This window comes from Arachis hypogaea, chromosome 3, assembly GCF_003086295.3.
Source record: "Arachis hypogaea cultivar Tifrunner chromosome 3, arahy.Tifrunner.gnm2.J5K5, whole genome shotgun sequence".
Taxonomy (NCBI): domain Eukaryota; kingdom Viridiplantae; phylum Streptophyta; class Magnoliopsida; order Fabales; family Fabaceae; genus Arachis; species Arachis hypogaea.
In genome coordinates, this window is record NC_092038.1 from 102,583,413 (window position 1) to 102,655,501 (window position 72,089).

The following is a 72,089-nucleotide window of genomic DNA, read 5'->3' on the forward strand; positions in this document are numbered from 1 at the left end:
ATCCCTGCAATAAAGATATCATGAGCTGAGAATCAGCAGCCAATAAATAGGGCCGCATCAGTGTAATAACACTAACAATTTTTAAAAAGTTCACATTTGCTCAATGTTAGAGTAAGCTTTTTACCCTATCACTTAAACATGTATTGCAACATCATTGAAATTGCATAACAGTATATGATTATGATAATCTTGAAAAGTTGACACTAATAGTGCATCACGATTTGCTACTTTTTTCATTTCCTAAGAAAAGGTTTTACAGACATTTCAAACAGAAAGGCATAACATGCTTCACTAATAAAGTAGAACATTTATCACATAATATAAAACATTTATCACATAATAAACATTTATACACACACACACAAAAAAAAAACTAAAAAATAAAAAAATCTATCATTAATATTTCAATCAACATATAAATAAATAGTCCAACATAAAAACAAAAGTACCATAACCCGTTAGTTTAACATTGGAGATTTTAAAGACCATTGTTTTGACACAACTTACCATAAGCATATCCTATATGGTTCTTGTCTCCAAAACCAACTGTCATAACCAGGCTAATTATCAAAAGTACCCAATTTATCTCAGGAATATATGTCTGACCATGAATCCACCTTCTGGAATGCACTGCTTTAACACGAGGGAAACATTCAAATGCATGACATTGTTGGACAATTGAGAATGTTGAAGAGATGACACCCTGACTTGCAACTATTGCTGCCAAAGCAGCCACCACAAATACTGGCCAGAATAGGATATCTACATAATGAGAAAAACATTCTGACATAAATTAAAAAGACTCAACGGCTATGAATTCTAGTAGAAACATACTACAGGTTATTGCTTCCAGCTAAATATTCAGTACAACCTGAAAAATTCATACCAACAACCACTCAATGTTTATGCACCTTATGAATGCAGATAACAGTGATTCATGCTGTTCAGAAATTTCCGAGATGACCTATCATACTTTTTAATTACTAGCATTCACATTAGCTAACCTGGAATAGAAGCATAAAAGCTTATGGGCACCGCAGATAAATTCTTTGAAAGAAAAGCAGCCTGTCCCATATACTGAAGAATAAGACATGGATAAACGACACAACAAAATGAAACCTGCATGGCAACAAGGATATAATCACAACTGTTGCAACAATCATCTCTAAAAACAAAATCAATCTAACAATTGCAGCATTCTGTTTAAAAATGAGGATTCACCTATAAAGCCCTCTTTTTTTGTGGGATATAAATTAAGGCCTACTTTTTATGCCTAGGATCATGGATGCAGGCAAATATGGGTCAATTCAAAGATTGTTTTCACAATCCACTTTAGCCTGAAATGTCAGTTAGCTATAGTCACTTTATAAATGTCAGTTACTTATAGTCTGTCTTATTTCCTCTGGCTGTAATGCTTGTGCAGCATATAATTAAAAAAAGACTCCATATGAGACTAATATATCAGTATGCAATACAAAATAGTGAGTATGGTTGAATCAACTGCTCCCTAAAATTAATCGACTTCATGTTAACTTGCCATCTGAGTACAGTTCTTCATTGCCTAATATCATCTACTATAGCATATATTAGTCACATGAAATATCAGTCTGAAGTTTATTACATGTAGGCACGTATAATGACAAAAGGAAAGTTTCATCACCATAACTGAAACCTAAAGTTAAATAACAGTAATCGTTCTTGGGCATCTGTTTATAGGGAATCCAGTATGAAGTTGAAATACTCATTAATATGCATTCAGTGCACTTACCCTTATAGGTGCTTGTCTGTAGTACCCAAGGTCTGCAAACATAGCTTCAGTCCCTGAAGTTATAACAAGAAAACCATAATGAATCTGGCAATGACAATGGTTCAGTAGAACTTGAATTTCAGATTTAACACTGACCCGTAACACACAGAAACACTCCTCCTAGATTGGCCCATCCATCTTTTCCTGTAACCGAAAAGAACTTGTATATATAATATGGAGAAAGAGCCTTATATACTCTTGGATTCCACTTGATTACATTGTAAATGCCAACCGCGAAAATAGACAGTAACCATAAGATCATTATGGGAGGAAACATGAAGGCAACCTTGTCGGCACCACGGTGTTGCAGAACAAAGAGTCCAACCAGCAGAACACAAGAAATAAAAGGTATCATACCTGTGTAATGATATAAATGTCATCACAAACATTTCATAATATTGTTTGGAGAAGAGAACAGCCTGATATCTGTGGGGAAACTTAAGTGTATAAAGTTTCAGAATCAATTTCCCAATTCCTTATTGTTTTCTTTATACTGAAAAATATCAAAAAGCAAACTTTATTCTACATTTTTTGGAAATAGCTGTTCATCAGGAAGACAGGAAAGCATCTGAATAGGCTCAAGTCACAATGATCTAAAGACCATAACTTTCTGTTAGAGTCAGCCAACCCAAATCATTATTTTATATCCTTTAAGTTATTCAAGTTAGAGCATTTTAGATATTGTTGGGTGGAAGAATAGCATTTTTCCACTTACTGTTGTCTGTAATCTTTGCTTCGATCCTCAGACCTTCAACTGATGAGAGAACTGCAAGATATATTTCTCATAAAGTCAAGAAAGATACTTATAGTGGTAATAAGGGATTAACAAAAAAAAAAAAAAGTAACATTGATCAGATAAATTTTACCAGACACACTAGCATATTTATGAGCACAAATTGTGCTCCCGTACCTGAAATGGCAGGCATGAGTGCACCAACACAAATTGCCATACAAGCACCCAATAAAACAAAAAGAAGCAGCGCCGGTTTTGACCTCTTGTGTTTCTCAACAAATTTTTTCAGAGGTGACGGTGGTATACTTCTATTTGAACAACCAGGCTTGTGATATGCAGAAAGCTCCTCATCAGATGCTTGATGGTTAGGAAGCAAACAAAATTTGGCATTTCTGCAAAGCTGGGAATACAAAGCAATAGTTCCCCCTGCACAAGTTCAATGTTTTAGTACCACGACACTCATTGCACAGAAATTTCCAAGGTACTAAATTACCACCCACCAACAAACACACACACAGAGACACACACAAAGGAAAAAAGAGGATTAGAAGAATCATCATAAAGGAAATGGACCTTACCTTCACCATTATCATCTGCATTCAACATGATAATAGCATACTTCAACAAAGAAATGAGAGAGAGAGTCCAAAAAATCAAAGAAAATGCACCAAATATCACTTCCTCATTTTGAATATGTTGCAGCTTTCCAGCAAATATACTTTGATAGACATACAGAGGGGAGGTGCTCAGATCTCCAAACAAATAGCCTAAACTCTGGTATGACAGAAACAGAAGTGCTTTACGTTGAAATCTGCCGTCCACCTGTTTATAAAGACAAATCAGACACTATGGACTTGTGTTTTTGTTTTCTTTTTAACTTCAATAAAGCAAACTTCAGCTCAAAATGTAAATATAAATAAATAAACAAAAAACCATGAACGAAAATACAAGAGGCATTGAACTTTTCTATAAAATGCTGTATTGCGAATTGCCATCACAGCACATTCTATGGAAAAAACCCGTGGTTTATGGTGATAAACAGTTTCAGCTTAATTTTTGAAGCTCCTACCAACAACACAGCAGCAAGAAGCTAATCTTTCACGAACCTAGAAGTAAGATATATTATATTGTTTCCAGATCAGCGATCCAACGGATCTTATTCTTTATTTCGCTTAATTCTCTTGTTAAGATAAACTTCAAAAGCGCAGCTATCCAATGATCACTGATACAATTAAATTGGACATTCAATTCATTCGGTTTTGGATCGAAGAAAAGGAAATTGAATCTGAAAAATGAAAGCAAACGGAAAAGCCATAGTTGGTTCGAATGTATCACAATAAGTATTTCAAGTTAGGGTTTGAATTGTGGCGAAAACAGAGAGAAAGTGAGGAAACCATAACGTACCGTGGTCGATGAACTCCGTTGGGAACCATAAGGTACCACGGTAGATGAACCCCGATTGTCTCTGTCGGCATCGTCTGAGTTCATAGCGAAGCTGCCACAGGAACAGAGCAGCGTTCTTTCTGGTTATGGCGTTGAATCAGATTAAACGTAGAAATTCCTCTTCTCTTGGGGATAAAAGAAAGGGAAAGTCAATTCCTGAAGTGATTAGACCGCGAAACTGCCTCTAACTTCTCTAACTAATGTTTTTCCGCCATTTGCAGACTGGCGTGTAAAAAAGCTGTGAGAACTTTCACCTGTGAAAAAATCAGCGTTGTCATTAATTTTTAGGTTATGTGTGGTTGGGCCGTTGGGAAAATAAAAATGATCAAATTCTAATAAATGAAAAATTATCAAATTTTAACTATACTAACAAATTTCACTCAAATTTTATTCCTCAATCAAAATATGCTTTCAATATAAAAAAATTGGATGAATGTTTGATAATAATGCTACTGTTCTTTGAATCTAATGGAAAAGCATTTATCTGATCTTTGAGTTCTTAATTAATTGATTGCATGCATGTTGTAATTTTGTGTATTCTTCCTTATATTTTTGTCTTTTTGAAATTTTATTTTTGGTTGATTGTTTTGTTTATTTTTCTAATGATAATGTTATTTACTAATTTTTTATTTTGGTTGAGTTAAGTTTTACTTTGATTTTTGAGATTTACAAGTTGTATTGATTTAGTTCATGAAATTTTAATTGTTTTAATTTAGTTCTCTAAATTTTAAAAAATAAACTACATTAGTCCCTCGTTTATTTTTTGTCATCGAAACAGTAATGTCGTGTGAGGTGGTTTACTCCTTACCAATGGTTAGTTGAGGTGGCGAATAAAAACATTATACCAATTTAATTCTTTTCGCTTTTCTAACCTAAACCAAAGAACAATGTCATCTTCTTTATATATGTGTATTTGTTTTGCCGTCTCAAAGTTTTTTTTTCTTCTCACCACTGCTTCCTTCTCTATCCTTTGCTATCACCGCCACCTTTTTAAACGCGGAAATTTTCGCCCCTCAGGATTAAAAAATACATTTAAATCCCTCATCTTAAAAAACACGTGACAATTATACCCCCCTGTCGAATTGGGGCTCAAAACGGCGATGGAGAATACTGACCTGGAGGGGTGAAAACTGAGCTGTTCGTTTTACCTGATGATGTAGATGGGGAACAAATTATTAATGGACAAATTGGTCCTTGTGCCTCAAAACGATGTCGTTAGCATCTCCCACCTTATTTCACCATTCGTAATCCCCATAACACCCAGAAACTACTCCAGTTATTACAGAAAATCCTACCAGAAGACAAACAACTTCTTTCTCCCTTAAAAAAAACGTCTTCTTCCAGTTGAATGTGGTGATGTGCTTAGTGGACATCGTGGTTAGCGAAGGGAATGGCAAGCTTCGTTCGGCAAGAAGATGCTATCTTCTACAGAGGTAAGGGTAATAGTCTGGGCTATGCATCATACAAGGCAGTTTATTGGTATGATCCAACAAGCAGTGACATTGAGACTGGACTGCACATTCTGAGAGGGGATGTAGGAATCAATGAGATGCGAGAGAACAAGCTGAGGAATTCAACCACAGATGAGTTTTACATTTACTTCAGTCACCCCGTGGATGAGCCACAGATAGTGGAAGAAGATGCTGCTGCAAAAATGGGGGCGGAAGAATTTGATGATCACATTGATGTTGATAGCATCAGGAGGGAGCTTCAGTCATCACCATCCACAGAAGATGATAGGTATTACAGTGGGGAGGACGAACTGTATAAACCTTCTCCAGTTGTTTCTGAAACTATTTCTGATGATGATTATTCTAGCTATGATGAGAAAAATGATGGTATGAAAAGAAAAAGAAATCTGAAAGAAAAGGAGAAGGTTCTGCCAAAGAGTAAGGTCAATGTCAAGGAAGGGACAATGGCAGAGTCAAGTGAAAGTAAAAAAAAAAGTTGGATAAAGGAGTGTAAGTGGGAGTGATGCCAAAGGAACCAGGCCAACTACAAAGCCTAAAGGAACTGGGCCTATTGTAAAGCCCAAAAGGACCAGCCTCGCTGCTAAGTCCAAAGAAATTGGGCCTAATGTAAAGCCCCAAAGAATTAGGCTTGTTGTACAGGCTAAAGAAGCTGTGCCTACTGTGCAGCCCAATGATAGGCCTCCAATCGGCCTCTATGTGAATGAGGAAGATTCAGATGATGATGATCCCATTTTTGAGTATGAAGAGGATCTTTACACACCAATGTCTTCAGAGGATGAGGGAGACAAGCATGAATTTCCAGTTTTTAATGATGAGTATAGACTTGGGGAAGGTAGATTTGAGATTGGAACCAAGTTTGCTACCATTGATGGGTTCAGAGAAGTGATAAGAGATATGTTCATTTCTGAAGGGAGGGAACTTGTCTGGATAAAAAATGATAAGGAAAGGGTGAGGGTTGGTTGTAGGGGGGAAGACTGTCCATGGCTGACACATCTATCATACAACAAGACACTGTTATGTTTCTAGGTAAAGACTTACAAGCCAAAGCATACATGTGCTAGAGATTTGGGTAGTAATGCTACTGATCAACACTGGATCAGTAAGAAAGTGGAGAAGAGAATGGCAAGTCAATCTTATATGACAACTAATGAGATAATCGACTTCCCTAGAGAAGAGTTTAACTTGGTGGTGCATTAAAGATGGTTTACAGGGTAGTGAAAGAGGCCAAAGAGAAGATAATGAGAAACAAAAAAGAACAGTATGGCAAGATCAGGGACTATGGCATGGAGATAATTAAGAGTAATCCCGGGTCGACAGCAAGAGTTAATGTGAAATCTATCCCTCAATTCTTCCTTGTCTTTGACAAAATATATATCTGCTTCGATGGCTATAAGTAAGGCTTTAAGACTAGATGTAGGCCTGGTGCACGAAATTGTGATCATCAATGGCGCCATCAACATGGTACGCTCAATTGCAATCTCAACTCTTTACCACAACTTCGCACAACTAACCAGCAAGTGCACTGGGTCGTCCAAGTAATAAACCTTACGCGAGTAAGGGTCGATCCCACGGAGATTGTTGGTATGAAGCAAGCTATGGTCATCTTGTAAATCTCAGTCAGGCAGACTCAAATGGTTATGGAGGATAACATAAAACATAAAATAAGGATAGAGATACTTATGCAATTCATTGGTGAGAATTTCAGATAAGCGTATGGAGATGCTTTGTCCCTTCCGTCTCTCTACTTTCCTACTGTCTTCATCCAATCCTTCTTACTCCTTTCCATGGCAAGTTGTATGTTGGGCATCACCGTTGTCAATGGCTACAGTCCCGTCCTTTCAGTGAAAATGTTCAACGCGCTCTGTCACAGCACGACTATTCAGCTGTCGGTTCTCGATCATGTCGGAATAGAATCCAGTGATTCTTTTGCGTCTGTCACTAACGCCCCACAATCGCGAGTTTGAAGCTCGTCACAGTCATTCAATCCTTGAATCCTACTCAGAATACCACAGACAAGGTTTAGACCTTCCGGATTCTCTTGAATGCCGCCATCAATTCTAGCTTATACCATGAAGATTCTGATTAAGGAACCCAAGAGATATCCACTCAATCTAAGGTAGAACGGAGGTGGTTGTCAGGCACACGTTCATAGGTGAGAATGATGATGAGTGTCACGGATCATCACATTCATCAAGTTGAGGAACAAGTGATATCTTAGAACAAGAATAAGCTGAATTGAATAGAAGAACAATAGTAATTGCATTAATACTCGAGGTACAGCAGAGCTCCACACCTTAATCTATGGTGTGTAGAAACTCCACCGTTGAAAATACATAAGAACAAGGTCTAGGCATGGCCGAGAGGCCAGCCCTCATGATCTAAGATAGCATAAGACTACTCAAAGATAGCTACCAAGATGTCTAATACAATAGCAAAAAGTCATATTTGTAGAGAACTAGTAGCTTAGGATTTACAAAGATGAGTAAATGACATAAAAATCTACTTCCGGGCCCACTTGGTGTGTGCTTGGGCTGAGCATTGAAGCATTTTCGTGTAGAGACTCTTCTTGGAGTTAAACGCCAGATTTTGTGCCAGTTTGGGCGTTTAACTCCCATTCTTGTGCCAGTTCCGGCGTTTTACGCCAAAATTCTTGAGCTGACTTAGAATGCCTGTTTGGGCCATCAAATCTCGGGCAAAGTATGGACTATTATATATTGCTGGAAAGCCCAGGATGTCTACTTTTCAACGCAGTTGAGAGCGCGCCAATTGGGCTTCTGTAGCTCCAGAAAATCCACTTCAAGTGCAGGGAGATCAGAATCCAACAGCATCTGCAGTCCTTTTCAGCCTCTGAATCAGATTTTTCCTCAGGTCCCTCAATTTCCGCCAGAAAATACCTGAAATCACAGAAAAACACACAAACTCATAGTAAAGTCTAGAAAAGTGAATTTTAAATAAAAACTAATAAAAATATAATAAAAACTAACTAAAACATACTAAAAACATACTAAAAATAATGCCAAAAAGCATATAAATTATCCGCTCATCAAGGCCTTTCATCCATCTAAATGAAACTTTTCTTAAGACATACCATGGAGGCCAACTACTTTCAACAGTGGCACAGGATGCGAAAAACTAATTCTATGTAGTGGCGTACGGTGTTGTAAGATCTGAGACCAAGGAATCATGAAAATGGTTCCTCACACTACTTTAGGGAGATTTGGGTGATGCCAGTCAATTTGGTTGGAACTTTATATTCGACCAGCAAAAGGTCAGACTTCTACTCTATTTATTTTTGGGTAAATTAGAGTAGCATATTAGAGTAGCATATTAAATTACTCTGGACTGTCTTTACTACATTTATGTCTTTGCAATATTATGTGTTTGCAGGGTCAGCTACCAGCCTTAAAAGAGGTAATGCTGAGAGCACATCATCGCAACTGTGTCATGCATATGTAGAAGAATTTCATAAATCGATTCAAAGATATGCACATTAGAGACATAGTGTGGGAGTCTGCTAAGTGCACAACAGAACCAAAGTTCAAGGAGACCATGGAGAACCTGAAGGGGGTGAATAAGGCGGCATGGGAGTATCTGATGAAATTTGAACCAGCCACTTGGGTTAAAGCTTTTTTCAGCCATGGACCGAAGATGGATAACCTAACTAATAACATGTGCGAAGTATTTAACGCAAAAGTAGTTAAGTACAGAGTTAAGCTAGTGTTAACTCTGTGAAGAAATTAGGTGCAATCTAATGAGGAGAATGACCAAGCACATTAGGTTGTTAGAGCACCATAGTGGAAAGCTTGCACCAGTACAGGGAAAAAGGTTAGAGAGGCAGATAAAATCCAGCAACAGGTTGATTGCTGAGTGGGTGGGAGATAACGAAAGAAAAAGATTTGAAGTTAGCAGAAAGAAGACCAAAGTAGATGTGGATCTAATTAAACATACATGTTCATGCAACATATGGAAATTGACTGGTACATGATTTAATTTGAAAGATTTTCTTTTCATTTGTTCTGATATAATGCTAGGTAATATTTGAATTGTCTTGCATTTATGCTGTTGCTGCAATCAGAAAGAGGCATGACCAGCCAGATGATTATGTGCATCCCTGGCTGTGTATGGAATCCATTCATAACAAATATGCACATTGCATAAGACCAGTTCCTAGTGAGAAATTCTCTGCCACTGACCAGCTCAGGTTTGCTCCACCACCCATCAAGCAACCTATTGGGAGGTTTAAGTGTGGGGAGGTTGATAAACCCCATTTGTAGGGTTTATCTTGTATTGATTTTTGGGGATTTTATCACCTTTTTTATCCACATTTATTCAATGAAATAGCATGGTTTTGTATATTCTCCTTTAATTATGCTTAAGAGTGAAAACATGCTTTTTAGGTCTTAAAATAGCTAAATGTAATTTACCTTGATTTCATTAGATGCCTTGATATGTTTGTTAAGTGATTTCAGATTTAGGACGCAAAGATTGGATCAAGGGAATGAAGAAAAAGCATGTAAAGTTGGAGAACTCATGAAGAAATGATGGAACCAAAAAGCTGTCAAGCCTGACCTCTTCACACTTAAATGACCATAACGTGAGCTACAGAGGTCCAAATGATGTGGTTCCAGTTGGGTTGGAAAGCTAACATCCGGGGCTTCGAAACGATATAAGATTTGCCATAGTGCATAGGGGCGCGCATGCGCACAGTACGTGGACACGCTGATGGCTGCACATGACCCACTTAATGCAACTCGTGGTCAGTGATTTTAGAAGCCTTGTGGGTCCAATCCAACTCATTTCTGATGCTATTTAATCCAAGGATTGAAGAGAAATCAACAGACTTTTGATCATTAGTCATAGTTTAGTTTTAGAAGTAGTTAGAACTAGTTTTTAGAGAGAGAAGCTCTCACTTCTCTCTAGAATTAGGATTAGGAATTAGGGTTAGATTAGGATCTTATAGTTCTAGGTTTAATTCAAGTCTCCTTCTACTTCTACCTCCAATTGGTGATTGCTACACTTTGGTTCTTCTTTCTATCCCTATTCTCTTGTTGTAATTTCTCTTATTTTGTTTCTAGGTTTTGTAATTGAGATACTCTTGTTCTCTTTATTTTCTTTTAATAATGCAATTTGAGGTACTTCATGATAATTGTGATTTCCTTGATTGTTGTTGTTAATTCTTTGCATTCAATTGTTGTTATAATTTATTCTTGTTCTTTGCACCTTCCAAGTGTTTGATGAAATGCTTGGAAGGATGTTAGAGTAGGATTTTATGTTCTTGGCTTGAGAAGGTAACTTAGGATTTCTTGAATTACTAGTGTCCAAGTGAGTGATAGTTGATAGCCATTGACTCTAGCCTTCATTAATCCAATTAGTGAAAAGTTAGGATTTATGGACTTGGATTGATATAGCTCACTTGACTTTCCTTTGTTATTTGATTAAAGGATGACTAAGTGAGATTAATCCTTGCAACTACCATACTTGTGGCTAGTGATAATGATGAAGATTCTTGACAACCAAAACTTGCCAAGACCATTTTGTTAATAGAATTTCATTACCATTTACTATTCATTTTTCTCATTCAAAACACCAATATAAATAAATCCATAACCAATAACAAGAACACTATCCTGCAAGTCCTTTGAGAGACGACCCGAGGTTCAAATACTTCGGTTTATAGATTTTAAGGGTTTGTACTTGTGACAAACAAATTTTTGTATGAAAGGATTATTGTTGGTTTAGAGACTATACTTTACAACGAGATTTCATTAGTGAAATTCTAAACCGTCAAAAATCCATTCATCAAAATGGCGCTGTTGCCGGGGATTTGCAATGGTGTTATGTTATTGGTTATTGTACATATGTGAATAGTGTAAATAGTTTGTCTTTTGCTTGTTTACTAGATTTTATTAGTTTTATTTCGTTTTTCCACCATGAATTCTCACTTTGGCTATGAGTTTGTCCCTAATTGTGTTGTAGGAAATGTGAACTTCAATGATGACCCTCATTATGGATGGAACCAACAAAGATGGGAGGAGCCTCAAGGAATTGATCACTCCTATTGGCAACAACTTCCGGATACTTATAGGTATAATTCACATCCTAATGTATGTCAACTCAATCGCTATGGTGACTCTTTTTGTGACAATCAACCACCACCATATGCCTATGACTCTTATCCTCAATGTGAACCTCAACGTGAACCTCAACCATACTCACAAGCCTTTCCATACCAAGCACCTTCCTATGATCCATATCTACCATATGACCAATCACCCATACCATATTCTTATGACCATTATGAGCAAGAACCTTTAGAACCACCACAACCCTATCAAGATTACTACCATGAACCACCACAACACTCACTATCTCCATACCCTTACCAAGAAGAACCACCTTTCTACTATGAACTCTCTCTCCAAAATGATGAACCCTCTTATCCACCCCAAGCCCCAATAGATGATTCTCTTACCTTGCTACTTCAAGGACAAGCGGATATGCAAAGGAACACCTTAGAGTTTGTGACTAACTTGACCAAGGTAGTGCATACTTTAGCCTACAAATGTTTGAACACTCAAGGTGCTTCCGTGGTCACATTTGAAGAATCCATTGAAGATCATAGCATGAAGGAGAGATTGGAAAATCCAATGAAAAATAAGGGAGGCTATTTTGTATTAGAGCAATTGGAGGAGCCTATGGTTATTGAAGAAAAGAAAGAAGTGGTTGAAGATTTAGGAGACGTTGAGAGTCCATGGGAATGTAGCATCATGGAGAACTCTTCCAAGAAGGTTGATATTGATGTTGAAGAGGGTGCGCAACCTCTAAGGCATATCGTCGTTGGAGACTTGGAAGAGGTTTATCAAGTGATGGATTCAATCATGGATGAATTTCTATCTACAATCGAATCCTCTCCCATTGGACATGAAGTTGAAATTATAGAAGAGTGTGCACAACCTCCCATACCCTTGGTGAGCAATGAGAAAGAGAGCTACCAAGAGGAAAACGTTGGCATGGTGTATATCAAAATTGAAGAATATGAAGAGGTTGACCAAGAAATGGATTTATTCATCAATGAATTTCTATCCAAAATTGAATCACCTCCCATTAGGCAAGAAATCAAAGTTCTTGAAGACAACACCAAGCCATGTGATAAAAGGGGAAAGGTTGAAATCGAAGAAGCCTTGTACGTTTAAGTTGGGACCCCGGAGGCCATTGGAAGTGCAAACAATGGTGGGGATTCGAAGAAGAGTTCAAGCATAAGCCACCCTAGTAAGGACTCCATCAAAATGTCCAACTTAAGGACTTAAACTAAAAGTGCTAGGTGGAAGACACCCCACCATGGTAAACTCTTTCCACTCTCTTCTAATTTTGTTTAATAAGTGATTTGAGTTACCATTGTAGGTAGTTTTTTCATCTCATAATTAGCTTGTTTGTGTACATTAGTTGCTAGCATATTAACATGCATGTTGTGCTTAGTAGAAATAGAATAAATCTCAAAACCAACTTGCATTTTAGAAAGTATGTGGTTTTTGACTAAACAAGGTGTTGTAAACATCATGGAGAGTCTTTGGGCAATTTAGAGCTTTTAGTCATTTAAAAAAAAAAGAGAGAGGGGGAGTGGACGCGCACGCACAGTGTACGCGCACGCATCCCTGTGCGGATGCACCACCACCCACATTCCAGAGAGTTGGGCTTCTCTTGGGCAACCACTATGCCATGAGCCCAACCTGACCCACGCTGACGCGCACTACGTGCGTGTGCGCATATTATTAGAACATGAAATTTCACGCGGACGCGCACCTGCCGCGCCCACGTCGATCTGCTGCTGCAAATTTTTTGAGCCAAGCCCCAGAGAGTTGAGCCGGATCTGGGCCGACTTTAAGCCCCCAACCCAACTCGATTTGCACGGACGCGCACTTACCGCGTGCGCACCCATATGCCCAGGGAGGAACAGACGTGAGCGTACGCATCGCGCTAGCGCGCCTTATCACAAATTACCAACGTATGCGGACGCGCACTTGCCGCGCCCGCGTCCCTTACATGCTGCCGCCACTCTAGGCTTTTGCCCCGAGAGTTGGGCGTGCGTCAAGACCACTCTAAGCCTCAGGCCCAACCGCATGTACGCGTGCACACGCTGTACGCGCACGCGCCGTTGCATAATCTGCCAATCCACGCTTGAGCGCGCTGCACGCTCACGCGTGGGTCCCAAGTTTTCTCAATGTACGCGGACGCGCAAGGTGCGCGCTCGCGTCGATTCAAAAAAGGGGATAACCCTAATACGCGAAGAGTGTTGCGCAGTCGCGCACTCTCTCCTCTCTCACTCTCATTTTCCCCTTCCTTCAACTTCATCAACCACCATCATCGCCACCGGGCGTAGCCCCGTCACCGCCGGCGACTGCGCCGCCGTCGCAACCCAACCCCTCTGCCTTCCTCTCCCTCTCAACTGCTCTACCTCGCCACCCACTCACTTCCCCCTCTGCTCTCCTCCACCACCGGCAAGCCTCTGCTGGTCCGCCGGCCACCACCATCACATAGCCAGTCTCTCTCTCTCACCCACTCACTCTGCCCTCTGCTCTCTCGCACGACCCACACGCCGCCGCAGTCGCCGCCATCTTCACCGCCACCGTCCGCGGCGGTGCAACTTCGGATTCTGCTGCCCCTACCCTATCCTAATTCCCTTTCCATTCTTAGTTCTTCCCCGCTCCCAGGTTTCTGCTCAATTTCTATTTTTCTTTTTAACTGTTCATTTTTGTTAGCTTCTGTAATTTTCTTTTAGTTAATTTGAATCCAATTGTTGCATGTTAGGATTAGTTAGAAATAATTGCGGTTAGGTAGCTAGGACTGGATAGAGGATTCTAGGCCTGATAAGTGCTCCGTATGTGCATATTTTCTGTTTGTTGATTTGTCTGATAAGTGCCAATTTTGAGCTGCTCTGTGTGCAATCTGTGTTGCCTGTATGCTATCTTTTTGCTGCTGTGATTAGTTGATATTGTAATCATGATAATTTGTGCTATGTTGCCATCCGGGAACATCCGATTTTAAGCCGGAACGCTGCCCAATTTTCAAGAAATCTATTTTCATTTGAGTCTCTATTGTAATTTGGGCTAATTTCCGTTTCCTTTCAACTTTCCGGATTTGCATCAATCATTGTGAACATGAAGCGCAACTTCTCTTTTCTTTGAGCCTAAATATCATCATGCCACTAATCCACTTTTCTAACTTACTAATTTCTTTAACCATTTGACATTTACTCACATTTAACCCTCTTTAACCATTCTTTCAAAGGTATGATGATTTTATTGATTAATGAGTAAGAGTTGTTGACTTTAGTGACCATAACATTGATGATTTCCTTTCAATTCATTGCACCCCGTTGCAATTTCATTTTCATCATCAATAATTACACCTCATTGTATGCATTTTGTGAATCCTTTTGTTAGGCAAGCTTTCTTTCATCATAACACTAAGTATCAATCTCATCTCTTACTTGCTAACTTGTCTAACCTACTGACTTCAGTTTTCTTTACTTAGCTCATTAACCATTCTTTTGAGTTTTGATGATGAATATGCCTATTCTTTAAGAATTGTATACATTGTTGGATGTATTGATTTTTTTTGGTTTATGCTTCCACTTATGCTTCTTTGCACACCAAGTTTTCAATACACATTATGATTGCTTGTTATTCCTCTTACATCTTGAAGTCGCTTTTAATTGCTATATGCTACATGTTTAATTGCTATCATAATTGTCTTTTTCAGGATGTCAGATAAAGGGAAAGCTATAGCCACCTCTTCCAAGAAAAGAAAACACTCTACACCCTCTATCCCCTCCATCTACAAGAATTATGCTAAGAATCCTTTGAATGACGAAGAAAAGGAAAATCAGTTATTACCTTCTACTGACCCAACCAAGTTTCCCAATCTTTACTGTGAGCTTCGCTTCCAAAAATATCGAACAACGAAGCTGAATACTGAGAAGAAATTACTCCTACCTAATGATGTGAGACGAGCCATTACTAGTCGCATCCTAGAGTTGGGTATGGACTTTGTTGATAGAGATTTGGGAGATATAAACATTTCGTGGGTTAAGGAATTCTATTGCAACTTCTTCCGTCCTACTTTGGATTCAGTTCAGGTGAGGGGTAGAGAGGTTATGATCACGGAGACTGCTATAGAGGAAGCATTACAGTGTCGGCACATTACTGATGACATGTGTGCCCATCAGCAGGTAGAGATGGCTATCCATACCATGACCTTTGACTATGAGGCGCTGAGGCGCGTGATTGGTTTACCAGATGCCACTTGGGTCATGGACTCGGGCAACACAAAGCCCAAAGGGATGCTCTTTGCACACTTGAACAAGGAGGCCAAGACTTGGCAGATGATCTTCGCTCACTACGTCTTGCCCACCACTCACTTTTCTGAGATCCCTATGGAGATGCTACTCTTGATTGGTTGTGTTATGGAGGGAAAGGAAGTTTATTTTCCCCGATTGATCCGACAGAGCATGTGGCGAGCCCATATTCGTGGCCTCCTGCCTTTTCCTGTCCTGATTACCAGCATGGCATCACTGGCGGATGTTCCTAGCCATGATGATGATGTGATACCACCACCGTCAGAGGACGGTGCTAAGGAGGTCACTATTCCTTGGGGCACTTGGGTGACTGAGAGACCCCCGGCTAGACGCCGATCTAGAGCTAGAGCGGTGGTAGGGACAGCCGGACCTTTGGCAGCCCCATCTGCTTCTACAGCAGCAGCCCCATCTTCGACAGTCCCTTCTTCAGCACCTGAGCCGACTTATCTACTGGTCCAGCGTCTATTTCGGTTCTTAGAGCGTGAGAGGCGCCATGTCAGACGCCGACTGGATCGGATGGACCAGGCGCTCATTTCTCTGGGTGCTGAGTTACCTCCGCTTCCCGACTCTCCGGCCTCCGATGAGCAGGATCATCAGGAGGAGGATGCGGAGGCACCGACTCAGCAGGATGCCCCTCCAGATGCCCCAGACACCACAGAGACACATCAGACCCATGCGGAGCTGGTCCCACAGCCACAGCCAGAGCCAGAGCCTACCGTTGTACTTCCCACCGATCCTCCGGTTTAGCATCGAGGACGATGCTTGATCTTAAGTGTGGGGAGGGGACCGGTGAACTTTTCGGCTACTCTCCTAGTTATCTTATTTTGCATATCTTTTGTATATATTTTGATGCATTTTGAGTTTACTTTGGATACCTTTACCGCTTATTTTGGATTTTAGATATTTTGGTGCTTTTGGATATCTTTAGATGTCTTAGAAGATAGATTTCACACTTTTAGTTGGATTTTTCTTTATACATTTTTGCATATCTTTCTTTTTAGTTTGTGGTTGTGATTAGAAATCATACTTTGAATTGCAAACACTTAGTCACCCTTTTTGCATAAGAAATTGGTTTTAAGCGGAAAAGGAAAGGGTAAACTAAGGAAATTTTTGCATTTCTCAATCACAATAATGCTTAGTCAAATATTGAGATTTTTCAAGAAATTTAATTATAGGGCACCAACCCAATTGATTGAAGAAAATTTTTGGTGAAACTTGCTTGAATTCATACTTTGTGAAGCATGTATTGAGCCTAGAACACAAGCTTGTGAGACTTGGTCCTATTGATGTGGTTACATTTTATAACCACTTATTTTCCATTCTTGTGTGAAATTATTCTCTATTTATGATTGTGATCCTTGATTTGTTTGATTCTATATGTCCATTTATTTCTTGTATTCATGCATTTGTATGATTGAGGCCATTATTTCATTAGCCCACTTACCCAAATAGCCAACCTTTTACTCTCCATTGTTAGCCAATTTTGAGCCTAAGCTTAACCAACTTATTCTCAATTTAGCACATTACAAACCCAAGGCGGAAAACCAATGAAAAATCTTTGTTTGGATCTTTGACTAGCCTAGGCTAGTGAGAGTGCTCATTATTCAAAGTTGGTGAGGTTTGGGAACATTGGATGGAAAAAAGAAAAAAGGGTAGTACACTTTCATGTTTAGGAATTGGGTACATACTCATGTATTGATTAAATGTATAGACTTTATGCATTGATGTTCTTGTGTATAGTTTGAAAGAAAAAGAAAAATGAAAAGAAAAAGAAATAAAAGTGAAAAAGAAAAAAAAGAAACGAAAAGAAAAGAAAAAAATGTATATAGAAAAATAAAGAAAAATAAGAGAAAAAAAGAAAAAAAGAAAAGAAAAAAATAATAAAAAGGGGACAAAATGCCCAAAGGTGAAGTTCAACAAAAAGGAATCAATGCATAAGTGTTATGAATTAAATAAGAATGCATGAGTATGTAAGAAAAAAAAGTGAAGAATGGGTAGTTAGAATAGTTTGAACTTGTATAGGTCATTATATAGTTAGGTGGGGAAGTCTATGCTAATCAAAGATTCAAATCCTAGTCCACTTAACCATAAATGATCCTACCTTGACCCTAACCCCATTACAACCTAAATGAAAGACCTCATGATGAATGTATGCATGCATTGAATAAGTGTTGATTGTTAGAAGAAAATCAAATTTTGGAAAGCATGATTAGAAGAGAATTGAGTGAATTAACCCTTAAACACTTGAGTGAATAGAGCGGATACACATCCGGTGAGGGTTCAAAGGTTCAATTACATGGGTTCACTCATGTTATTTATATTCTTGCAAGTTTGAACCCTTTTTAATAATTCAATACAATTGTGGTTTGGACTTAATTCCTATTGCCTAGCTCTTGTGCTTACACATGCTCTCTTGGAAATTGATATGTTTGAACTAAGCATTTCCATTTGCTTTAGATAAATGCATTTAGATAGGATTCACATAGTTTAGTTGCATTCAATAAATGTCACACCCCTTAGTTCCTTTTTTATTTTAGCATGAGGACATGCTAAGGTCTAAGTGTGGGGAGGTTGATAAACCCCATTTTTAGGGTTTATCTTGTATTGAATTTAGAGTATTTTGATAACCTTTTCTCGCATTTAGCCTATGAATTAGCATGGTTTTGTTATCTCTCCCGTATTTGTGCTTAAGTGTAAAAACATGCTTTTTAAGCCTTATTTTGATGAATTCTAATTTCTCCTTGATTCCATAAGATGCCTTGATGTGTTTGCTAGTAATTCCAGGGTTGAAATAGGCTAGGCATGGATCAAAGGAGCAAGGAAGAAAGCATGCAAGTGGAGAGAAGCACAAAAGCCAAAGAATTGATCTCGACCAAGCATGCGCACGCGCACAAGGCGCCCGCGCGCACATTGCAGAATCGACCAGGGACGCGCACGCGTACCGTGCGCACACGCGTCGTAGTCTGCACGTGATTCTGTTATTGCAACACGTGCCTGGCGATTTTGGAAGGTTTCAGCAACCAACTTTGGCACCAAATTGCATATAAGAACCAAGGATTAAAGGGGATTAATACACATTCACATCCATAGACTCATTTTTACAAGTTTTCTTAGATATTTTTAGTTAGTTACATTTGCAGAGAGAGAAACTCCAACCTCTCTCTAGGATTCATCTTCATTTTCTCAATTCTCAACCATTCCTTGGTGAGATCTATTGCAACTCTCATTTTACTTTGTTCATGTTGTAGATCATCTTCTCTAATCTCGATTAGTGTTTGTAATTGTTCAATTTTCATAGATCTTAGATTTAACTTTGTTATTTTGGATTCTATTAATTCATTAAAGATCTCATTTTCATTGTTGTTCATTGTTGATTCTTGTTAATCTCTTGTGTTGAATCACTTTGATTCTAAACCTCTTCTCAATTTTACTATGTCTTTCATTCTTGCTCTCTAAATGTTTGAGAAAATGCCAACTTTAGATATGGAGTAGCATCCCCTCACTTGGCCTAGTGGTTGAGTCATTGGAGACACTTGAATAATGGATGTCAATTGTTGATTAAGAATTGAGAATTGCTAATTGACTTAGAGTGCACTAAAGCTAGACTTCCCTAGGGTAAGACTAGGACTTGTGACTCAAGTTAGTTACTTTTACTTGACTTTCCTCTATAATTAGGGGTTAACTAAGTGAAGCAACACTCCTTTGTTATCACAATTAAAGGAAGCTATAGTGATGGAACTTCCAATGTTCAACCTTGGCCAAGGCTTTTAATATTGATTGATTGTTGTTTTCTTTTATTAGCACTTTTATACCACACTCTTCAAGCCACAAAAGACCACTTAACCAATAACATACACCCTTGTAGCATTCCTAGGGAAGAACGACTCGGGACTAATACTCTCGGTTATAGATTGTAGAATTGTTTGATGATGGATTTTGCGTCGGTTTAGACTATACTACGATTGATTACTCGATAATTTCTATACCGGCAAAAATTCATTCATCACTCGCAAAGAGGTGGAAATACACAAAAAAGAGCACAAGGAAGTAGACCTTGCATGGTTTAAGTGTGGGGAGGTCTCCCTTCCCGAGTCACCATCCAACACAACATTCAAGTGGGTAAAATTCTTATCCCTAAGCTTTACTTTCTCGCTTGAATATGGTTTGATTGAAACGGATGGATAACTTAGAGCTCTTTGTGGAATTAAAAGCAAGAATGAGTTGTGTAGTGGTTGCAAGTTAGGAATTAGGCTCATTAAGGTCAAAGCTTCAAGGTATAGGAACGATGATTGGAAGAATGCCACTTTACAAGGGTCTCGACGGAAGGCTTGGTATGTTAAAGAGAATGCTATATGTCAACCACTCGGAAAGAAAGAGTATGAAGACCAAATCGAAGACGGGTGCGAAAACAAGATATGGGATCCCGGTTCGCTATGTGAAGACCAACTATGGGGACTCATATCTTGGGTTGAACTTTGCCCAAGTTTGGTGAAGACGGTTGGAAATTCTGTCAACCAATTGAGAGGCAAAGATCCTTGGAGATTCAAGGATGAGTATAAACATAAGCCACCATGACAATAAGCCCTTCAAAATGTCCAACTTAAGGACTTAAACTAAAAGTGCTTGGTAGGAGACACCCCACCATGGTAAACTCTGTCCATTCTCTTTTAGTTTTGTTTAATAAGTGATTTGAGTTGCCATTGTAGGTAGATTTTCATTTCATATTGATTTGTTTGTAAAGATTGGTTGTTAGTATGTTGTATTCACTAGTAGTAGATGAATAAATCCTAAAATCAAATTGCATTTTTGTGAATTGTATGATATTTGATTGAATAAAGAAGAGTTGTAGGCATTATAGGGAGCTCTTGGGCATTTTTTCTGCTTTTTGGGCAAAAAAAAAACGGGTATCGGCGCACTAGCACGCTGTGGCGCGCGCGCGGATTGCACTTCCGCAACTTCTAGTACAAAAACCAGAGAGTTGTGCGCGCTTTGTGCTAGCATTGTGCTGGGAGCACAATCTCATTCGCGCGTAAGCACGCTGTGCGCGCGCGCGGATTGTCCCTGCTGCATCCGCACGTGAGCGCGCGGTGCGCGCGTGCGGATTTGCACCCTGCTTTTCTCCTTCCTCCTTTCTCCTTCTTTCTTCTTTTCTTCTTCTTTCTTTCTATTTTTGTTTTCTTCTTCCTCTCTTGGAAATTTTTTTTTCTTCTCCTTTAATATAAAAAAATTTTTTAATAATAAAAATAATAATAATAATAATATAATAATAATAAATAAATAAATAAATAAATAGATAAATAAAATATTAAAAAACAATTTTTTTCTTTTTTTTCTCTTCCTACATTTTTCTTTTATTGCATTTGCTTACTTTTATTCTTTGCATTTTAATTTTGTTTCTATAATTTGTTCTCATTTTATTTTCTAAGTTTCTCATTTTAATAATGGTGTTGAATTCTCTCACTCAATTGTTGAGAATTTCTTGCATTGTTTTGGTGCTTCATGACTTGTTACATTAATTGTAATATTTGTCAACACACAAGATTAGTGCTTTAGTCCTTCCTAATTCATTATCCTTTGTTTTTTGTACTTCTTCATTATTGAGTTAGGATGGGACCAAATGCTCTCATGCTTACCACCAATCTTATTTGTGTCTATTCTTGTTTGATCTTGATGCTCAATATATTCTTCATGCTTTAACTTTACTCTTGCATCGAGCTTAATGATATGCCTTAGCTTACATTGTTTTTTCACTCACACGCTTAGCTAACATGTTGTAGAGAATCATACTCTTATTTGGCATTAGCCCCCGCCTATGTTCTATTTACTTTGATATCTTTGTTGTAGGCTTAATTTTCTTTCTTTTTCTCTCCTTTTAGGCTGGCCACCAGGAAAGGAGGAAATGGAAAAGCTTTTAAATGGGGCAACAAACAAGTCATCCGCACAACCTTTTGAAGGAGCTTATCAATTGTAGCAACCCATCCACCTTGTTCTTCTTTGCATGCACCGAGGACGGTGCAATCTACAAGTGTGGGGAAGTCGTTCGACCGATCTTCATGGGTAACAATTTCCTTTTCAACACCAAATTTTTTATTTTCTTTGTTAGATTAGCTATTGCATTGCATGATAGGTTGCATGTTAGTTAGAATTTGTACATATTCTTACCACTTCTTTCGTATTAGGACTACTTGGTTAGGATGATGATTTCTTTTCCAAGAAACTGTTTTAGGGCACCCTACCAATTTGAAAAAAAAAATTGTTGAACTTGCTTGAAAGAATGTATTTTGGAATATGGTTTTTGAGCTAAGAACACACAAGCTAGTGAGATTTGAGTCTAATGGTGTGGTTACATCTTATAACCACTTATTTTCCTTCTTGTGTGCAATTATTCTCTTTCTATAATTGTGATCTTTGATTTGTTTGATTCTCTATTTCCATTATTTTGTGTATTCATACATTTATATGATTGAGGCCATCATTTCATTAGCTCACTTATCCAAACCACCTTATCCTTTATCAACCATTGTTAGCCAACTTTGACCCTACGCTTAACCCACTTGTTCTTAATTTACCACATTACAAGCCTTAAAGCGAAAAACAAATAAATGTTCTTAGTTTGGATCTTTGATTAGCTTAGGCTAGTGTATGTGAGTATAATTCAAGTGTGAGAAAACTTGGGACATTGGTTATTTTTGTTGTAAAAATTGGGAATTGGGTACATACTCATGTGTTAATCAAATGTAAAACCATATGCATTGATATTCTTGAAAGAAAAAAAATGATGAGAAAAACAAAAAGAAAAAAAAAAGAATAAAGTAAGGAAAAAGAAATAAATATGCAAAAGAAAAGAAAAATAGAAAAAAAGAAAGAAAGAAAAAAAATAAAAGCAATAGAAAAGGGACAAAATGCCCCGAAGTGAAGTTCAAATAAAATCAATGCATATGTGTGATAATCAAAAGAAAATACACGAGTATGTGAAAAAGTGAGGAATGGGGAGTTAGACTAGTACTTAATTGTATAGGTCATTATATAAGTTAGGTGGGAAAGTTTAAGCTAATCAAAGATTCAAATTCAAGTCCACTGGCCATATATGACCCTACCTTGACCCTAGCCCCATTACAACCTAAAGGAAAGACCTCATGATAATTGTATGCATGCATCGAATAATTGTTGATTGTTAGAGGAAAAACAAATCTTGGAAAGCATGATTAGGAGAGAATTGAGAGAATCGACCCTACACACTTGAGCGACTAGAGTGCAAACACTTCCGGTGAGGGTTCGATGCTCAATTCCTTGATTCCCGGCTTTCATGAGCGTTCTTCTCGCAAGTCTACTTGAACTTCATTTTGATATTCGAATTGGTAGGATTCATGAATCGTTATATAATCTTGGCCCTACTTGTGCATGTATGACTTGGAGGATTGATTTATTTTTAACCAAGTAGGTAAAACCATTTTGCATTTAGTTGCATCCATTTAGATAGTTGCATATAGTTTAGGTTGTATATAGTTTATTTACATGGAATAAATGTTGATACCCTTTGTTTTTCTCTTGGCTTAAGCATGCAGACATGCTTGGTTTAAGTGTGGGGAGGTTGATAAACCTCATTTGTAGGGTTTATCTTGTATTGATTTTTGGGAATTTTATCACCTTTTACCCACATTTATTCAATGAAATAACGTGGTTTTGTATATTCTCCTTTAATTGTGCTTAAGAGTGAAAAACATGCTTTTTAGGTCTTAAAATAGCTAAATATAATTTACCTTGATTCCATTAGATGCCTTGATATGTTTGTTAAGTGATTTCAGATTTAGGAGGCAAAGATTGGATCAAGGGAATGAAGAAGAAGCATGTAAAGTTGGAGAACTCATGAAGAAATGATGAACCAAAAAGCTGTCAAGCCTGACCTCTTCGCACTTAATTGACCATAACTTGAGCTACAGAGATCCAAATGATGCGGTTCCAGTTGGGTTGGAAAGCTAACATCTGGGGCTTCGAAATGATATAAGATTTATTATAGTTGCATCGCGCATAGGGGCGCACACGCGCACAGTACACGGACACGCCGATGGTGGCACATGACCCACTTAATGCAACTCGTGGCCAGCGATTTTAGAAGCCTTGTGGGCCCAATCCAACTCATTTCTAATGCTATTTAATCCAAGGATTGAAGAAGAATCAACAAACTTTTGATCATTAGTCATAGTTTAGTTTTAGAAGTAGTTAGAACTAGTTTTTAGAGAGAGAAGCTCTCACTTCTCTCTAGAATTAGGATTAGGAGTTAGGGTTAGATTAGGATCTTATAGTTCTAGGTTTAATTCAAGTCTCCTTCTACTTCTACCTCCAATTGGTGATTGCTACACTTTGGTTCTTCTTTCTATCCCTATTCTCTTGTTGTAATTTCTCTTATTTTGTTTCTAGGTTTTATAATTGAGATACTCTTGTTCTCTTTATTTTCTTTTAATAATGCAATTTGAGGTAATTCATGATAATTGTGATTTCCTTGATTGTTGTTGTTAATTCTTTGCATTCAATTGTTGTTATAATTCATTCTTGTTGTTTACACCTTCTAAGTGTTTGATGAAATGCTTGGAAGGATGTTAGAGTAGGATTTTATGTTCTTGGCTTGAGAAGGTAACTTAGGATTTCTTGAGTTACTAGTGTCCAAGTGAGTGATAGTTGATAGCCATTGACTCTAGCCTTCATTAATTCATTTAGTAAAAAGTTAGAATTTATGGACTTTGATTGATATAGCTCACTTGACTTTCCTTTGTTATTTGATTAAAGGATGACTAAGTGGGATTAATCCTTGCAACTACCATACTTGTGGCTAGTGATAATGATGAAGATTCTTGACAACCAAACCTTGCCAAGACCATTTTGTTAATAGAATTTCATTACCATTTACTATTCATTTTTCTCATTCAAAACCCCAATATAAATAAATCCATAACCAATAACAAGAACACTACCCTGCAAGTCCTTTGAGAGATGACCCGAGGTTCAAATACTTCGGTTTATAGATTTAGGGGTTTGTACTTGTGACAAACAAATTTTTGTATGAAAGGATTATTGTTGGTTTAGAGACTATACTTTACAACGAGATTTCATTAGTGAAATTCTAAACCGTCAAAAATTCATTCATCAGAGGCCAAAGGTACACATCCGCAACAAGGACCCTGCTGAGGCTCATATTTAGGGGTACAAGCTGAAGAAAAACTTTCAAGTTACGTGTAGCAAGTGCAACGAGAAAGGCCATAAATATAAGACCTATAAAGGAGCACTAAGCAACCTAAACTAGAAACCAAAAAGGAAAAAAACTAAGAAGACTGTTGAAAACACACAAGCCTTGGTGTTGCTTTCCCTTTCATAATTAGCCCTTCAACCAGAGGTAAGTATCCACAATTTATGCATTAGGATAATTTTGTACATTTTAAAATTAGTCAGTAGTTATGATGTAATTATACATCTTTATTAAGGACTAATTTGTCCATTTGGTTACCTTGCTAGATCTATGTTGCATAGGATCAAAACCAGACACATGGTAAAAAATTTGCTAAAACTAGTGCTATACAAGAACAGTCTGCTGTAAGACCACTGGTGGACGAAATTGTGATCCTCAAAATTGGTCTCTTTGTATTTGTATGAAATCAAAAATACCCCAAAGAGATCATGGTATGATGAACTGGGATCTTAATAATCCCTGGTAATGGCACCAACAGCTTAGTGTTGTTGTTGGACCAAAAGAGTTACAGGCACTGTTAGAGAAGCTCACAACTCTGTTCAACTTAACCAGCAAGTGTACTGGGTCATCCAAGTAATACCTTACGTGAGTAAGGGTCGATCCCACAGAGATTGTTGGTATGAAGCAAGCTATGGTCACCTTGTAAATCTCAATTAGGCAGATTAAATGATTATGGATTTCGAAAATTAATAATAAAAAGAAAATAAAATAGGATAGAAATACTTATGTAAATTAATAGTGGGGATTTCAGATAGGCGTGTGGAGATGCTAAAATCCTCTCGAATCTTTATTTTCTTATTACATTCATCCAATCCTTCCTACTCCTTTCCATGGCAAGCTGTATGTAGGGCATCACCGTCATCAATGGCTACTTTTTATCCTCTCGGGAAAATGGTCCTATACGCTGTCACTGCACGGCTAATTGTCGGAGGCATCACCCTTGACAATGGCTACATCCCATCCGCTCAGTGAAAATGGTCCAAATGCTCTGTCATAGCACGGCTAATCATCTATCGGTTCTCAATCAGGTTGGAATAGAATCCATTGATTCTTTTGCGTCTGTCACTAACGCCCAGCCTTCAAGAGTTTGAAGCTCGTCACAGTCATTCAATACTGGAATCTTACTCGGAATACCACAGACAAGGTTAGACTTTCCAGATTCTCGGAATCTTACTCGGAATACCACAGACAAGGTTAGACTTTTCAGATTCCCATGAATGCCGCCATCTATCTAGCTTATACCACGAAGATTCTGTTGGAGAATCTAAGAGATATACGTCCGGCCTAAGGTAGAACGGAAGTGGTTGTCAGTCATGCGCGTTCATAGGTGAGAATGATGATGAGTGTCACGGATCATCACATTCATCAAGTTGAAGTGCAACGTATATCTTGGAATAAGAATAAAAGAGAATTGAATAGAAGATAATAGTAATTGTATTGAAATTTGAGGTATAGCAGAGCTCCACACCCTTAATCTATGGTGTGTAGAAACTCCACCGTTGAAAATACATAAGTGAAAGGTTCAGGCATGGCCGAATGGCCAGCCCCCATGAAAGTGATCAAAAGACCGAATGGTCAAAAGATGACTAATACACTAGTAAAAAGTCTTATTTATACTAAACTAGCTACTAGGGTTTACATGAGTAAGTAATTGATGCATAAATCCACTTCCGGGGCCCACTTGGTGTATGTTTGGGCTGAGCTTGATCTATCCACGAGATGAGGCTTCTCTTGGAGTTGAACACCAAGTTATAATGTGTTTTGGGCGTTCAACTCCGGGTTGTGACGTGTTTCTGACGTTTAACTCCAGACAGCAGCATGTACTTGGCGTTGAGCGCCACTTTACGTCATCAATTCCCGAATAAAGTATGGACTATTATATATTGCTGGAAAGCTCTAGATATCTACTTTCCAACGCCGTTGAGAGCGCTCCATTTGGAGTTATGTAGCTCCAGAAAATCCATTTTGAGTGCAGGGATGTCAGATTCCAACAGCATCAGCAGTCCTTTGTCAGCCTCCTATCAGAGTTTTGCTTAAGTCCCTCAATTTCAGCCAGAAATTACCTGAAATCACAGAAAAACACACAAACTCATAGTAAAGTCCAGAAATGTGAATTTAACATAAAAACTAATGAAAACATCCCTGAAAGTAGCTTAAACTTACTAAAAACTACCTAAAAACAATGCCAAAAAGCGTATAAATTATCCGCTCATCAACCACCCTAAACAATACACTCATAATGCCAATCACTTTATTCTTATCCTTGAATTTAAATCTCTAAATATATCGGTTCCTTTTGCAGAATCATGTCATTAGCCAGAATGTTGCTGGACTACCAACCAACATAATAATGCAGGCAGCAGCATCAAGGACTGCACCAGTTGCTGCCCCACTCAATACTCAAGTAGCTGCAGCAACAATACCATCTGCTCCAGTCCAAACTCCATTCAGGCCTCCATCCCAGCTGTTAAGAATGGGGCAACCCAAACCCCGAGCTGCTTATAACACCATACCACACTTAATCTTATGCTTAAGTCATAAGACTGAGATAGTAAGGTATTACGACCTCTAAAAGTAAGAATATATATATAATAATAGTGAAAGAAATATTTAACTAGGAGCCTTGAAAAATGGGTAAAATAAAATCACAAAATAAAAAGCGTAACACTCAGAAAAGGAATTACTTGCGTTCTAAGAAACCTAAAGGTTACAGATATGAATACGCGAAGAGTAAAAGAAAGCCAAGAATACAGCGAAACTAGCTCCTGACTCAGCCTACAAAGCCAATGCTGGTCGGAGAATATTTACATATATACATAAGTATCCCAATCATCCAAAATACAGAAATAGGACCCTAGCTTTCCTGTAACCTCTATATGGAACAAAATAATCAAGTTTCTTGGAGAGAAAGTTAAGTACGTATATACATAAACTAATAACCAAAAGAACCCATGGACCACTCCGCTTCAGGAATCCAGACGCCTAGCAAGGAGCCTTTCCACCTGCATCTGAAACAAAAACAAAGTATGGAGTGAGAACCGGGGGTTCTCAGCATGATAAAGGGGCCACGCATATAATATATAAGGTCCTGGGAAAGCCAGAGACAATCCTAGAATGGCAACAAACAGTTATAAAACTTAAAATTCTAAGCAGAAGCCATAAAAGGGGTAGGTGACCTAAAGAATTCTAACCTTACATATTTTAAACCTAACGTTAACTCCAAACTGGTCCACCCTTCCTCCGCTCCTCCATCACTAATTAGTTTACACAGACAAATAAACAAACAAGGCAAGCAAAAGTAACTTACAAGTAATATAGATAACAAGTACAACAAATAGCATGTTATAATCACGTAGGCATTCCCAAATAGTTCACAAACAAGCAATTCAAACAATGTGCACATGATGCATGCCTGTCCTATGCCTGTTGATATCAACTGTCGGTTACTGGTGCACGAAATTGTGATCATCAACAATGGCCCCAATAGACTTGGTGCTCTCAAACGTGAATCACACTTTGTCACAACTCTGCACAACTAACCAGCAAGTGCACTGGGTCGTCCAAGTAATACCTTACGTGAGTAAGGGTCGATCCCACGGAGATTGTTGGCTTGAAGCAATCTATGGTTACCTTGTAAATCTCAGTCAGGCGGATTCAAATGGGTGATAGAGTTTTCATAATTAAAAGATAAATAAACATAAAATAAAGATAGAGATACTTATGTAATTTATTGGTGAGAATTTCAGATAAGTGTATGGAGATGCTTTGCTCCTTTTGAATCTCTGCTTTCCTACTGCCTTCATCCAATCCTTCATACTCCTTTCCATGGCAAGCTGTATGTAGTGTTTCACCGGCGTCAATGGCTACCTCCCATCCTCTCAGTGGAAAAGGTCCTCTACGGTTTCCCGCATGGCTAATCATCTGTCGGTTCTTGATCATGTTGGAATAGGATTTACTATCTTTTTGCGTCTGTCACTACGCCTAACACTCGCGAGTTTGAAGCTCGTCACAGTCATCCCTTCCTAGATCCTACTCGGAATACCAAAGACAAGGTTTAGACTTTTTAGATCCCAGGAATGACCGCCAATAATTCTAGCTTATACCACGAAGACTCTGACCTCACGAAATGGAAGGCTCGGTTGTCAGTCGTGGCAACCATGTGTCGTGGACTAGGAATCCAAGAGATACACGCTCAATCTTAAGTAGAATGGAAGTGGTTGTCAGTCATGCGTTCATAGGTGAGAATGATGATGAGTGTCATGGATCATCACGTTCATCAGGTTGAAGTGCGAGTGAATATCTTAGAACAAGAATAAGCATGAATTGAATAGAAGAACAATAGTAATTGCATTAATACTCGAGGAATAGCAGAGCTCCACACCTTAATCTGTGGTGTGTAGAAACTCCACCGTTGAAAATACATAAGAACAAGGTCTAGGTATGGCCGAATGGCCAGCCCCCAAAACGTGATCAAGAGATCAAAAGATGATCAAAAGATGAAAATACAATAGTAAAAGGTCATATTTATAATGAAATTAGCTACTAGGGTTTACAGAATTAAGTGAATGATGCAGAAATCCACTTTCGGGCCCACTTGGTGTGTGTTTGGACTGAGCATTGAGCTTTACACGTGTAGAGACTTTCCTTGGAGTTAAACACCAGCTTTGGTGCCAGTTTGGGCGTTTAACTCCAACTTTTATGCCAGCTCTGGCGTTTTGACTTCAGAATAGGGCAGAGAAGGGGTGTTTGAATGCCAGTTTGCGTCATCAAAACTCGGAAAAAATATGGACTATTATATATTGCTAGAAAGCCCTGGATGTCTACTTTCCAACACAGTTGAGAGAGCGCCATTTGAAGTTCTGTAGCTCCAGAAAAGCCACTTCGAGTGCAGGGAGGTCAGAATCCAACAGCATCAGCAGTCCTTTGTCAGCCTCTGAATCAGATTTTTGCTCAGGTCCCTTAATTTCAGCCAGAAAATACCTGAAATCCCAGAAAAACACACAAACTCATAGTAAAGTCCAGAAATGTTAATTTTGCATGAAAACTAATAAAAACATCCCAAAAAGTAGCTAGATCCTACTAAAAACTACCTAAAAACAATACCAAAAAGCGTATAAATTATCCGCTCATCAGTTATGTAGCCATCCAGACATTTTCTCAAGCTCAAAATACACCCTAGGGAAAATCTCCAAGCTGACATGGGGAAGAGAATCCCCCCAAGCTCAATAATATCCATGGAACGAATCCCAAGCTGACGTGGGGAGAAGAGACAACACTCCAAGCTGACATGGGGAAAGCAATACCCCAAGCTTAATAATAACCAAGGGAAATATCCCGGCTGACATGGGGATAATGCCCCAAGCTCAAGTTATTCAACCATTTCTTATAATTTATCATTTTCATTCTCAATACTAATTTCATGTCTCTTCTCATCATTCTCAATTTCACTTAACTCATTGATCATACATTTTATTATCCTTGATTAATTAATATCATCAATTCTCAAATTCTTACATTACTCTCTTCCTTGCCTCATACATTTTATAATACTTGTAGAAAATCAATCATTCAAGCCTTAGCATCAGAACTCGTTCATACACGCACTCCCTCTTATACAGTTCATCATTTTTAATCTTTATTTCATTCCCAAGTTACCTTTATTTCCTAGCTTCAACTAATTACTAAGCTTACTAATAAGATCCAGGCTTAACAGGGCAAAAATAGAGGTTTAGAGGTTCGAGACCGTGTTTAAATCATAAAAATACAAGTGCTGAAAAACAGGGTGTGTGTGTGCGTACAGCTTAGAAAGAAAACAAAACGTGTGCGTGCGCACGAATGCGTGCGCGCACACACCAATCAGGAGCTACTTGATGTGTGTGCACCTCACCTGTGCGAGCGCCACCAGCAGAAAGCATATCCTGGTGTGTGCGTGCGCACAAGGGCGTGCTTACGCACACTTCCTGAGAAACACCAGGTGTGCGTGCGCACAAAGGCGTGCATACGCACAGGTAAAATTTCTGCTTCTGTTGGGTGCGCGCGCACAACAGTGTGCGTGGGCACAGACCAGAAAACCTGATTCTGCTGCAACTTTGAAAATTTCACTTTTTTGCATTGGATTTCCGGCGTCCATAACTTCCTCTACAGAATACGGTTTTCCGCAAACCTTATATCATTCTCAAACTTATAAAACATTCTTTAATTTAAAACAAACCTCATTTTCATTCCAAAATTCAAGGAGTAAGTTATGGACTACCAAAGTTCATCAAAAACCACTCTTTACCAAATTACACCAAACCTCATTTTTACCAAAACCACATTTTCCTTTCAAAGCTCATTTCCACTCAACTCAACATACCATAACCATCAATCTAACTAGCCTTTAACCATAGCACAACAATTCTTACAACTTAGCTCATTAATACCACATTTCACCCAACCTTACAAATTTAGCCAGAAACCAACATATTACTCTATATACAGATGTTATCATCATCATGAAATTTCTCCACCATCATTATAACATTATTCATTATGTCAATACCAACAAATCTAAATAAGCACCACTCAATCTCAACCATATCATTACATTGTCATAATCATAAATCCTTTATCCTTCATACATTTAACCCACATTGTCAATTACTCAAGACAAGCCCAACATAAATTTATCCATCAACATCACAAAAACTAATCATTTAACACATTTAACCATTTCAACTTATCTTATAGTGCTCTAGCCTAAGTTTTCACAAAACCTTATATATTAAATGCGCAAAACCTAAACCATACTTTGGCCGATCACTATGTTTGGTCCAAGGCAGCCACACAAGTCATACTCACAGCCCCTCAAGCTTGAAATATCAATCAAAATCTTAGCACCAATCTTCCACCAAGCCTCCAAATGTCCACAATTCAATTCCAATGCATATATATACACTTAATTCACACCTAATACACATGTACACTTCAAATTCAGATTTCACATAATAAAATCAAGATTTGGCTAGGGTTTAGGTGATCCTTACCGCACCCACACGCATAGCAACTCAAATCCAATGAGCTCCGGAAGCTAAATCGAACATAAAACACCGAATTTGGCAAGATTTCATCACAAGAGCTCAATTTCACAAATAGAAAGGGGGTAAAGAATCTGAGATGGAATTGAGACTTACCAGTGAAATTGATCTGACGAAAATGTAGAGCTCGACGGGCTGGCCACGTGACCGCGAACGGTGCGGCGATTGGAGCTCGAACAGGGAAGTTATGGTGGATGGAAGGATTGATGAGGGTTTCAGAGCTCTCCTCTCCCCCAAATCTGTTCAGCGTTGTTGTTGCTTAATGGGGAGGAAGAAGCCTCTGCCCATTTTTAAGTTATGGGTCTGGTTGGACTCTCGGGTCCGGTTTAGATCCTGTTCAACCAGTTTGGCCCATCCGATCTAATTTTTTGCCAAATTTTTTGAAATTGGTGTCAAAACTCTCATTTTGAAGAGCTCTATCCTATTTTGATATTAGATTTAAATTTTTAATTTTCCTAATTAAAATTCAATTTATTGACTAATTATTTACCGATTTTAGCGAGGTTTATACTACTACCTCTAAATTCAGACCCAAGCAAACAATTATCAGGCCCCCAACAAGTGCAAATCCAACATCAAATCCACCCCCAAATACACTACAAACTCAAAGCACCAGCACCAGTGGGACACCATCAAAGGAGACCTTGAATGCAGCTAGTAGTGAGACCACAATTATTTTCAAGTTCATCCCAACTCCTGGATCCAACCATCAGAAGAACTGAACACAACTGCATGAAATTCTGTTTTTTGTCCTAATTATTAGTATGAATTGAACAATGCTGTCTAGTTATCATAGTTTGACAAACTTGTTTACATGCCAACCAGACGTTTTATTATTTTGTGACAAACTTATGCTGTTATGTAATGTTTGGGATTAAACTAGATACATTATTGTTTCTATTTTTGTTATAATCTATGCAAAATTACTACCTTATATAATAGGTGACTTGCAGTATTTTTTAGGGGTTCAAACTTCATAGAAAATTAGATTTAGTCCAAAATAGACTTCCCATTATACAGCCAGCAATGGCAATTTTCATTACAACATCACCATGTACATCAAATCATCTTCAGCCCTTTAAGAAACATACAACAACAATAACGACAACTACACTAATCAAAGTAATATACCACAAACTCATGTTTTTTTTTCTTTTCAATACATACTATTTTTCTCTCCAACTCTTCCATTTTTTTTCCAATTCCTGACTTCGAAGTAGTTGATCTTCAACGTATATTCTCTCAGCATCATCCACAGCACCCAATGCTTGAGACTCCATGGCCCTAATTTTTTTAGGTGTTCATCAAGGCAGACAAAGTACTGACAGTACCGTTATTTAACCTGGAGCATATTTTTAGAGAATCACCCAATTAGACACATTACAGTCTGATCAAACTATTGACAAAACAATAACTTACCTTGAAGAATGGATACCCGAGAAACATTCTATTAGGATTATTTACTGTTCTTGACTTGTAAAGAATGGCATATACACCGCAGAAGCACTTTAGCGCAATCCCATCTCGATCACATCCTCCTGGAACAGTGCATAGGGGTGGAAATAGGCCAGGTCAGGCCAGGCTTTACTCTTAATAGGCCTGACCTGTCATATAGTTAATTAGCCTGAGCATGGCCTGCAGCCTGTTATTCAACCTAGCCTGACCTGAAGCCTGTTAAAAAGTCTAATAATTTTTTTATACAAAAATAAAAATATTATTTAAAAAAATTATTTTTTAATAAAAATAATTATATGTAATATATCATATATTTAATATTTATAAAAAATTTTAAACTTTTAATGTATTTAAAATATACAAAAATATTTATAATAAAATATAATAAATTTAAAATATCTCATAATTTTATTAATAATAAATAATTATTTATATATTTAATTATATTTTAACAGGTCCAAACAGGCCTGACAAGCCAATAAGGCTAATTAGTGAGCCTAGACCTGACCTATTAACGTATTAAGGCTTTTAAAAGAGATTGGGCCTATGCCTATGGGCAGGCTAGGCTAAACACAATCCAGACTGCAGGCCGCCTGACCTTTTTCCACCCCTAACAGCGCATGAAGATCATCCTCCAGGTCTTGTGCATGAAAAACCCCCCCTTCACTCATCATGGACGATCGCACCATCAACGACCATGGGTTGACCATGCATTTCGATCAAATAGGGCTCAGTCATGGTAACGGCGTCATTTTGAGACACAAGGACCAATTTGTCCATTAACAATTTATTTCCCATCCTCATCATCAGGCAAAACAGACAGCTCACTCTCCACCTCTCCAGGTCAGCATTTTCCGTTGCCGTTTTGAACTCCAACTCGACGGAGGGGTACAATTGTCACGCGTTTTATAAGGTGAGAGATTTAAATGTATTTTTCAATCTTAAGAAACGAAAATGTTCGCCTTTAAAAAAGTCATAAACTTATTTGTCTTTTGCTCTAATTTTTTAATTATGTGTGGTTAGGGAAATAAAAATGATCAAATTCTAATAAATGAAAAATTATCAAATTTTAACTATACTAACAAATTTCACTCAAATTTTATTCCTCAATCAAAATATGCTTTCAATATAAAAAAAATGGGATGAATGTTTGATAATAATGCTACTGTTCTTTGAATCTAATGGATAAGCATTTATCTGATCTTTGAGTTCTTAATTGATTGATTGCATGCATGTCGTAATTTTGCATATTCTTCCTTATATTTTTGTCTTTTGAAATTTTATTTTTGGCTATTGGTTTGTTTATGTTTCTAATTATAATGTTCTTTACTAATTTTTTTTTGTTGAGTTAAGTTTTACTTTGATTCTTGAGATTTGTAAGTTGCATTGATTTAGTTCTTGAGATTTCAATTGTTCTAATTTAGTTCCCCAAATTTAAAAAAGTACACTATATTAGTCCCTCGTTTATTTTTTGTCATCAAAACAGTAATGCCGTGTGAGATGGTTTACTCCTTGCCAATGGCTAGTTGAGTTGGCGAATAAAAAAATTACACCAATTTAATTCTTTTCCCTTTTATAACCTAAACTAAAGAACAATGTCGTCTTCTTCTTTATATACGTGCATCTTTTTTGCTGTTCCAAAGTTCTTTTTTCTTCTCACCACCGCTTCCTCCTCTATCCTTTGCTACCACCGCCACCTCCTCTTCCTCTCCGCAAACTTCCGCCACACTTTTCACTCTCACTTTCTCTTTTGCACCCACTTCTCTCAAACTCAAACCCTCCCAATGCCATCATCATCCATAACGACAACAACAATACCAACAATAACAACACTTTTAAACTGTAGCAACTTTTTCTCCTCCTTCTTCTTTTACCTTTCTTTCCTCACATCTCATCCATGACTCGAGTGGTCTCGCTTCCTCTCCCACCTTACCTCTTTTAGGTACCTCCACTGCCTGCCCTGTACCTTCATAACCTTCGCGCCACCCCTAGTTGTCACTCCAATTCAATACCGAAGTTGTCACTTGCTTCGTCTTCGTCGTTGATAGACCCTGCTGTTCAAGTTTTCTTCCGTTCCAATCTAATTATTTGCTTTTGATTGTTGACAAATGTTAAATTGAATTGAACGATTGTATGTTTAATAACTCATTCAGCAGCATAAAAAACAGATACACATGTATAAAGACAATCCAAAGCAGGATTTAGAAAGGGAAAAAAAGTTCTCTAATTTAGGTTATAAAAGGAAAAAAGGATCAAATTGTTGCAATTATATTAGTTGTTAGTAATGAATAAGCCACACCACTCATGGTGTTACTATTCCAGTGATGAAAAATGGATATAAGATTAACATGGTGTATTTTTTTAAATTTAGAGGACTAAATTAGAGCAACTAGAATTTTGAGAACTAAATTAATGTAACTTGCAAATCTCAAAGACCAAAGTGGAGGTTTAACTCAAAATTTGTTAGTTTCAATTCCAATTTAATAAAAAAATAAATATGTTCTTTGAATTTCGTTAAAAAATCTCTTTAAAGTTTAGACACTAACTAGAAAGTAGGAACACAAGTAAAAATATTTTATAATAAAGTAATTTTTTTTTACATTTTAAAACTATTAAAAAATTTTTAAATAAAAAGCTATAAGAAATTTTGTGGAACACTGCATTAATAATGATAATAAAAGTTTCGGTAAATGAGAATAATCATAATTAGAAGATAATATCTTGAGTCGACTTATTACTATATTAGTCATAGTTTTAAAAATTGAATTGGACCAATCGATTTAACTGAATTTAGGAACCAGTTTTTTAGCCAGTTCAATTGACATAAAAAAACCATTTGAAAAAAATTAATGAAAAAGTCGATAGAATCAATAGTAAACTATGTGAATCGGTTCATTATTTGAGAGTTTTTGGTTTAGTGTTAATTCTTTTAAAACAATGCCATTTTAATTTAAAAAAATAAAAGAATTTCTCTCTTTTCAAACCATCCAAAAACCTTAAGGTCAATTCTATGGTGTCTTTTGTTTGGTGTCTAACTTTTGTCTAAGTTACTTTTTATAGTAATTTTAAAATATTTAAAATTTTTTAACTTTTATACTTTTAAATTTAAAATTAATTATTTTACCTATTTTAATAATTAGACAATATTTTTTAGGCACCATAGCAAACACCTAACCTTGAAAATAATAATAAGAAAAAAATCAATTGCATGTTAACTAACGTTGCGAAAAATCAATTGCATGCTAACTAACTTTGCAAATCTTTTGATGCAGCCAAGAAATATCCAAAATTTGATTAAAATGTAATTTGTATTGTCGACTTGTGTAATTTGAAACACTTAATAATGGGAATTATGATTTGTAAATTACTGATGAGTAATATTTTATGTTTAATTAAAAAATTTAGTTTGCTATAAAACGTTGTGTGTATACATTTTAATTTTCTTTAGTTATAAATTTTGATATTTAAATTTATTTATGAATCTTTAATGATAAATTATAAACAAATTATATAAAATTATAAAATTTTAAATTTTATTAATTTCACTTCTTAAATTTAAATATTTAATATTATATATTAAATTTTTAATAATTTTATTTTATATTTAATTAAATCAATTTAACCACAATTTAATTCCAGTGAGACCATTCAACCACCGAATCAGTCATTCCACCGATTCATTAACCGATTCATTAACCGGTTCGACTCTCACATCCTACCTTAGCAGTTTAGCACATACATTGAACATCTAAAAGACAACGGTGTCTATTAATAACAGCAGAAATTGCCAAATGGGAGCAACAATAGTCCAGTAGGCTGCAAGCCTGACAAGCAGTTCTCTAGAGTAAACTATAAAATAACACAACATACGAACTAGCTTTATTATGAATAGAAATAATACAATGGCACACTGAAAGACCTTATAGGTAGCAACCAGCATTCCAAACCTGCTAGACGTTTTATCAGATGTAATATTTACAGACACATGAACAAGGAGAAGAGGAAGAGCAACACGCACTACCTAATCAAAAGTACACAGTCCTACCTTGATATAAGCCCCTCCATAAGATTGTTTATCAAACGACTTGCGTAATCTCTTCATTAGAGAGTAAACCCAATCGCCAACAATCCGACATCAAAGGGAGTAACCATGAAACATGTAGATAATAAATATGCCAATTATGGAACCATGAAACAGAAACGATGACTAGCCTTAAATCCAACTCCTGGGCATGATGTAGCCTTTAACAGCTTCGGATGGATCATTGGCAACGCCTTTCCCACTGCTTGAGCCACGAACAGAACTCCCTGATAGCATTGCCATCAGACTTCCACCATGCACCCTACCTTCAGGAATAGTGAGTGATGGCATGTGACCGCCTTCCTCGGCAGAGACATTAGAGCTTGCAGCTTCATATTGTTTAATATCAGAGTAAGTCCCCGGAGCAGCATTGCCAAGGCTGCTTGTGACTTTCATCATACCCATATCCATGTCTTTGGCAAGGAGTACCTGCTTTAGTTCATCCGGATTACTAGAATGAGGATCCTGAACAGTTGATCCCAGAGAGACACCACCATGAACCCTCTTATCATGCACTTGTCCACTATGAAGTGCACACAGACCAGTTTTCCCCCTGGCAAATGAATTACAAGGACCATCTGGTTGGATGCCAAATTCTGACCCAGGATGGCCCCAAGAGCATCTCTTGCCACCCCCATGTGCCTTGCAAAAGTCGGTGCTTCCTTGTGCACTCTTTCCGCACCCTTCAAACTTGCATCTCTTCCCACCGCCATGGCGGACACAATGATCAGTCCGTCCTCTTGCGCTCTTTGTACAGCCAGGAATAGCACACCTCTTTCCACCGCCATGTGCCACACAGAAGTTGGTCCCTCCATGCACGCTTTTACTGCAAACTCCACCACCTTGGTATGTACAGCGTTTTCCTCCACCATGGCCCTTACAAAAGGGGGTGCTTCCCTCAGCACCCTTGGTGCACCCGGGGGCCGTACACCGTTTACCCCCACCATGTGCTTTGCAGAACATTGTGCTCCCCTGGGCCCCTTTTGTGCATCCAAGAGCTTGGCATCGACGACCTCCCCCATGTGAGATGCAGAGACCTGACAGGCCTTCTGCACTCTTGGTACAATTTTCTCTCTGGCATCTCTTGCCACCCCCATGGCGAATACATAATCCAGATTTCCCCCTGGCAGCTCGGGTACAACCTTCGTGACTGCATCTTCGGCCACCACCATGGGCAATGCAGAAATCTGTACGCCCTTCTGCACTCTTTGTGCAACCAAGGTATTCACATCGCCTGCCACCTCCATGGGCCTTGCAGTACACAGTACGACCCTCAGCTCCTTTGTGGCACCCAGGTTTCTGGCACCTCCTACCACCTCCATGGGATATACATCGGCCAGAAGCACCTCTGGCTCCCTTTCCACATCCCTCAACTTGACATATCTTTGTATTGTTGGAGCGATGTACTGGTTGATGATGCTGTGATAGCCCGGAAGTACAAGTGACTGAACTTTTTGGTCTGCTCGATGAGAGGTCCTGAACAATGGGACTATGATCAAACTGCTTTGCATTTGGTTTTAAAAGGAAACCAGTGTCTCTATCTAAAGAGGTATTTGATGATGGGAAAACAAGCCCGGGCTTCCAGTTACATGATGATGATCCCTCTTCTGTATTTTGTGTCCCAGTGAACACCAAAGGCATCTCCATGTTCAACTGAGGAGGTGTTGGACTTAGATGAACACTTGTAATATCCGATTCACAGGGCCCAGTCAAAAGACTCAACTCCAAATCAAACTTGGGCTGCAGCTCCATTGTCTTCAAATTTGAACTAACAAGTTTGTTTGGGCTCTGTACTTTCTCACATCCAAGATGAAGAGAGAAGTCCAAGTCAAGATCCATAGATGATTCTTCGTCAATATCTTTGGCTGAAGATATAGCAGTGCAAGCAATGGTTGAGCTCCCCTTGCTGTCTGAGGAACTTGTTGAACGGCCAAGCCCAAGAGACAAGGAAGAGCCAGCTCTCTGACCCATGCTTCCATCAATCAGATCCCACTTCCGTTTAGTTCCCTTACAGGAGTGCATGCAGGAAGGAATTGAAGAACCTGGGGAATCGAGTCGTAAAATGGTATCTGTACCACAATAATCAGCTCCACTTCGTTCAACTTGCATAGAATTGCTCAAAATCTTGAATGCATTTGCAGAATGATTTGCAGCAAATCCCAAGTTCTGGAACCTTGCATCCATGAAATAATTGTAGAAACAATATCCAATTCTATCTATGAATTTGAAAAGAACAGCCTCCTGACTTCCGGGTAAAAGATATGTATATATACAAAGTTATGGGTTAGATGCGTCTACAAGAGAACAAAGCACCCCCACTTACAAATCCTGAAGTGTCCTGTCGATCCATATGATATATAGAAGATTACACTGTGGTTAAGCTCAGTTCTTGTAAGTTCAATTAACCCAGTAAAATCTGACTCCTCCTGTATACGGCATGGAAATAATCATCCTGTTCACAACAGACCCAAATTTCAGAACTGAAACTTTGCCATAATGGTAGATGCAATTCCGAGTAAAATGGGGCAACTTTTAACGCAGATAGAAATGCAGTATCATAAAGTAAAAGAATATAATTTTTTAATACTAAAAAGTTAAGACATGAAAAAACTTTGGCCCAAAAGCTTTTCAACAACCGTTCTGCAGTTTAAAATTAGAATGAAACATAAAGAACAAAGAATATAGACTAATCTAGAATATCAAAAGATGTCATAAGCAATTGAAAGGAACTGTTATTTAAAATATATATCAAAAGGAAAGAGATGGAATTTGATACCAGCACTGATGTTTCAGTTCAGTTTTGACCACATCACGCTGGCATGGTTTATAAACTTCAGCTATGTCATGAAATTTCGAACGAGCTGGGTTTTGAAACACAATTCGTTACAACTCCCCATATAAAAACTAGGGAAAACACAGAAGATAAACAACCATATATGACTATAATTATCTACGTTGAAGATTATGAGAATAAGAGAAGGCGAAGTTGAGTAAACCTCGTTGGTTACTCCAAATAAAAACAGCAGAAGCGGCGAAAGAGAAGGCAGCAGCCGAACACCAGATACCTAGTACCAAGTCGAACCATTAGGAAATTTTGTGCAAAAACCACAAAAACATAAGCATAACAGCTAGGACATAATATCAACATCACACCTAATCTAGAAGCTATAACAAAGCATTGGATTCTTAAGCAGCGCTCACACCAAATGGAGTGCTTATATTACTTTGAAATGTAATTAAATTTTCAGAATGACCACACCACATAATCCAAAAAACAATAAATAATAAATGAATAAGAAAGTAGTACAAAATTCAATTTATTTTCTACACTTGTTCAAACTTCTAAGGCACAGAATAAATCAACGGTAAACAGATTAAGTTCAACCAGAAGGAGAGCACGGAAAAGTACAAACACCTAACTTGAACAACACATAAAACTTCAATTAACGAAGAGGAAAACATGCATAAAATTGGTTTACGAGGAGGAAGACCCAACCCAACCTAACACGATAACGTGGATATGAGATCTACATGAAGTTATTCCACGTTCCGTACTCCAAACGAAAAAAATATGAAACAAGGAGGAAAAATTAATTTGACTGGAGAATTAGCCAAAATAACTTACCCAGCTATGCTGAATTTGATCCTATATCGCTAAAATAGAATTTACTCAAGGTAAAAACAGTTATAAATAAACGAAAATGATCGAAATCGTTCCCAATCTTAATGTTTCTTCTTGCCAATTATTGAAGAGAGGAGGGGTTTGGGAAGAAGGAAGAAGTAAGTTTTGGCGATTGTTTAATTTGATTCAGTCTTGATAGTTGGGGATCTTGAATAAAAATCAGAAATCCTGTTTTATCAAGAATTGAGAAGAATAAAATAGCAATTGGAGAGAGAGAGAGAGAGGAGGGCATCGAATAGGATAGAATAGATGTAGTAGCTTACCTTAGCTTCCCCTACTGGAATTAAATTCGATTTGGATGTGGAGAACAGAGAAGCAGGTAACAGCTGCCTGCTATGGCCTCAGACTTAGCGTATTGGAATTTGAAAGGCGGCAATTACACTTTACACAGAGAGACAGAGAGAGGGGGATATATATTAATATAGAAAAGGGAAGTGAGCAGAGCAGAGCAGAGAAGAGAAGAGGCCGACAGAGAACGGTGGGGAGTGACAGAGCGGATAGGGAGGGAAGGAGGGAATGAAGGAAGGGAAGGAAGGAGGCGTGTGCTGTGTTGTGTGAGTTGTGACGCTACAACCAAAATTAATACTCCCTCTCCCCCTACTCTCTCCTCTGTCCTTTACTGCCACTCTAGGGTTACACATATATCTCTTTGGAAAATAATAAAATGGGATGTTAATTCATTTTTATTATTTTAATTAACAATAATTAGTTTCTTATCCTTACATTTTATCAACTTTTAAGAGAAACTTAATCTCGTTTATTTCTTCTCTTAATATTTTTTTTTCTTTTTCTACAATAGTATAATAATTAATTTCCATTGATTTATAAATACCCCAGTCAAAGAAAGTTTCTAGCATGATAATTCTTCTGTTTTTTATGTCCAAATTGACTATTCTAATTATCAACATTGGATTAAAAGAAAATAAATTTCTATTGTTCACCCCTTTTTACATTAGATAGAATTGAGTTCATTTTCCCTTCCTAAAAAATTGGATTTTGGATAATAAAATTATTATATTTTGTTTTTAGAAATATCATTTATTTTTAATTTATTTATAAAAAATTCTTATAGTTATCATTATGCTAAAAATTAACTATCACCTTTAATTTACATTTGAAAAAAAACTTGACATGGACATGCCAGTATATAATAAGATAAATAAACAAAAAATTGCAATATATATTTTTTATTTTCTAATTGATCAATAATATAATTCCACTTCTTTAATTTACTTTATCATGTTTGTTGAATTTTTGTCTTCGATCTTAACAATTATTCAAGTTAATATTTAAACTTTTCATAATGATATTTTTTTCTTGTTGTCCGAATTCTTGAATTCCTTAATTCTAAAATTATTATGTTAAATTATTAACAAAATATAAAGATACTTGCATTGAGAACACAAGTATAGTTAGATCTATGAGCATGCATGACTATTGAAAGATATACACTGATTTTAAGTTTGAACACAAATCTTGATTATTAGTTTAATTTGTTATTCTTGATTTTAATGCGTGATTTAATTTTCTCATTACGATTTTTTGTATATTAGGGATAAAATCCTATTCTATTATAAAATAATATTAGTTTTATTTTTATTAAGATGTAAAAACCAATAAATAATATTAACTTATTTTTAATCTAATAATAACAAGGAGATCCCTATATATATATAAGTCAATACAAAATAGCTAATATAATTATACTTATTTTAATATATATCATATGTATATAGCCTATAAAATAAATTAACGATAAATTTCCTGATACTTGTCTCTATTGTTATCGTCACCAACCCACTTTGTTTTTGGTATGTTTTCAATTAAATGGAACACGAGGAAAATATTGTTTAGAATTTTAAAATGGACATTATTACATAAACATTATAGAATGGTAGAATAAGATACAAATTAAGGTTTCGATGTATACTAGTAAATAAAATTTGACTTTTTAATGTATTCTTTTTGCATTTAATTAATTAAAAACGTAAAATATTTATGTTTTTATTAGCAATTCAATTTGTAATATTTTTAAATAAGGTTCTTAACATATTTGTTAGTAATATAAGATATTTTATAAGTATATATAAATAATACCCCCTCCCAAAATAGGAAAACATGAATGGCAACTTTTACAAAGCTTTACTTTTTAAAAATAATTTATAAAAATTAACTTTAAAAATTTAGTTTTTTAAAAGTTATTATATATTTTTAGTGAATCAAATTGAGAATGATTTTCAATAAGCAAAAATATACAATAATTTTATTTAATAAAATAGTTTTTGAATATTAAAAATACTATAATAAATATAAATATAAGAACTCAATTTAAAAATTAATTAATGTAAGAAATTAATTTTGATAAGTATAAATAGTTTTAAAAAATTCTACTTTAAATTCTTTCAAATCATTCTTATTTTTTAAAACTTACAAATACAAACACATAATTTTTTTATTTATTAAACTCAAAATGAAAAGATACGATCACCTCTCAAAAAGTTTTTAAAAAAAGAGAATGTTAGATAAATAATAACTATCTTAAATAATATAAATAATCACCAATTAAATAAAATACACTGCACCTTAATTTAATATTATTAATTTAAATTTATTCTTTTAATATTATTAATTCATATTATTTATACATTGTTTAAAAATATTGTTGATTAACTATATTTTTTCTTTAAAGAAAACCCCTTAGTACATGCAATTCAGTCAGTCATTTGCTACGCCTACCGTGCATCCAACCAATGAAATTGTGCAACAATTTTGGTGCAATATGATGTTGGGAGACAGATGTCAATCTAGTAGTGTATAACAATGAGAACACGTCTTTGCGGAAGAGAACAAGATGCATGCATGGTTTAAACTTATTGATTGCTTGAGCTTGCACCACTTCTTTTTCCTCTCTATTGTGAGTCTGTGACATGCTGACATACACTACTAATGTGTCATTCGCAGCTTTTGGGCTTTTGGCCTTTATCTAATTAGTTTCATTGTTTCAAGTAGTAGGGCACTTGTTCCTTTCAGCTCCAGTGAAATGGTAGACGTGAAGTGTGCGAAAATCATTCTCTATTCCATTTCAATTCTTAAAAGAGACAAGTTTGAACTTGGATCGGTCAACAACATCTAATAACATCTCCGAGAACTTAGCTTGATGGCCTTATAGGGTTTTTTACTTAAATAAATGAACCTAAACCCAAATTTATTAATTTTTTTAAAAATAAATTTTGAAATGTATTTACATTCTTTTTAATATTACATAAATCATTTTAGGAACATGTGGATTATATATTATGTTAACCATGCTATTCAGAGACGATTTATACATGCATGACATAGAAAAATTAAGAGTAAATCGTACTAGACTATTCAAAATTATAAATGGGCTATAAAATCGTCCTAACTTAGTGGATTTAACGTGTTTTGAGGCTATCACATATTTGGATGACACGATTTACATGCAATCTGTAACCCTAACCACTTTAGAGTAATTTATGTTCAATTTCAGTAACCCTCAAAGCATAGTCACAATTTATTATTAAATTAGTAACACTAAGAAGGCTAGAACTATCCATAATGATAAATTCTCTATAAATAAATGAGTATAGTATCAAATGAAGCACATTTAAAATTTGTTGAGTTTTGAGAGAGATAGGTGATATTATATTTTTTTTAATTTATCACAAAAAAAATTGATGAAAATATAAATGAAAATGTCACGTTTTTTAGTAAAAAGCAGATTGGTATATTTGTATATCCGTCAACAATTTTAATGAAATTACAGAATAGTATATTATATAAGGTGGAAAAATATGAAAAAAAACGTGTGAAATAATTATTTTTTCGAATTCCTATCTCATTGAGATAAAGTTATGATAAGTTTAAAAAGTACGAAATTTATGTATAAATCGTTCTTAAGTAGTATGATTAATATATTATATAACCTATATGTCCCTAAAATGATTTATATAATATTAAAAAGAGAATAACACATTTTAATTTTTTTTAAGGGAATCCAATAAATTTAAGTTTAGTTTCATTTATTTAAGTAAAAAATCATATTCAATCATGCAATACTAGAGTGCTGTATGTTAGATTTTTTTGTTGTTAATTAGTATTCGTAAGTCAAGTCATCAATCAGAATGAATATATATATATATAGTGGCGGAGTTTCACTCAGACAAGGGGGCCATGGCCCCCCCAAACTTTTTATAAAAAAATTAGTAATACTTCATTAAAAATGAAAAATAGTTCAATTGGTTTAAATGCTTTACTATAATTTGAAGTATCCAAGTTCAATTCCCATCTCATACATTTATTGTATAATAATTTTTAGTGAGTGGGTCTTTGTTAACTTCACACCACATCAAAATTAAAAGATAAAATCAAATCAAATCAAAAAAATTATCTTACAAAAAAAATAAGAATAACAAAAATCATCTAATAATCAAATCAAATAAAAAAAGATCATCTAATAAAATAAAAGATATCTAATATGATAACTATAAAAACATAAAAGATATTTGCTTCTCTATTCAACAAGTAACACTCTCTTTACCTTTGAGTTCAAATATAAAAAATTAGGTATTTTTATTTATTTAATTTAATATTTATTTAATTTAATTTTTTATATGATAAAAGTATTATAATATTTAATAAGTATTGATATTATTGTATTTTGATAAATTCATAAAAATATTCAATAAATATTATAAATTTTAATATTTATTCTTCTAACTTTTTTTTATATATTTTACAGAATATATATTCAAATTTTTATACAAAATAATGATGAAAAATCAAAGAATTGATGCATTTTTTAAGAGAAAAGCTAATATTCAAGAAGGAGAACATATAACTTCTACAATATCAACACCTGTAGACAGTTCTTCTACTATAATGAATCACGAAGAAAGTGAGATACAACCTTCAAAAGTTCAAAGAGTTGCATCTGATGAGTTTGACCTTAATTCTTTAGAACGAGACCCTGGAAAACGGCTTCAAATTTGGCAATATCACCCAAACCAGAGAGATGAGGTTAGACGAGCTTATCTTAAATGGGGTCCATATCAAAAGCATCTTGACAATTATCCTCTATCTGATACGAAGCATCCAAGAGTCCAAGACGATTTCAATATGCTTGGTTTGGTATTTTTCCTTCATGGTTAGAGTATTCACCTTCTGAAGATGCTGCATATTGTTTATTTTGTTATTTGGTTAGCAAAAAACCCAGTGGACGTAATGGATCAGATATTTTTATTAGTAAAGGGTTTAGAAATTGGAAAAAAGTTAATGATGGAAAGAATTGTGCTTTTCTTAAACATATTGGAGATCCTTGCTCACCACACAATAATGCAGTTGGAGCATGTCTAGATTTATTGAATCAGGCAAGTCACATCCAAAATGTAATTGAGGATCATACTTCTGAGGAAATTTAAAAGAATCGATTGCGTCTAAAATCCTCCATTGATGCAACTCGTTGGCTTACATTTCAAGCTTGTGCTTTCAGAGGCCATGATGAGACTCCAGAATCAAAAAATCGAGGTAATTTTCTTGAAATGATAAAACTCATAGCATCTTACAATGATGAAGTTGCAAGAACTGTGTTAGAAAATGCTCCATATAATGCTAAATATATTTCACATCAAATTCAAAAAAAAATCTTGCATATACTCTCAAACAAGGTGAGAAAGCATATTTGTGAAGAAATTGGAGATTCCAAGTTTTGCATTGTAGTAGATGAAGCTCGTGATGAATCCAAAAGAGAACAAATGGCACTTGTTTTGAGATTTGTTGATATACATGGTTTTATTCAAGAGCGTTTTCTTGATCTTGTACATGTCAAAGATACTACATCATTAACTCTAAAACAAGAATTGTGCGGTATTCTTTCTCGACATGGTCTTGATGTCTCTAATATTCGTGGTCAAGGATATGATGGCGCCAGCAACATGAGAGGAGAATGGAATGGGTTACAAGCATTATTCTTAAAAGATTGTCCTTATGCTTACTATATCCACTGTTTTGCTCACCGATTACAACTTGCATTAGTTGCTGCATCAAGAGAAGTTATTCCTGTGCATCAGTTTTTTTCAAAATTGACTTTCATCGTCAACATCATTTGTTCTTCTAGTAAGCGACATGATGAGTTACATGCTGCCAAGACAGATGAAATTGTCCATTTATTAGAGATTGATGAACTTGAAACTGGTAAAGGGGCAAATCAAATTGGTACTTTGAAACGAGCAGGTGATACTCGATGGAGTTCTCATTTCTCTTCTGTTTGCAGTTTGATAAATATGTATGGTGCAACGTTGACTGTTTTACAAAAGATTATTGTTGATGGATCAACTTATTCTCAGCGTGGTGATGCAGATAGTGCTTACAATACCCTAACCTCATTTGAGTTTGTATTGATCTTGCATTTGATGAAAGATATGATGGGAATAACTGATATTCTTTGTCAAGCTTTACAAAAGCAGTCTCAAGACATAGTTAATGCTGTGCAACTAGTTCATTCTACAAAAACACTTATCCAAAACATGAGAGATGACATATGGGAGGAATTATTAAAAAATGTGAAATCATTTTGTGAGCAACATGATATTCTAATTCCTGATTTAACTGCTTCTTATGTTGCAAGGCAAGGACGCTCGCGTCACCAAAAAGATCATATTACAGTTGAGCATTATTTTAGAGTGGAGATATTTTTAGTCACAATTGATAAGCAATTACAAGAGTTAAATAGCAGATTTAATGATTAAGCAATGGATCTACTAAGTCTGAGCTCTACTCTCATGCCTAAGGATGCTTACAAAAATTTTGACATTGCTAAGATTTCTACTCTTGTTGATAGCTACTATCCCGAAGACTTTATTGAACAAGTGAAGATTAATTTGCCTTTTCAACTTCAGCATTTTATTCTTGATGTTCGTCAGCATCCAGAAATGAAGAATTTGTCAACTATTCATGAACTGTGTAGATGTTTAGCAGAAACAAAAAAGTCAAAAGTGTATTACTTGATTGATAGATTGATTCGTCTGATATTAACTCTTCCAGTTTCTACAGCTACTACAGAGCGATCATTTTCAGCAATGAAAATAATAAAGACAAGGTTAAGAAACAAGATGGAGGATGACTTTCTTGCGTGCGGATAGTTTGGTTATTTACATTGAGAAAGAAATTGCTGAAAAGTTTAGTTCTGACTCAATTATTGAAGATTTTAAGTCATTAAAAACTCGAAGAGTACCATTATAAACTATTTTATATTTTTTATCTGTAGAATTATTTATTTATTATCTTTTTAGTAACAAACTTAAAGAATAATTATATTTATAAATTTTATTTTGATATAAATATTATTATTAAATTTTTATGTTAAATTTCCGGCCCCCAAAATTTTGGTTCAAGCTCCGCCACTATATATATATATATATATATATATATATATATATATATTTCTATGTGAATTCTCTTAAGTGAAAATAAATTATTTTTTTAATGTTATATTATGAATCTATGTGAAGTAGCTATATGCTATTTTATACACATCTATATGATAAAAATTTAATTAGTGTGTTAATTTTTTTAAAAAATAATAAATAAATTTTTGATCTTTTAATTTGAAGACAAATAAATTATTGATTGATTGAAATACAAAAATATCTTTTACTTTTTAAAATATGAGATATTTAAATTTTTTCGATAAATTTATTTATCTTTATATATTTTAGACAGAAAAACTTAAATATTTTATGTCTTAAAAAATAAAGAATATTTTTATATTTTTAATTAATTATAAATTTATTATTTATCTTCAAATTAAAAAATTAGAGATTTAATTATTTTTTGCTATAATTTTATAATTTTACTACATTTTTAACTATGTTCTTACAGTTTAAAAGATTATAGTTGAAATTTTATGTTAGATAAAAATTTATAATTGAATTCTTATCAGATGTTATTTTTCAAAAACATATAAGAATTCTAGAATATTTGCTTTTAAAAAATTTATAATTCATTCTGCATGAAAATAAAAACAAATATTTAAAAAAAAGTATTTTTAAAAAAAAATTTAAAAACATCTAATTGAATGTTTTAATTTAATAAATTTATAAAAATTAATAGAATAATTAGGTCAATAACTAAACACAAATAATTTTACGCCTGTCATCACGTGCCACCAACTTTTTCTTTAAATTAAATAGCATGGATAAAGAATAAAGATAATAGAAAGTAATAATAAAAATAATATATATGTAGATAAAATTTTTAGATATTAAATTAATTATTATATATATTAATTTAAATATTTTTAATATATATTTATATTTTAACTTATATTCTATAAGAATAATTGATTTGATGTTTAATTTTGATGATAGACATAGTATAATTAAAAAAATTCTCTTATTAGCGATTTTTTTCTCTCTTACCAATATTTTAGAAAAATAAGACGCACCTAAAAAAATTGAAGAAAAAAAGATAAATAAATCTTTGATATTTTAATTAGCAGATAATTAATTAATTAATTAATTAAAATATAAAAATATTTTTTATTTTTTAAAATGTGAAATATATAATTTTTTTGTAAAAAAATTATTTATATTTATATATTTTAGATAGAAAAATTTAAATATTTTATATTTTAAAAGATAAAGAACCTTTTTATATTTTTAATTAATCAAAACTTGTTTGTATTTGAGTTAAAATGTTAAGTGACTCATTTAGGCTAAAAAATTTTAATATGGAAAAAAGAGGTGAGTTTTGCTAGAAATTGAACTTTTTGGTGTATATATAGGTGAGTGGATGTTGCAAATGCAGCAGGTGCAATACGCATATCGCGTGCTGACTTAGCACTCATGCTGCGTGATGGACACGTGGCCCAATCAGTAGTAACACGCACCTTACGTGCTGTCCACGTGGCGAGTATCTAGCCAACATGCACCTTGCGTGTTGGATGATGCGTGAGCTTCATTTGTATCTTTTCTATGAGATTTATTTGGCTTTTTTATTGATTTGTCAGAGGATTTTAGTGGATTAGTGCCCATTGGATACTACTTTGAGTTTTGTGACTCTTGATTGATTTCAGGTAGTATTCTAGTGAAGAATTGGTGAAAATGACATGAAGAAGCAAAAGCGGACCATGCATACGCATCACTGGAGCAAAAAAAGAGATTATGCGTATGCATGTGTTGCGCGTACGCACGACCACAAGAGCTTAATTGGACTAATTCTTCTCTGGATGATTGGTGCTAAACTCCCAACTTAACGTTTAGCACCTAAAGTTTCGTAACGTGTGCCACAAATCAGAAGGCACTAAACGCCCAACCACCGGCATTTAGTGCCCAAGCCTATATTTCGCATTTAAGCCTCACTGTTTGGGTGGCGCTAAATGCCCAGAACCTGGCGTTTAGCGCCAAGTGCGCATAATGGAATAGGAACTACACGTTTATAACAAATCAACAAGGCTTGTGGAGATCTATTTTGTAATTCAAATAGCTATTAGAAAAGATCTCTTAGGATTTTATTTAAGTTTGAAATCTCTTTTTAATTAGGACTATAAATAAGATTGAGATCTGCCTTCGTGAAAACCTTTCTTCTCTGGATTTTTATTCCGCACTTTTGTACTTTTTCTCTGCTGGAGTTTTCTACACCATGAGCAACTAAACCTCCATCGTTAAGGTTAGGATCTCTATTTACTTGAATGGATTAATAAATATTTTTTTCTTCTACCTTTAATTAATGTTTTGATTATGATTTAAGTATTGGTTTCGTTCTTCATAATAGGGATTAGTGATTATTGGGAAATAACTCTAATTCTTAAATTCTATTTAGGTCCGAGAAAAGTTATGCTTTGGGATTCTTAGGGTTGTATGGCTTATAAATTGAAAACTGAATTTAACCCTCGAATATAATTGAGTGATCAAAGAATTGACGGTCGGTTATATTGACGGTCGGTTATATTACTTAGGAATAGGAATTTAATCACCTGGGGTTTGTCATAAACATAAACATTACAGGGATTAAGGTAGTTGACAGTGAATATTAATCCAGATATTTAAACATCTCCAAAATCTTAACTCTATTCTCAAACCATTTTCTCAACCGCTCATTGTTTGCTTTCTTACTTTATTGTCTTTTATGTTAATTGATAATCAAAACCCCTATTTCAATTTGTCTAACTAGAATAACTAATCAAACATTGCTTGCTTAGTGCGTTAATCCTTGTGGGATTGACACTCACTCACCGTAAGTTATTACTTGGTACGACTCGGTGCACTTGCCGGTAAGTTGTGGTGTGAAATTCTGCTACCATTGGACACGTGGCAAATGCTGGTCGGATGACTTTGCAACACAAAACCTGTGAAGTGAGTCCTTTGCCTATAAAAACCAAAACTCGTTACTATTTTATTGCATTGTGAGAGAGTTGTTTTCCTCTACTTTTGGTGTGGTAGAAGGCATTGCAAATATAGTAGTTTACCACAATGGTAAGATTATACGAAATACATATGAGGTCGTGAGCTTTGCTTGTTAGAGTACATTTTTATTTGCGGTTCCATGCACTATAACATTTGCAGAATTATAGTACGGGCTCTGTCAGAGCATAGAGAGTGATATTTTAAAGAATGTGAGTAACATTCTCTACCGGAGTCCAGTTGTCATATTTGGTGGCCTCATACAGTTTGAGGTTATGCTAATCGTTGACAAAACAAGTATTCAATGAATGTTTTATATTCACCAGCAAACTCAAGTGCAACATCTAAGGATTGAGTTGTATGTTGAGTTTGACATTATAACTACGGATGAGGTTCAACATGACCTAGATGTGCAAGATGACAGAACTGAAGCGTACGAATGAATGAAAAATGATAGTGACGAGGAGTTCGAAACTACGTATGAACCCGGTGATGAGGACGAGGACGACGATGGGGGAGGTGAGGCAGTCATGGAAACATTAGTGGTTCCACCCGCAGTAAGTCAACCGATGGACGTTCCACTTTTTATGCGTAGCTTGGATCTTAACGGCATGCATGCACCGGAGTTTCCTGAATATGTGAACATAGGTACGTGAGCAGTAGGTAGTATGTTTTTTTGTTTTGTTTTGGCAGATCAATGAGCGATACTTTATTCTTTTTATACGTGTTGCTAATCCTAAGGATGGGAAGTTTAGGATCAGAATAGAATACAGTTATAGAAAATCATTCATAGCAGCAATTCAGAGTTACACTATCTCTAGAGGAGTCGATCACGTTATTTATGAATCTGAGCCACAAATGTTCTATGCAAAATACAAGACTTATGGACATGGGTGCGATTGCCTTATCCGAGCAGCTTGATACAGAAGAAAGCTTGTTGGGAGATTCGAAGATACAACGGGCGGCATACATGTTCCATGGGAAAGATTTCATAGGATCACTCCAAGTTGGATTTGAACATGATTGCTGAGGCTATGAAGCCACTGGTTATATCTGACCCATCCATAAAGGTGAAATCTATAACTACGGAAGTCCAGACAAGATTCAACTAGAATATTAGTTACCGAAAGGCTTAGTTAGAAGAGTAGAAGTCGATAGCAAAAGTTTTCAGTGGATGGAAAGAATCTTATGGAGATTTGCCGTTGTGGTTCTCCGAAATTGCCCAGGAGATGCCTAGTTCATAAGTCCAAATAGAAATATGACCCCCTGTATAACGGGAGTGAAGAGGTGGGAGGTGTTAGGATACTGATGAGCGGATAATTTATACGCTTTTTGACATTGTTTTTAAGTAGTTTTTAGTATGTGTTAGTTACTTTTTATTATATTTTTATTAGTTTTTATGAAAAAAATCACAATTATGGACTTTACTATGAGTTTGTGTGTTTTTCTGTAATTTCAGGTATTTTCTGGCTGAAATTTAGGGACTTGAGCAAAAATCTGATTCAGAGGCTAAGAAAGGACTGCAAATGCTGTTCGATTCTGACCTCCATGCACTCAAACATATTTTTCTGGAGTTACAGAAGTCTACTTAGTGCGTTTTCAATTGGGCTGGAAAGCTAACATGATGGGCTTTCCAGAAATATATAATAGTCTATACTTTGCCCGAGATTTGATGGCCTAAACTGGCATTCAAACGCCAGCCAGAAACCCTTTTCTGGCGTAAAATGCCGGAACTGGCACCAGAATTGGAGTTAAACGCCCAAACTGGCATCCAAGCTGACGTTTAACTCTAGAAAAGGCCTATGCACGTGTAAAGATCAATGCTCAGCCCAAGCACACACCAAGTGGGCCCCGGAAGTGGATTTCTGCACTATCTGCATTTAGTTACTTATTTTCTGTAATCCTTAGTAACTAGTTTAGTATAAATAGCACTTTTTACTATTGTATTGGGATCTTATGCCATTTTTCACATTTAGAAGGCTGGCCATTTGGCCATTCCTAGACCTTTTTCTCTTATGTATTTTCCAATGGTGAAGTTTCTACACCTCATAGATTAAGGTGCGGGCCCTGCTGTTCTTCATGAATTAATGCAAGTACTATTGTTTCTCTTTCAATTCATGCTTACTTCTTCTCCAAGATATACTCTCGTACTTAATTTAGTTAAGTCAGAATGAAGGGGTGACCCGTGACAATCACCCACTATCTTCGTTACTCGCCTAGCCAAGATCCGCGTGCCTGACAACCACAAGTGGTCTACATGATGTTCAACATAGTCATTGGACGACAGCCAGAGTATAGTCTCTTGGGTCTCTGATCCACGGATTTGACTTGCCTCTCCTGACAACAGAACATTCAAATCCGTGAGATTAGAACCTTCGTGGTAGAGGCTAGAACCAATTGGCAGCATCCCCAAGATCCGGAAAGTCTAAACCTTTATGTGATATTCCGAGTAGGATCTGGGACGGGATGACTGTGACGAGCTTCAAACTCACGAATGTTGGGCGCAGTGACAGTGTGCAAAAGGATAGAGAGATCCTATTCTGACACAAGTGAGAACCGACAGATGATTATCCGTGCGGTAGCTGTGCCTGGTATTTTTCATCCGAGACAAGAGATCCGACAGTTGATTAGCCGTACAGAAACCGTACTTGGACCATTTTCACTGAGAGGACAGATGGTAGCCATTGACAACGGTGATCCACTAATATACAGCTCGCCATGGAAGGGAGCACACATGATTGAATGAAGACAATAGGAAAGCAGAGGTTCAGAAGCAACAAAGCATCTCCAAACGCTTATCTGAAATTTCTACCAATGAATTACATAAGTATCTTTATTTTAATTTACATTTTATTTATCTTTCAATTATCAAAACTCATAACCAATTGAATCCACCTGACTAAGATTTACAGGATGACCATAGCTTGCTTCAAGCCGGCAATCTCTGTGGGATCGACCCTTATTCGCGTAAGGTTTTATTACTTGGACGACCCAGTGCACTTGCTGTTTAATTATACCGGAGTTATGAAAAGTGTGATCACAATTCTGTGTACCAAGTTTTTGGCGCTGTTGCCAGGGTTTGTTCGAGTTTGGATAATTGACGGTTCATCTTGTTGCTTAGATTAGGTAACCTTCTTTCTTGTTTCAACCTTTATTTTCTTTTCAAAAAGTTAAAAAAAATAAATAAATAAAATAAAATAATACGAAAATTTTTTTTAATAAAATCATAAAACCAAAAAATTTTTTGTGTTTCTTGTTTGAGTTTAGTGTCCAATTTTAAGTTTGGTGTCAACTGCATTTTTTAATTTTTCTTTGATTTTCGAAAATTCATGCATTGTGTTCTTCTTTGATCTTCAAGTTGTTCTTGATGATTTTCCTTGTTTGATCTTTAATTTTTCTTGTTTTGTATCTTTTCTTATTTTTCTTGTGCATTTTTGAATTGATAGTGTCCCTAGTACAAAAGCTTTTAAGTTTGGTGTCTTGCATGTCTTTCTTTTCTTAAAAATTTTCAAAAATATGCTCTTGATGTTCATCATGATCTTCAGTGTTCTTGGTGTTCATCTTGACATCAAAGTGTTCTTGCATGCATTATTTGTTTTGATCTTAAATTTTTATGTTTTGTTTCATTTTGTTGCTTTTCTCTATCCTCATTAAAAATTCAAAAATAAAAAATATCTTTTCCTTATTCTTCTCATAATTTTCGAAATTTTGAGTTGACTTGGTCAAAAATTTTTAAAATTTAGTTGTTTCTTGTTAGTCAAGTCAAAATTTCAATTTAAAAACTTTATCTTTTCAAATCTTTTTCAAAATCAATTCTTTTTCATTTTTTATGATTTTTGAATTTCATTCTTAAAAATTTTCAAAATCTTTTTCATTTTTCTTTTAATCGAAAAATTTAAAACTAATTTTTCAAAAATCTTTTTCTTAATTTTATTTCATATTTTCGAAAATCCTTGCTAGTAATTAAGGGGTAAGTATGCTTTTGGTCCTTAACGTTGAGGGCCAAAATCGAAACTGTCCCTCATCTAATTTTCGATTTAGAATCGTCCTTAATGTTTTTATTCGTATTAAAATCGTCCTTTTTATTTTTTTTTGGATAAAAATACCCTCTCCCTTTCCCCTTTTCCCCTTCCCCTCCCCCTCCCCCATCCCAACCCAACCCCGGCTCCCCTTCCCCCTCCCCCTCCCCTCCCCCTCCCTGTTCTCCCCTTCCCCTACCCCGTTTCCCCTTCCCCCTCTCCCTCCCCACCTCCTCCCCTTCCCCGTTCTCCCCTTGCCCCTTCCCCTCCCCTTCCTCCTCCCCGTCCCCATTCTCCCTTTCCCTCTCCCCCTCCCCGTTCTCCCCTTACCCCCACCCCCACCCCTACCCCATGTCCTCTTCCCCCTCCCCCCACCCTCACCCCTACCCCAACTCCCCTTCCCCCACCCCGTCTCCTTTTTTTTAAATTTTATAATTTTTTAAAGCAAGGATAGTTTAGGAATAAAATAAAAAATTTAAATAAAAAGGACGATTTTAATACGAAAAAAAACGTTAAGGACGATTCTAAATCGAAAATTAGATGAGGGACGGTTTCGATTCTGGCCCTCACGTTAGGGACCAAAACCATACTTACCCCAACAATTAATGTTTTGATTAAAAAATTTCAAGTTTGTTACTTTCTTGTTAAGAAAGGTTCAATCTTTGAATTCTAGAATCATATCTTTTAGTTTCTTGTTAGTCAAGTCATTAACTTTAATTTTAAAAATCAAATCTTTTTAATTTCTTTTTCAATTCTTTTTCAAAATAAATTTCAATCATATCTTTTTAAAATTTTAATTTCAAAATCTTTTTCCAACTTCTTATCTTTTCAAAATTTATTTTCAAATCTTTTTCAACTAACTACTTGACTTGTTTGTTTTAATTTTAAAAAGTTTATTATTTCTTATCTTGTTCAAAACCACCTAACTACTTTTCCACTTCTAATTTTCGAAAATCACCAACCACTTTTTCAAAAATCTTTTTAATTAACTAATTGTTTTAGTTTTTAATTTTCTTGTATTTCTTTTTCAAATTTTCGAAACTAGCTTAATTAATTAAATAAAAAATAAAAAAATTTTTCTTTTCCCTCTTCTTAAAATTTGAATACTCTCTCTCATCTCTTTCTATTATTTTATTTATTTACTAACATTTCTCTTCTACTCATCTAATAATTCGAACCCTCTCCCTCTCTCTGTGTTCAAATTCTTCTTATTCTCTCTCTACCTCATTCTTCTATTCTTCTTTTTCTCTGACACATAAAGGAATCTCTATACTGTGACATAGAGGATTCAACTACTCTCTTTGTTCTCTTCTTTTTCATATGAACAGGAACATGGATAAAGACATTCTTGTTGAAGCTGATCCTGAACCTGAAAGGACTTTGAAGAAGAAGCTAAGAGAAGCTAAAACACAACACTCCGAAGAGGACCTTACAGCAAATTTCGTAAAAGAGGCAGACATGGCAACCGAACCTGAGAACAATGGTGGAGATGCAAGGAACATGCTTGGTGACTTTACTGTACCAACTTCCAACTTCTATGGAAGAAGCATCTCAATTCCTGTAATTAGAGCAAATAATTTTGAGCTTAAGCCTCAATTAGTTTCTCTAATGCAGTAGAATTGCAAGTTTCATGAACTTTTATTGGAAGATCCTCATCAGTTCTTAGCTGAATTCTTGCAAATCTGTGACACTGTTAAGACCAATGGGGTTGATCCCGAGGTCTACAGACTTATGCTTTTTCCCTTTGCTGTAAGAGACAGAGCTAGGATATGGTTAGACTTACAACCTAGGGAAAGCCTGAACTCTTGGAAAAAGTTGGTCAATGCTTTCTTGGCCAAATTCTTTTCACCTCAAAAGATGAGCAAGTTTAGAGTGGAAGTCCAAACATTTAGACAGGAGGAAGGTAAATTCCTCTATGAAGCTTGGGAAAGATACAAGCAAATGATCAGAAGGTGTCCTTCTAACATGCTTCCAGAATGGAGCATCTTATGTATATTCTATGATGGTCTGTTTGAATTGTCTAAGATGTCATTGGACCACTCTGCTGGTGGATCTCTTCATCTGAAGAAAACCCCTGCAGAAGCCCAGGAACTCATTGAGATGGTTGCAAATAACCAGTTCATGTACACTTCTGAAAGAAATCCTGTGAATAATGGGATGACTCAAACGAAAGGAGTTCTTGAGATTGATATTCTGAATGCCATATTAGCTCAGAATAAAATATTGACTCAGCAAGTCAATATGATTTCTCAAAATCTGACTGGATTACAAGCTGCATCCGGTAGTACTAAAGAAGCCTCATTTGAAGGAGAAGCTTATGACCCTGAGAATCCTACAATGGAAGAGGTTAATTACATGGGAGAATCCCAAGGAAACACCTATAATCCTTCATGGAGAAATTATCCAAATTTCTCATGGAAGGATCAATAGAAGCCTCAACAAGGCTTCAATAATAATAACGGTGGGAGAAATAGGTTTGGCAATAGCAAGCCTTTTTCATCATCTTCTCAGCAACAGAAAGAGAATTCTGAGCAGAGCTTCTCTGGATTAGCAACCATAGTCTCTGATCTATCTAAGACCACTCTCAGTTTCATGACTGAAACAAGGTCCTCCATCAGAAATTTGGAGACACAAGTGGGTCAGCTGAGTAAAAGAGTTACTGAAATCCCTTATAGTACTCTCCCAAGCAATACAAAAGAGAATCCAAAGAGAAAGTGCAAGGCCATCAATATATCCAAAGTGGCCGAACCTATAGAAGAGGAGGAGGCAGTGACTTTCAGAGAGGAAGACCTCAATGGACGTCCACTGACCACTAAGCTTCATCCAATTCTCTCCATACAGAGTCAAGCAGAGCCCCTACATTCAAACTCTAAGTTTGGTGTTGGGAGGGCACAATCATGCTTTGAGTATCTGTGAAGCTCTGTAAGAGCTTACTGTCAAGCTATTGACATTAAAGAAGCATTTATTGGAAGGCAACCCAATATTATTTATCTATGTTAATTACTTTTTCATTTCATTTTCCATTGTTATTTTATGTTTTCTTTAGGTTGATGATCATGTGGAGTCACAAAAATAGCTGCATAATTAAAGCGAAATAAAAAATAGTATAAAAAACAGCACAACATGGAGGACAGGCTTACTGGCATTTAACGCCCAGTCTGGCTGTATTCTGGGCGTTAAACGCCAGAATTGGCAGACAGACTGGCGTTTAACGCCAGAAAAGGGTGTCTGGCTGGCGTTAAACGCCAGAAAGGGGCATCAGCCTGGCGTTTAACGCCAGGAAAGGTAGCAGAGCTGGCATTACAGAAGGCGTTTAAACGCTAGAAAGGTGCTGGGACCAGAATTCCTTGACACCTCAAGATCTGTGAACCCACAGGATGCCCACGTACCCCAACTCTTTTTCTCTCCTTTTCACACCTTTCTATAACACTCTTCCCTAAAATAACCTCCACCAATCACCTCCATTTCTCCTCCAAAACCATCATATAACCCACCTACCCCTACCCATTCAAATTCAATCTATCTCCTTCCCAAACCCAACCCCTATTACAATAATTCCCTCTCCACTCCACTCCTATATAAGCCTCTCATCACTCCTTTATTTTCACACATTATAACCACCTAAAACTCCCTTTGGCCGAACCATTCACACACCTCTATCTCCTCCATCTCTTCTTCCTCTAATACTTTCTTTCTTCTTTTACTCGAGGACGAGCAAATCTTTTAAGTTTGGTGTGGAAAAAAGCTCTGCTTTTTATTTTTTCATAACCATCAATGGCACCTAAGACCGGAGAAACCTCTAGGAAGAGAAAAGGGAAGGCAGTTGCTTCCAACTCCGAGTTATGGGAGATGGAGAGATTCATCTCAAAAGCCCATCATTAGAAAAAGGATGGAGCAAACAGGAGAGCCCACTCATGGACCTCAACAAGAGCATGAGGAAGTCCCTCATCAAGAAATCCCTGAGATACCTCAAGGGATGCATTTCTCTCCACACAACTATTGGGAGCAACTCAACACCTCTTTAGGAGAATTGAGTTCCAACATGGAGCAACTAAGAATGGACTACCAAGAGCACTCCATCATCCTCCATGAAATCAGAGAGGACCAAAAGGCCATGAGAGAGGAGCAACAAAGGCAAGAAGAGAGACATAGAGGAGCTCAAGAACTCCATTAGTTCTTCAAGAGGAAGAAGAAGCCACAATTACTAAGGTGGACCCGTTCTTTAATCTCCTTGTTATTTGTTTTTCTGTTTTTTGTTTCCTATGTTTTATATTTTGTCTGTGTTTTTGTCTTTATTACATGATCATTAGTGTTTAGAGTCTATGTCTTAAAGCTATGAATGATTCCATGAATCTCGCACCTTTCTTAAATGAAAAATGTTTTTATTTGCAAAAGAACAAGAAGTGCATGAATTTTGAAATTTATCTTGAAAATAGTTTAATTATTTTGATGTGGTGGCAATACTTTTTGTTTTCTGAATGAATGCTTGAACAGTGCATATTTTTTATAGTGAAGTTTATGAATGTTAAAATTGTTGGCTCTTGAAAGAATAATGAAAAAAGAAAAATGTTATTGATAATCTGAAAAATCATAAAATTGATTCTTGAAGCAAGAAAAAGCAGTAAAAAACACAAAGCTTGCAAAAAGAAAGGGTGAAAAATAAAGAAAAAGAAAGAAAAAGAAAAAGCAAGCAGAAAAAGCCAATAGCTCTTTAATCCAAAAGGCAAGAGAAAAAAGCTAGTAACCCTTTAAACTGAAAGGCAAGGGTAAAGAGGATCTAAGGCTTTGAGCATCAGTGGATAAGAAGGCCCAAAAGAATAAAATCCTGGCCTAGCGGCTAAACCAAGCTGTCCCTAACCATGTGCTTGTGTCATGAAGGTCTAAGTGAAAAGCTTGAGACTGAGTGGTAAAAGTCGTGATCCAAAGCAAAAAGAGTGTGCTTAAGAACTCTGGGCACCTCTAACTGGGGACTCTAGCAAAGCTGAGTCACAATCTGAAAAGATTCACCCAGTTATGTGTCTGTGGCATTTATGTATCCGGTGGTAATACTGGAAAACAAAATGCTAAGGGTCACAGCCCAGACTCATAAAGTAGCTGTGTTCAAGAATCAAAATAATAAACTAGGAGAATCAATAACACTATCTGAATTTTGAGTTCCTATGGATGCCAATCATTCTGAACTTCAAAGGATAAAGTGAGATGCCAAAACTGTTCAGAAGCAAAAAGCTACTAGTCCCGCTCATCTAATTGGAACTAAGCTTCATCAATATTTTGAAATTTATTGTCTTTTATCTTATTTTTATCCTATTTTGTTTTTGGTTGCTTGGGGACAAGCAACAATTTAAGTTTGGTGTTGTGATGAGCGGATAATTTATACGCTTTTTGGCATTATTTTTAGGTAGTTTTTAGTATGTTTTAGTTACTTTTTATTATATTTTTATTAGTTTTTATGAAAAAAATACAATTATGGAATTTTCTATGAGTTTTTGTGTTTTTCTGTAATTTCAGGTATTTTCTGGCTGAAATTGAGGGACCTGAGCAAAAATCTGATTCAGAGGCTTAGAAAGGACTGCAAATGCTGTTGGATTCTGACCTCCCTGCACTCAAACACGTTTTTTTGGATCTACAAAAGTTCAATTGGCGCGTTCCCAATTGGGCTGGAAAGCTAACATCTTGGGCTTTCCAGCAATATATAATAGTTCATACTTTGTTCGAAATTTTATGGCCCAAACTGGCGTTCAAATGCCAGCGAGAGACCCCTTTTCCAGCGTAAAACGCCGAAACTGGCTCCAGAACTGGAGTTAAATGCCCAAACTGGCATCCAAGCTGGCGTTTAACTCTAGAAAAGGCATGCGCACGTTTAAAGCTCAATGCTCAGCCCAATCACACACCAAGTGGGCCCTGAAAGTGGATTTCTGCACTATCTGCACTTAGTTACTTATTTTCTGTAATCCTTAGTAACTAGTTTAGTATAAATAACACTTTTTACTATTGTATTGGGATCTTATGCCATTTTTCACATTTGGAAAGCTGGCCATTCGGCCATGCCTAGACCTTTTTCTCTTATGTATTTTCCAATGGTGGAGTTTCTACACCTCATAGATTAAGGTGCGGAGCTCTGCTGTTCTTCATGAATTAATGCAAGTACTATTGTTTCTCTTTCAATTCATGCTTACTTCTTCTCCAAGATATACTCTCGTACTTAATCCAGTTAAGTCAGAATGAAGGAGTGACCCGTGACAATCACCCACTATCTTCTTTACTCGCTTAGCCAAGATCCGCGTGCCTGACAACCACAAGCAGTCTACATGATGTTCAACGTAGTCATTGGACGACAGCCAGAGTATAGTCTCTTGGGTCTCTGATCCACAGATTTGACTTGCCTCTCCTGACAACAGAGTATTCAAATCGGTGAGATTAGAGCCATCGTGGTAGAGGCTAGAACCAATTGGCAGCATTCCCGAGATTCAGAAAGTCTAAACCTTTTCTGTGGTATTCCGAGTTGTATCTGAGACGGGATGACTGTGACGAGCTTTAAACTCACGAATGTTAGGCACGGTGACAGTGTGCAAAAGGATAGAGAGATCCTATTCCGAATTGTTCTATGATTGAAACTTGCTTCCTAAAGACCTTTTAGTTGTATATTTTTATTTTCCTTCGTACCATTCGATGCCGTGATTTGTGTGTTAAGTGTTTTGGGCTTCATAGGGCAAGGATGGCGTAAGGAATGAAGAGGAAGCGTGCAAAAATGGAAGGAACACAAGGAATTGAGGAGATGACCAGCAAGAAGTGACGCGGTCGCAAGGCTCACGCAACCGCGCGAAATGGAAGAAATCATAGTGACACGTTCGCGTGCCTGACGCACCCGTGCGGACTAAAAGTTGCATGAACGACACGAATGCAATGACGACACGCACGCGTGGTATGAAAAACGCTAATTGACGCGATCGCGTGGATGACACGGCCGCGTGACATGCGCGATCTGTAGAATTACAGAAGTCGCTGGTAGAGATTCTGGACCACATTTCAACCCAGTTTTCGGCCCAGAAATACAGATTAAAGTAAGGGAACATGCAGAGACTCAACAATCACTTCAGATTCGATCATTACTCACAATTTTAGGTTTTAGATGTAGTTTTTAGAGAGAGAGGTTCTCTCCTCTCTCTTAGGATTTAGGATTAGGATTCCTCTTAAAGGATTTAGGATTTCAACTCTTCATCAGGTTCAATATTCCTTTTATTGTATATTTTCTCTTTTACTTTCAGATGCTTTAATGCTTGTATTACTTATGTTGCCTATTTGGCTCATGTTAGGATTTTCTTAATTCAATATAATTTGAGGTATTCCAGAGTCATGATTGCTTTTCCTTATTTTTAATTTAGATTATTTAGTATTGGCTTTGGTTAATTAATTGGTAACTCTTGAGTTATCAAACTCATCGTGATTGATAATTATTATTCTTGCTGATTAATTTAGATTCCTATAACTCTAGTCTTTCCTTAAGGAGTTGACTAGGACTTTAGGTATTAGATTAATTTGTCCACTTGACTAACCTTCATAGTTAGAGGTTGACTTAGTGGGAGTAACATTATAATTCTCATCACCATTGATAAGGATAACTAGGATAGGACTTCCAGTTTTCATACCTTGCCAAGAGTTTTATTAGTTATTAGTTTATTAATTCCTGCAATCTATTTCTCTTATTCAAAACATTTTAAAAACCCAAAAATACTGTTTTCCATAACCAATAATAATTCATACTTCCCTGCAATTCCTTGAGAAGACGACCCGAGGTTTGAATACTTTGGTTTATAAATTTTATTGGGTTCATTACTTGTGACAACCAACCGTTTGTACGAAAGGATTTTCTGTTGGTTTAGAAGCTATACTTACAATGCAACTATTTTTATAAAATTCTTTACTAGCAAAAATCCTAACGTCAAAATGCCGCCGTTGCCGAGGAATTGCAAACGTGTGCCTTATTATTGGTTATTGTAAATATTTTTCTTTTACTTGTTTATTTGTTTTTGTTTTCCCTTCTTATTTCTGATAACTACTATGAATTTTCACCCCTCTCGCTTTGAGTTTGGTTCTACTTTTATTGAAAGGAATGGAAGCTATAACAGGACTATGCATCAAGGTCTAAGCAATCAAAGATGGATGGAGCCAAGAGGATCTGATAACCCCTTTAGGCAACAACACCTTCCAAGATACCATGGACAGAGACCACTCTACAATGCATACCAAGCTGATAGATATGGTGGACCCCCTTGTAGTTACCAACAAGCCCCATCATATGCCAATGAACCACCTCCTCAACATAGCTTTGAACCACCACACTCACAAGCCCCTTTCCACCATTCACCTCTATATGACCTCAATCCTTATTCACCACACCAACCACCATATGAACCATACCTAGAACCACCACCTCAATATACACCATCTCCATACTCTTATCAAGTGGAACCACCTTCGTGTTATGAGCCTTTTCTCCCAACAAATGAACCCTCCTACCTACCCCAAACCTCCATGGAGAGCACACTTGCCTCTATCACTAGTCTCACCTCTATTCTTCAAGCACTTATATCCCGCATGGACCAACTCTCTACCCCTAATATTCAACCCTCAAGCTCCAATGCACTTCCATCTCAACCACATAATGATCCACCCATCCCATCACCACCATCCATGGAAGAGCACCCACATCCATCAACCCAAGAGCAACATGATCCCAATGATACTATTGACATGGAATAAGAGAGAGATGATCATCTTCGCGAATCCATACTTCATAAGGAGCTAGAGGAGGCACTAAAGGTGAAGGTAGTAGAGACCCTTGAAGTTGACAACGTGGTTGAAGAACTAGTGAAGGAAGACAACAAGGAGGATTTTGTACTTGAAGATGAAGAAATAGTTGAATAAGAAATCATCAAGGATGAATACGATTTCATACTTAAACACCTGGATCAAGCGATAAATCGATTACCTTTCCGACGTTCGGACATTCAAGGAACCCCCATGGCTTCATATGCAGAATCTAATGAAGAACGTAGCATGAAGGAGACACTAGAAACTCCAGTGGACAATAAGGAGCGTGACTTTGTTACTTGGACGACCTAATGCACTTGCTGGTTAGTTGTGCGAAGTTGTGAAAAAGAGTGATATTACAATTGTGTGTACCAAGTTGTTGGCGCCATTGAGATCACAATTTCGTGCACCAAGTTTTTGGCGCCGTTGTTGGGGATTGTTTGAGTTTGGACAACTGACGGTTCATCTTGTTGCTCAGATTAGGTAATTTTCTTTTCAAAAAGTTTTCAAAAATCTTTCAAAATTTTTTTATTTGTTTTCGTTTTTCCAAAAATAATTTTTGAAAAAAATCCAAAAAAATTAATAAAATAAAAAAAACCAAAAAGTTTTATGTTTCTTGTTTGAGTGTAGTGTCAATTTTTAAGTTTGGTGTCAATTGCATGTTTTTAAAAATTTGAGCATTTTTCGAAAACTCATGCATGGTGTTCTTCATGATCTTCAAGTTGTTCTTGGTAAGTCTTCTTGTTTGATCTTCATATTTTCTTGTTTTGTGTCTTTTGTTGTTTTTCATATGCATTTTTGTATTCATAGTGTCTAAGCATGAAAAATTTCTAAGTTTGGTGTCTTGCATGTTTTTCTTTTCTTGAAAATTTTTCAAAAATAAGTCTTGATGTTCATCATGATCTTCAAAATGTTCTTGGGGTTCATCTTGACATTCATAGTGTTCTTGCATGCATCATGTGTTTTGATTCATAATTTTTATGTTTTGAGTCATTTAGTTGTTTTTCTCTCTCTTCATTAAAAATTCAAAAAAAAATAAAAAATATCTTTTTCTTATTTTACTCATAAATTTCGAAATCTTTGGGTTGACTTAGTCAAAATTTTTTAAAATAAGTTATTTCTTGTTAGTCAAGTCAAGATTTCAATTTTAAAAATCCTATCTTTTCAAAATCTTTTTCAAAAATCAAATCTTTTCCACTTTTTTCATTATTTTCGAAAATTTTTAAAATTGATTTTCAAAATCTTTTTCTTATCTTTATTTCATGATTTTCGAAAACTTTACTAACAATTAATGTGATTGATTCAAAAATTTGAAGTTTGCTACTTTCTTGTTAAGAAAGGTTCAATCTTTAAATTTTAGGATCATATCTTTTAGTTTCTTGTTAGTCAAGTAATCAATTTTAATTTTAAAAATCAAATCTTTTTAATTTCCTTTTCAAATCTTTTTCAAAATCTCTTTTCAATCATATCTTTTTAATCATATCTTTTTTTTAAATCATATCTTTTTCAAAATCAATTTCAAAATCTTTTCTAACTTCTTATCTTTTCAAAATTGATTTTCAAATCTTTTTCAACTAACTAATTGACTTTTTGTTTGTTTTACTATTTCTTATCTTTTTCAAAACCACCTAACTACTTTTCTCTCTCTAATTTTTGAAAATTTCTCACTCTTTTTCAAAATTCTTTTAATTAACTAATTATTTCAAATTTTAATTTTAATTTTATTTCTTCTCTTAATTTTTGAAAATCACTAACTTTTTTTCAAAAGTAATTTTTGAAATTCTCTCCCTCTTATTTTCTTCTATTTATTTATTTATTTACTAACACTTCTCTTCTCAAAATTCGAAACCCTCCCTTCTCTGTGTTCGAATTTTTCTTCTTCTTCCTTCATTCCTATTCTTCTACTCACATAAAGGAATCTCTATACTGTGACATAGAGGATTTCTCTTCCTTTCTATTTTCTTCTTTTTCATATGAGCAGGAGCAAGGACAAGGACATTCTTGTTGAAGCAGATCCTGAACCTGAAAGGACTCTGAAAAAGAAGCTAAGAGAAGCTAAAGCACAACAATCCAGAGAAAACCTTATAGAGAATCTCAAAAAAGAAAGAGACATGGCCGAACCCAACAATAATGCAAAGAGAATGCTTGGTGATTATACTACACCTACTTCCAATTTTTATGGAAGAAGCATCTCAATCCCTGCCATTGGAGCAAACAATTTTGAGCTGAAGCCTCAACTAGTTGCTCTAATGCAACAGAACTACAAGTTTTATGGACTTCCATCAGAAGATCCCTATTAGTTTTTAACGAAATTCTTACAGATCTGTGATACTGTTAAGACTAATGGAGTAGATCCTGAAGTCTACAGGCTCATGCTTTTCCCTTTGCTGTAAGAGACAGAGCTAGAACATGGTTGGACTCACAACCTAAAGATAGCCTGGACTCTTGGGATAAGCTGGTCACGGCCTTCTTGGCCAAGTTCTTTCCTCCTCAAAAGCTGAGCAAGCTTAGAGTGGATGTTCAGACCTTCAGGCAAAAAGATGGTGAATCCCTCTATGAAGCTTGGAAAAGATACAAACAGTTGACCAAAAAGTGTCCTTTTGACATGCTTTCAGAGTAGACCATTTTGGATATATTCTATGATGGTCTATCTGAGTTCTCTAAGATGTCACTGGACCATTATGCAGGTGGATCCATTCACCTAAAGAAAACGCCTGCAGAAGCTCAAGAACCCATTGACATGGTTGCAAATAACCAGTTCATGTACACTTGTGAAAGGAATCCTGTGAGTAATGGGACGCCTCAGAGGAAGGAAGTTCTTGAAATTAATGCTCTGAATGTCATATTGGCTCAGAACAAAATGTTGACTCAGCAAGTCAACATGATTTCTCAAAGTCTGAATGGATTGCAAAATGCATCCAACAGTACTAAAGAAGCATCTTCTAAAGAAGAAGCTTATGATCCTGAGAACTCTGCAATGGCAGAGGTAAATTACATGGGTGAAGCCTTTGGCAACACCTATAACCCTTCATGGAGAAATCATCCGAATTTTTCATGGAAGGATCCACAAAAGCAAGGCTTCAATAATAACAATGGTGGAAGAAACAGGTTTAGCAATAGCAAGCCTTTTCCATCATCTTCTCAACAACAGACAGAGAATTCTGAGCAGAGCCCCTCTAGCTTAGCAAACATAGTCTCTAATCTATCTAAGGCCACTTTAAGTTTCATGAATGAAACAAGGTCCTCCATTAGATACTTGGAGGCACAAGTGGGTTAGAAGAAAATCACTGAAACTCCTCCTAGTACTCTCCCAAGCAATACAGAAGAGAATCCAAAAAGAGAGTGCAAGGCCATTGATATAATCAAAATGGCTGAATCAAAAGAGGAAGGGAAGGACGTGAATCCCAATGAGGAAGACCTCATGGGGTGTCCTTCAGACAGAAAGGAGTTTCCTATTGAGGACTTAAAGGAATCTGAGGCTCATATAGAGACCATAGAGATTCCATTAAACTTTCTTCTGCCATTCATGAGCTCTGAGAACTATTCTTCCTTTGAAGAGGATGAAGATGTAACTGAAGAGCAAGTTGCTCAATATCTAGGAGCCATCATGAAGTTGAATGCCAAATTGTTTGGTAATGAGACTTGGGAAGATGAACCTCCCTTGCTCATTAGTGAACTAAATACCTGGGTTCAGCAAACTTTACCTCAAAAGAAACAAGATCCTGGCAAATTCTTAATATCCTGTACCATAGGCACCATGACCTTTGAGAAGGCTCTGTGTGACCTGGGGTCAAGCATAAATCTTATGCCCCTCTCTGTAATGGAAAAACTGGGGATCTTTGAGGTACAAGCTGCAAGAATCTCATTAGAGATGGCAGACAAGTCAATAAAATAAGCTTATGGATTGGTAGAGGACGTGTTAGTGAAGGTTAAAGGCCTTTACATCTCTGCTGATTTCATAATCCTAGACACTGGGAAGGATGAGGATGAATGCATCATCCTTGGAAGACCCTTCCTAGCCACAGCAGGAGCTGTGATTGATGTTGACAGAGGAGAACTAGTCCTTCAATTGAATGGGGACTACCTTGTGTTTAAAGCTCAAGGATCTTCCTCTGCAACCATGGAGAGGAAGCATGAAAGACTTCTCTCAATACAGAGTCAAACAAAGCCCCCACAATCAAACTCTAAGTTTGGTGTTGGGAGGCCACAACCAAACTCTAAGTTTGGTATTGAGAAGCCCCTACATTCAAACTCCAAGTTTGGTGTTGGGAGGCCCTCATCATGCTCTGAACATCTGTGAAGCTCCATGAGAGCTCACTGTCAAGCTATTGACATTAAAGAAGCGCTTATTGGGAGGCAACCCAATTTTTATTTATCTATATTTCTATTGTTCTTTTATGTTTTATTAGGTTTATGATCATATGGAGTCACAAAACAATTGCAAAAATTAAAAATAGTAGAAGAAACAGCACACCCTGGAGGAAGAGCTATCTGGCGTTTAAACGCCAGAAACAAGCACCAAGGGGGTGTTTAACACCAGAAACAAGCATCAGTCTGGTGTTAAATGCCAGGATTGCATACAGATGGCATTTTACACGCCTAAAAGGGGCAGGGATGAGAAATCCTTGACACCTCAAGATCTGTGGACTCCACAGGATCACCTCAGGATCTATGGACCCCACAGGATTCCCACCTACCCCACTTCTTTCTTCTTCACACAATCCAATAACACTATACCCTTTACCAATCACCTCAATCTCTCTTCCCATTACACCTTCACCAATCACATCTATCCACTCTTCCCCATAAACCCCACTACCTTCAAATTCAAAATCTCTTTCCCACCCAAACCCACCCTAAATGACCGAACCCAAACCCCTCTCCCTCCATTATATAAACCCCTCCATCCTTCTTCATTTTCACACAACACAACCCTCTCTTCTCCCCCTTGGCCGAAAACCACACCTCTCTCCCTCTCCTTCATATCTTCTTCTTCTTCTTCTTCTTCTTCTATTCTTTCTTCTTTTGCTTGAGGGCGAGCAACATTCTAAGTTTGGTATGGTAAAAGCATAGCTTTTTTGTTTTTTCATAACCATTGATGGCACCTAAGGCCAGAGAAACCTCAAGAAAGAGGAAAGGGAAGGCAATTGCTTCCACCTTTGAGTCATAGAAGATGGAGAGATTCATCTCAAAATCCCATCAAGACCACTTCTATGAAGTTGTGGCCAAGAAAAAGATGATCCCTGAGGTCCCTTTTAAGCTCAAAAGGGCGAATATCCGGAGATCTGACAAGAGATTAGAAAAAGAGGATGGGAAGTTCTCTCCAATCCCATTCAACAAGTTGAAATCTTAATGGTTCAAGAGTTCTATGCAAACGCATGGATCACTAGGAACCATGATCAAAGCATGAACCCAAACCCAAAGAATTGGCTTACAATGGTTTGGGGGAAATGCTTAGATTTCAGTCTGGAGAACGTAAGGTTGGCGTTGAACTTACCTATGATGCAAGAAGACGCATGCCCCTACACTAGAAGGTCAACTTTGATCAAAGGTTGGACCAAGTCCTCATGGGCATATGTGTGGAAGGAGCTCAATGGAAAAAAAGGCAAACCGGTTCAATTGAGAAGACTGGACCTAAAGCCTGTGGCTAGAGGATGGTTGGAGTTCATCCAACGCTCCATCATCCCCACTAGCAACCTATCCGAAGTAACTGTGGATCGGGCCATCATGATCCATAGCATCATGATTAGAGAGGAAGTAGAAGTTTATGAAGTCATCCCTCTAGAACTCTACAAGGTAGCCGAAAAGCCCTCCACCTTGGCAAGGCTAGCTTTTTCTCATATCATTTGCCATCTATGCAACTTAGCTGGAGTTGTCATAGAAGGAGACATCCTCATTGAAGAGGACAAGCCCATCACTAAGAACAGGATGGAGCAAACAAGAGAGCCCATTCATGGATCTCAAGAGACGCATGAAAAAACTCATCATCAAGAAATCCCTGAGATTCCTCAAGGATGCATTTTCCTCCAAACAACTATTGGGAATAACTCAACACTTCTCTAGAAGGATTGAGTCATGACATGAACCAATTAAGGGTGGAACACCAAGAGCACTCCATCATTCTCAATGAGACTAGAGAAGATCAAAGAGCTATGAGGGAGGAGCAACAAAGGCAAGGAAGAGACATAGAGGAGCTCAAAAACACCATTGGTCCTTCAAGAAGAAGGCGCCACCATTACTAAGGTGGACTCATTCCTTAACTTCCTTGTTCTTATCTCTCTATTTTTTCAGTTTTATGCTATATGTTTGTCTATGTTTTGAGTCTTTACTACATGATCATTAGTATTTAGTAACTATGTCTTAAGGCTATGAATAATTCCATGAATCCTTCACCTTTCTTAAATGAAAAATGTTTTTATACAAAAGAACAAGAAGTACATGAGTTTCAAATTCATCCTTGAAATTAGTTTAATTATATTTATGTATTGACAATACTTTTTGTTTTCTGAATGAATGTTTGAACAATGCGTATTTTTTATCTTGTTGTTTATGAATGTTAAAATTGTTGGCTCTTGAAAGAATGATGAACAAAGAGAAATGTTATTGATAATCTGAAAAATCATGAAATTGATTCTTGAAGCAAGAAAAAGCAGTGAAAAAGAAGAAGCTTGCGAAAAAAAAGCAAGCAGAAAAAGCCAATAGCCCTTAAAACCAAAAGGCAAGGGTAAAAAGGATCCAAGGCTTTGAACATCAATGGATAGGAGGGCCCAAGAAAATAAAATCCAGGCCTAAGCGGCTAAATCAAGCTGTCCCTAACCATGTGCTTGTGGCATGCAGGTCCAAGTGAAAAGCTTGAGACTGAGTGGTTAAAGTCGTGATCCAAAGCAAAAAGAGTGTGCTTAAGAGCTCCGGACACCTCTAACTGGGGACTTTAGAAAAGCTGAGTCATAATCTGAAAAGGTTCACCCAATCATGTGTCTGTGGCATTTATGTATCCGGTGGTAATACTAGAAAACAAAGTGCTTAGGGCCACGGCCAAGACTCATAAAAGTAGCTGTTTTCAAGAATCAACATACTTAACTAGGAGAATCAATAACACTATCTGAACTCTGAGTTCCTATGGATGCCAATCATTCTAAACTTCTAAGGATAAAGTCAGATGCCAAAACTGTTCAGAAGCAAAAAGCTACAAGTCCCGCTCATCTAATTAGAACTAATATTCATTGATATTTTGGGATTTATAGTATATTCTCTTCTTTTTATCCTATTTAATTTTCAGTTGCCTGGGGACAAGCAATAATTTATGTTTGGTGTTGTGATGAGCGGATAATTTATACGCTTTTTGGCGTTGTTTTTAGGTAGTTTTTAGTAGGATCTAGCTACTTTTAGAGATGTTTTTATTAGTTTTTATGCAAAATTCATATTTCTGGACTTTACTATGAGTTTTTGTGTTTTTCTGTGATTTCAGGTATTTTCTGGCTGAAATTAAGGGAC

At 36.4% G+C, this 72,089-nt stretch overlaps 4 protein-coding genes across 7 annotated transcripts in view; 2 read left to right on the forward strand and 2 right to left on the reverse strand.

Moving 5' to 3' along the window:
* LOC112790827 (potassium transporter 3) overlaps positions 1 to 4,461 on the reverse strand; it is a 6,147-nt gene extending 1,686 nt beyond the window's left edge. The window contains exons 1-9 of the mRNA XM_025833407.3: positions 3,945 to 4,461; positions 3,119 to 3,362; positions 2,718 to 2,966; positions 2,523 to 2,573; positions 1,904 to 2,164; positions 1,769 to 1,821; positions 1,005 to 1,119; positions 508 to 762; positions 1 to 4 (exon numbers count right to left, since the gene is read on the reverse strand). The exon at positions 1 to 4 is cut by the window's left edge and continues 1,686 nt beyond it. Coding sequence (XP_025689192.1) covers positions 1 to 4; positions 508 to 762; positions 1,005 to 1,119; positions 1,769 to 1,821; positions 1,904 to 2,164; positions 2,523 to 2,573; positions 2,718 to 2,966; positions 3,119 to 3,362; positions 3,945 to 4,028 — 1,316 coding nt within the window. The 5' untranslated portion in view covers positions 4,029 to 4,461. The remainder of the gene's footprint in view (positions 5 to 507; positions 763 to 1,004; positions 1,120 to 1,768; positions 1,822 to 1,903; positions 2,165 to 2,522; positions 2,574 to 2,717; positions 2,967 to 3,118; positions 3,363 to 3,944) is intronic.
* Positions 4,462 to 37,321: 32,860 nt separating this feature from the next.
* LOC112790828 (uncharacterized) lies at positions 37,322 to 41,995 on the reverse strand. 4 transcript variants are annotated; one of them, XM_025833408.2, is made up of 4 exons: positions 41,608 to 41,995; positions 40,659 to 40,727; positions 40,439 to 40,523; positions 37,322 to 40,114 (listed from the first exon to the last, which is right to left on the reverse strand). In XM_025833408.2, the coding sequence occupies exon 4, from the start codon at positions 39,844 to 39,846 to the stop codon at positions 37,795 to 37,797; it is 2,052 nt and encodes a 683-aa protein (XP_025689193.1). In that variant the 5' UTR covers positions 39,847 to 40,114; positions 40,439 to 40,523; positions 40,659 to 40,727; positions 41,608 to 41,995; the 3' UTR covers positions 37,322 to 37,794. The 4 variants fall into 4 exon arrangements, with proteins under 4 accessions (XP_025689193.1, XP_072089342.1, XP_025689194.1 ...); XM_072233241.1 differs by having other exon boundaries at positions 40,659 to 41,512; positions 41,608 to 41,953; XM_025833409.2 differs by lacking the exon at positions 40,439 to 40,523 and having other exon boundaries at positions 41,608 to 41,994.
* Positions 41,996 to 46,905: 4,910 nt separating this feature from the next.
* Positions 46,906 to 48,111, forward strand: LOC112770956 (uncharacterized). The gene has a single exon (XM_029297438.1). The coding sequence runs from the start codon at positions 46,906 to 46,908 to the stop codon at positions 48,109 to 48,111; it is 1,206 nt and encodes a 401-aa protein (XP_029153271.1).
* Positions 48,112 to 48,114: 3 nt separating this feature from the next.
* LOC140183536 (uncharacterized) lies at positions 48,115 to 48,504 on the forward strand. Its single transcript, XM_072231981.1, has one exon. It carries the CDS (start codon positions 48,115 to 48,117, stop codon positions 48,502 to 48,504), a length of 390 nt encoding a protein of 129 aa, XP_072088082.1.
* Positions 48,505 to 72,089: the final 23,585 nt, after the last annotated feature.

Excerpts from the sequence above, each read along its gene's own strand:
- LOC112790828 (XM_025833408.2), bottom strand. The coding sequence starts at position 39,846 with ATGGATGCAAGGTTCCAGAACTTGGGATTTGCTGCAAATCATTCTGCA.
- LOC112770956 (XM_029297438.1), top strand. The coding sequence starts at position 46,906 with ATGATAAAACTCATAGCATCTTACAATGATGAAGTTGCAAGAACTGTG.
- LOC140183536 (XM_072231981.1), top strand. The coding sequence starts at position 48,115 with ATGGATCTACTAAGTCTGAGCTCTACTCTCATGCCTAAGGATGCTTAC.